Below are 69,146 nucleotides of genomic sequence, written 5' to 3' on the forward strand. Positions count from 1 at the left end.
CATCTTTGAGGTCGTTAGTTGATTTATTTCTAGCAAACTCCATTTGCTTGATCATCCTTGTTGTCTGGGATTGGAGACATTCCCTCGGATCTATGAGTACTATCCTTGACATTTGACTCTCCTTTTTAAATCTTGTATCCTTCTGAGTAGACTCGAGAATTGTTTGATATCACGTGCGATTTGTAGACGTAGTAACGCGATACGTTAGTTCTTTAAGACGTGATATGTGTATATGGAAGTTGAAACGGTAGGTGTGCAGCGTTACGAGTGGTGGGTGTTTTGATCCTTGCGAACGGGTTTGTGGTTGCCAGGCTTGTGATTGAATTTGGGGTTTGTAAAGTGCTTGATGGAATTGGAAGGTTGAAACTTTGAGGTTGGTATGAGATTAGTGTGCGGAGGTTAAGCACGTCGTTTTAACTCCATCCTGTTTAATAGCCTTTGATGCCTTGCCCTTCTATCACATGATTGACCCATGTTATCTTTTGCATTGAGCCTACCTTGAAATGTTTGCTTTGCAATCACACTCCTACCTTTACATCCTTATGCTTATGACAATCAAAGTATTTGAAAATCGTATATATGATTATATTTTGAGATATTTTTGCTTCTTCCTTAAATGTGTTCAAAGGTGAACTGTTATGGAATTTCTTTCATTTTGTATCAATTTTCGAGGGCGAAAATTTTTATAAGGTGGGTAGAATGTAAGACCCAGAATCTTTGAAAAGTCTTATTATGATCAAGTCTCAAATCCTATAGTTATTTATAGCCTTAATTTCATAGATTATTTTATTAAAGATAATTAAGGCAAGTTTTGATTAATTGAATTTGAGATAAGTTATGATTATTATCCAATTTTACAATTATTGGATTATTTTCTATATTTAAAGTATAAGGTTGATATTTATGAAATAATAGGGATTTTATATGATTTGGATTAAATAAGTAATGTTTTAAATATTAATGTTGCTACTTTGGAAAAATAAAGGGGTTTAATTATATTAATTCTAATTATTTTGATTTGGGCATTTTATGGAAAATAATTTGTGAAATTGATGAGCAAATAAGATTTTCTATATACAATTAGTGTTGGATTTAAAATTGGGTTTCAATTACTATATTATCCCCAATTTTATGCGAAATTACTATATTGCCCCTTACCCTAGTTCAGCATACCCTTCCCTCTATTCTCTCTTCATGCTGCGCAGCCTCAAACCCTCTTCTTCACTGTCTTTGCTGCGTAGCCCTACCTTAACTGAGCACACACACATGACTCTTTGAATCAGAGGGAAAAGAAGAACGGGAATCAGGAAGGGGGAAATCAGAAAACACAACACACACACCCACGAAGCATTGTTGGTCGCGGAGAGGGGGAAGGGAAGGGGAAGAGGTCGCACCGGTGTACTGGGTTGCACCACCACCATGTCGCCATCTGACCAAAGAGGAAGAGACGGAGGAGGACTTGCCGCCGTCGAGCTCGCGAAACAAGGAGAGGTGGACTCGCACCGCCGCCACCGCGCCTTGTTGTCGCGACCCAACCACGTCGCCGCCGACCCATGACGCTGCCTCCAGGACCGCGCGAAGGGCAGAGGGAGAGAGAGAGAGTTCGCGTCGGAGGAGAGAGGGAGCGCGACCCACCGCGCGGAGCTGCGGCGCCGTGCATCTCCGCTGCCGTCACTGACTGGCTAGGTCGCTTGCCATGGTCGCCGCCGTGGGTTTTGGTGCTGGTATCGCCGAACCAGGCAGAGGAAGAGGGAGGCCGCGCATCCCGTTGTGCGCGTCACTACCCAAGGACCGCCGCTGATCCGAGTTGCGCGAAGCTAACGCCGCCGTTCCTGCCGCCTACTTCCGCCTCTACTGATCTGCTGCTCTGCGGTGCTCGGCTGGTGCTTCTGATATTGTCGCCGGAGTTCTGAGGCCACCGGAACCACCGCCAGAGCTTCTGGCTACTTCTGCCATCGCCGGAAAAGTTGCCGGTAAGGGTTTCATTTGAGGTTTCTGCCTTTTTAGTTGTTGAGATGGTTTTAATGCTGTACGGTTCTTCCAGTTGATCCGCCGGAGCTTCTGGCCGCCACCGGAGATGTTGCCGGGGCCGGTTCAAAATCGCAGCTGCTTTGTGTTGTTATTCCGGTAAGAGATTATGTTTCGAAAAGCCTCGCGGTAGCATTTTGTTGTGTATAGTTGATGAATATGAATTCTGATAGCGTGGGGTCGAGTTCTGATTATTGTATGTTGCGATTAGTGATGCTATGGTTATTGCAAATGTGGCTTGAAGCTGAGGTTGCGGTTGTTGTTGATTTCGGGTTGAGGCGGAAAGGACTCTGTGACGCGTTTGGGTTATGGAATTGCGTTTTGAGGTAGGGGCGCTTTCCAAAAACTATGTTTTATGTATTGGAATTATTACATATGGATACTGATGTGAGATATTATGTATTTGGTGATTGTATCTGTCTTATGTATTATTTGATTGACTCGAATGATTATGGATATTGGTTTGGCTGAATTGTTGTGCGGCTTGTGAAATGTAATGTTTGAAGTTGATTCTTTAAAGATTTGAATCTGAGTTTAATCCGTTGAGGATTGATTTGATTTGGGTTAATTATTTCGATAATTTGAAAAGTCGAATGCACTTTTGAATTCAGCCTGGTTTATTTTAATTGATTTGGTTTTGGACAAATGATTTGTTATTGAACCGTTTCTTTAAAGCTTTGGAAATGTGTTATATCGATTGATATTGAGTTGATTTTGAAATGGTATCCTTGAGATACGCCACTGAGGCAGTTGTTGGAATTAGCTTGCTTTGAATTGATTTCTGGTTTTGAGCTGTTGAAAAGGACTGAGAAATGGTTTAGTTGGGACCCGAACCGGGTGGCAAAAGTCCAAGTTTTAGGGGAGGTGCTGCCGAAATTTCTACAAAATCCTACACTTGTTTGTAAGGTTATTTAAAAAGGGTTGGATTTGAGAAATTGTATTATTTGATTTTTTTAAAAGGAAATTTATGTTTTCAAGCTTAATTTATTTGATGAACCTTATACATTGAGTTCGGCTTATTTAGAACTGAACTATTTTTACCGTTTGAATCACTGAAGGAAAGAATGATGCTTTAATATTGATTTCAATATAAAAAGGAGTTTTAGTAATTTTTAAAGGAACCTAGACTTTTGATTGAGTAATCAAGTTTGAGGCATTTTGGAAGAGTTGGAAAAATGGGTTCTAAAAAGAAACTTGAAAGTGGTTTGATTCAAATGAACCGGTTCCGTTTCAATGAGTTGATTTTTGGACCGGGTTGGAATTTGTGATTTTGTATGGCCGGTTTTATAATAAATTCAGTTTTATTTACTTGAACCGAGAAATCTATGATTTTAAGAGTTTCAATGAATTTTAAGGAATTGATATAGGTTGACCTTCCCTAAAGACTTGGGACTCTGTCGAGAAACTTTTGTTATAAAATCCCATTGTTGGATGGGTGATTTTGAATACTTTGAAATAAATCCTTAACTTGCCATGGTTTTGGAAGTTTTGGAAAGAGAATGCCGAGAGTGGCTTTGTTTTAAAAAGGGAACTCATTTTGAGTAAATTTGGCTTATGAGCCTGAGATGATTTGAGAAATGAGATCTTTAAAGCCAAGGCTGAAAAGAGTTGAAACTTGATTTCAAAGTGAAATGATTTGAGAAAAAGTGATTTATGGCTTAAATGCCGATTTATGAATTTGATGATGTTGGATGGTGGAAGTGCTATTTTGATATGAGCCGGAATGGCTTTGTATGCTATTGAACTATGGCTGATTGCCGAATGAGTTATGAGCCGTATGGCTAATTATGAATTATGAATTTAAGCCGAAAGGCTGTATTTATTGATAAGTTGATTGGTTCTGGATTGAACCGTGAGCCGGATGGCTGAGATGAAAGTTGTAAGCGAGTATGCTTGTGTTTTCTCTCTAGTTGTAAGGGTGACAGGGCACCGATACCCTCTAATGGCGACAGGGCGCATATACCCTCTAATGGCGACAGGGCGCAGATACCCTCTAATGATAATAATGCGCAACAGAGAGACTGTGTCCGGGTTAGCTACCGGACACGTCGGGTTGGCTTGGTAACCGACAGATGATATCATCAGCCACTAGGGACAGGCATGCATCATATGCATCTATGTGACATTGTTTGGGTATGCATTTTGTACTTGGTTTGCCTACGTGATTAACTGCTAATTGTTCTACTTGCAATAACTGTTTGTTTGTGTTTGCATCTTCCTACTTGTGTCTGCTTCTGGAACTATGTTGGATTGTGGTGGATTGGTTGTGGTTGGATTGTTTGGGCCTAGGGCCGTGGTTGAATGAGATGGACCGATGGTTGATTTCGGTTTTGTGGTTCTGGTTTGGAATAAGATATGAAAGGTTATTTTGGTTCAGTATAGATAAACCTTTTTGAAATGCTTTGATGTTTTGAGAATTGAACAGTTCCTCTTTCAGAAAAGATTTCTGACTTTACTTTCATTGTAAACTGTTGTTTTTGAAAAGAGGCATAAGATGGTTATTAATCACTGGTACGGTTTATCTTCATGTATCCTATTACAGTAATTCCTAAAAACCCTCTACTGAGAACCCTTTCGAGGATGATGTTCTCACCCCCCTACATTTTTCCCCTTTCAGGATTTGGGCGCAGAAGTTATGAAGAGTTTAATTATTTGTTATTGAGATGCTCTGTATTGTTTTAGTTATGGTTTATTGTACCCTCGCCTTTATCTTGATATATCCTGTAAGAGGGATAGGAATTGTATTGATTAATGTCTGTAATATTATTTATATATATGTATGTATATATATGGATGTACTCTTTATGAGTTTCTGTAAGTTGTATGGTATGTATGGACGTACGTTGTATGGCGAAAGTATTTTTGGGAATAGTGTTGCGGTTTAAAGTTTTTAAACAGGCTCATATTTTAGTATTAAATAGTATAAGTGTCGTCGTAATGTCCGAGCTATCAGAGTTGCGCAGCCGGAAGCGTGAGCTTTGGTAGTTAGGGTGTTACAATCTCTACGTCAGAGTGCAAAAAATTTCCAATGGGATAAAAGTATTTTTATTTTTATTTTTATTTTTATTTTATTATTTTATTATTTTTATTTTTATATTTTTTATATTTTTTAAAGAAAAAAAGAAAATAAAAACTAATAGAATATAAAAAGTTAAAAGATATAACAGAAAAAGAAACAAAGTAAAACAAAGATAAAAAAATGAAAATGAAAAGAAAAATAAAATAATAAAAAAACTGACGAGATAAAAAAATAATTTAAAAGGAAGTAAAAAAAAAAGAAAAAAAAGAGGGGACAGGGGATAGGAACGAAAGGCGAGAGAAAAAAAAAATAAAATAAAATAAAAATAAAAGAAATAAACGAGATAAAAAAAAGATAAAAATTAATAATAATAATAAAATTAATTAAAAGAAGAATTATCTAATCTAAGCAATCAAACAATGTATAGTTGTCAATCACAATTAATTTCTGGTAACGGTGTTAAAAATTTGGTGCGGTGTTTATAACCCACAAACTAACCGGCAAGTGCACCAAGTCTTACCAAGTAATACTTTACGTGTTTAAGGGTCGATTCCATGAGGATTGATGGATCAAGCAACAATGGTTGATTAAATTACTTAGTTAGACAAACAGAATAGTATGTTGAGTGTTCAAAGAGTATTAAACAGTAATTAAGAATTTCAAAGAGCAAGCAACAATGAGTTGGGAATAAAATATGAAGAAAACAGTTAAGGTTTTAGAGTTATCTATTTTTTTGGATTAACTTTTCTTACTAACTAATTTAATTATGCAGGATTTAATTTATGGCAAACTGTTTGTGACTAGACCCTAATTCTTTAGACCTTCCTAGTCTCCTCTAAAATTCATTAATTGCCAATTCTTTGGTCAATTAATTCCAATTAGAGGGTGATAATCAATTTCTAGTTTATATGCCACAAAAACTCTAATTACCCAAGAAATAAAATGATTATATGTCACGTATCCTGTTAAATTCAGATAATTAAAATTTAGGAGAATTTATTTTTAAGCTGTTGTTCAAGTACAAAGCTTTTCCAAGTTATATAAGAACTCAGTTAGAAAGAGGGTCATACTTCCGTTCCACCTAAATTAATAAAATAAAGAGCGAAAACAATTCTTAAATTATAAATCCATGCATAAATTAAAATAGAAAAAGCAATAAAATCAATCCATACAAATAGATAGAGCTCCTAACCTTAACAATGAAGGATTAGTTGCTCATGGTTCAGAGAAGAAACTAGGATTCTGGTAAAATATACAGAGTTCCAATCTGATGGCATCTAAATTCCTATTTATAAATAATCCTAATAAATTTAAAATCTAATTATCTAAAATTAGAAAATAATATCTTTTCCCAAAAATAAGATTTGAATTTAAATTCGAATTAATTAACAAGTCTTCAGCTGATGGGTGGAGACCACTTGTTTTGTCCATTCTGCAGTTTCTAATCTGTGTTTTCTGGGTTGAAAACTGGGTCAAAACAGCCAAGAAATCGCCCTAGCGTTTTTCTGCATTTTCTGCACGTGGCACATATCACACGTACGTGTCAGTCACGCGTACGCGTCGATGGTCTTTTTGGCAAGTCACGTGGACGCGTCGGTCACGCGTACGCGTCGGTGAGCAAAACTCCAAATCACGCGTACGCGTCGCTTCTCGCTGCCATCTCCTTTGATTCTTGTGCTGCAGAAACTCCATCAAATCCAGCCGAATACTATCTAAAATAAATAAAAATTACAAAAGACTCAAAGTAGCATCCTATTGGCTAAAAGATAATTAATTCTCTATTAAACTCAACAAATTAGATGCAAATTCACTAGGAAAAGATAGGAAAGATGCTCACGCATCAGTAGGACATGACAGACCATGGTTGGAACAGGTGTCTCAGGAACACACTCATCCTCATCCCTACTATCGGACAAGTCGGTGTCACCACTGTCCGCCACGTAATCCTCGTCCGACTCCTCCTCACCCTCCTCTGACTCATCAACTGGAATGGCGACATGAATGGGTGGTGGTGCGAAGGGGCGGTCGTCCTGCACATAGGTCGAGTGTATGGAAGGACCACCGCCACTGTGTCCCACCTCTGCAGAAAACTCCATTACTTGCTCCACCATGATCCTCCCATGGATGTCGAACATCACTAGCACATGCTCGTCCCCTAGAAGTCGGAATAGTCAAAACCGGAAGACTCCATTACTCATGGGAGCCACCAACCTATACGCCACCCTTCTGATTTCCCTCACTTCTGTACCACCGAGCTTGCTCAATATCAAACTCCTCAAATCAGACAACGTCTCCACATGCTGAGTGCGAAACAATATCGGATCTTCACACTCAAATGTCACCCCATTGTCGCCGCTTCTCATACGACAATTGGGATAAACAAGCACAACTATGTATGGACTATCACTGGCCATTAATGCCTTGTATTTGTGAGAAATATGAGACACAAAAAGGATAGAAAAAGTTTGTGAATAATACTAAGGATTACACATCTATTTATAGCTGCTGCGACTCTATTCCATATATCTCGTTTACACTGTAAACCAGATAGACACGTTTCAGTTGACGTGTCATATTTCGTTTACACTGTAAACGAAATACACGTAATTTCATCTCATTTACAGTATAAATAAGATATGACTGAAAAACACAAATCGATAAATATTTTTAAAAATACTTATTTCGATAATTATTATTTTTATTTTATTTATTTAAATAAAAAATCCGATCTCCTTCAGTAAGTTTGTTACTCATTTGATTTGATTGCATTAATTATTTGACAACTACAACAAAAAAGAATTTAAATACATTTAATTAATGAAAAGACATGGCTTGTAGGGTAATTATAGTATTGGAAACATTTCAAGTACACCAGGGAGCACCGGTGCACCAGTTGTTTTAACCGTTGATTTTAATTAATATATATTATATATATTTTTTATAATTCAAATCGACGGTTAAAACAATTGGTACACCGGTACTCCCGGTGCACTTGAAATGCTTCCGTTAGTATTTACATTGCTTTAGATCTAAAAAATTACTATATAGACGCCAAGTATCAAGGATTTTTTTTATTTAAATAAATTAAATATTTATTTAAATATTTATATCGGGTACTGTGATCCAGATCACATTAAATATTTATTTCGGATATTTAGTCACCAGTCACCGTGATTTAACGAAAATTGAATGTATTTTGGGTACATCCAAGATATGGTACAATGCATTTAATGCCAATGTATTTAGAATACATATATTATTTAACAATTAAATTATAGTATTACATATTCGTATTATTCTACTAATATGATTAGTTTAATATTCGATTCAAAAATATAATTTATAAGTATAAAAATATAATTTTTTAAAATAATAAAAAATTAATAATATTAATTGGGTCGATTTAAAAAATAAAAACTAATATATTTTGTTATTATAATTAATACGTATAAAATTTTAAATCACTAGTTTTAAATTAGTGGAGGGACACAATTTCACATAAATTTTAAATTAGACCACATTTAAAAATAATTTTAAGTTGATATTTTTGAATAAAATTAAATGAATACTGTTTAAATTGTAATAAATTATACTAATTTTAGAAATATTAAAATTAGTAAATAGTTAAAATTTGAACTTGTTTAGTGTTAATCCAATTTTACTCTAAACCATTGACACCTAAAATTAAGGTAAAATGAATAACAACTTTTAATTCCAATCTGTTGGGATAAAGGTGGATGACTATGGATAACCACGTATGGCTTAGGTGGATTTCATTCTTAAGACTAAATGAATCCTTTCACAAGACAAATGGCAATAAATGAAAGTTAAAAGTGGTATCATTTTATATGTATAAATAGCAAACATCCTCATATGCTTTTTATATAATAACAACAACAACAACTGAATATTATTCTCTCTCCCTTTATACACATAGCAATAATAAAAGCAAATGCTATTTTCTCTCTTTACTTTTTATACTCCTTTCTATCTTTATATTTATATATATTTATGCAATTCTCTCTCTCTCTACTTTTTATACTCTTTTCTGTCTTTGTATATATATACACATTACAACATATAATATTATTATATATATATATATATATATATATATATATATATATATAAATTATTATTGAACTAATTATTTTAATACTAGAGTCTTCTATTTATACACCTTTATTTTATATATCTTTTATTTATTTTACAACACGTTATCAGCACGAGACTCTGATCAAATTTTTAGGAAGACTCAGGTAACAAATTTTTCATTATGTCGAAACTCTCTCATCTTGAATTCAATGCTCTTGATATATCTGGAAACAATTATTTATCATGGATACTAGATGCTGAAATCCATCTTGATTCAATGGATCTTGGAGATACCATTAAGGCTGAAAATAATGCATCATAGAAGGATAAAGCCAAAGACATGATTTTTCTTCGTCGTCATCTTGACGAAGGGTTGAAAAATGAATATCTCACATTAAAAGATCCTGCAGATCTTTGGAAAGACCTTGAAGAAAGGTATAATCATCAAAAAATGGTGATACTTTCTCAAGCCCGATATGAATGGACGCATTTGCGTTTACAAGATTTTAAATCTATAAATGAATATAATTCTGCAATGTTTTGAATCACCTCACGAATGAAATTGTGTGGGAAAAAAATAACTAATCATGATATGTTGGAGAAAACTTTCTTAACCTTCCATGCCTCGAATGTGCTCCTGCAGCAGCAGTATCGAGAGAAAGGGTTTAAAAAATATTCTGAGTTAATTTCTTGCCTTCTTGTTGCTGAACGCAACAATGAGTTGTTATTGAAAAATTATGAAGCACACCCAGCTGGCGCTGCCCCATTTCCTGAAGTAAATGTGGCAAATTACCCCAGAAGAGGTAAATGCCAAGGTTTTAATAACAAATTATGGAAGAAAAAAAAATTATGTTCAAAAGAGAGGATCTCACCAGAAGTGGGATAAAGAAAGAAATATCGGGTAGAATAAATCAACAGAGGATAAGTGTTTCCGTTGTGGTGGAAAGGGCCATTGGTCACGTACCTGTCGTACCCTAAGGCACCTAGTCAATCTTTACCAGGCATCTTTAAAAAAGGATGACAAGGGAAAAGAGTCGAATTTTATTTCAAATGATGCTGAAAATTCCACCACTCATTATGATGTATCTGATTTCTTTGAGGATCCTGAAGGAAATATTGGTCATTTGATCAATGATGGAATAGTTTAATGTGTGAGAATATTAAGCATTCATGTAAATAAATAATGTAAAGAACTTATTGTTAAGTTTTATTTTCTATGTATTTAAGTTTCAAATATGATGTACATAAATAATGAAATATTAATGTTTATATTATTAAATGTGTCAAATTTTAAAATAAAATTTTAGTATATGACATTATTTTATGTACATTGTTTCTTAGAAAAATAATTCTGATCAAGTATTCAATTTGACTGTGCATACTACTCATTTTATTATTATTTGTTTTTGAAGAGAATGGCAAGGATATGTAATGAAGATGTATGCCTTGCGGATAGTGCAAGTTCGCACACTATTCTCAAAAGTGATATATATTTTACCCATCTTGTGCCAAAAGCGGAATATGTTAATACTATTATTGGCTCAAGCAATGTGATAGAAGGCTCCGGAAGAGCTATAATTTTGTTTCCTGGAGGAACAAAATTTATAATAAATAATGCACTATTGTCTACCAAGTCTCGAAGAAACTTGTTGAGCTTTAAAGATATTCGCCGAAATGGATATCATATTGAGACTATGAATGAGGGAAATCATGAGTATTTATGTATCACAACTCATGATTCAAATAAGAAAGTTATATTAGAAAAATTACCCTCACTTTCATCTGGGTTATATTATACCAGGATCAGTGCAATTGAATCACATGCCATTGTAAACCAGAAGTTTACTAGCCCAAATGAATTCATAACTTGGCACGACCGATTGGGTCATCCGGGAACAACCATGATGAGGAGAATTATTGAAAACTCCCATGGACATTCACTAAAGAACCAGAAGATTCTTAAAACTAGTGAATTTTGTTGTGTTGCATGTTCTCAAGGGAAGTTAATTTTAAGGCCATCATCAGTAAAAATTGGATATGAGTCCCCTAAATTCCTAGAAAGGATTCAAGGTGATGTATGTGGACCTATTCATCCACCATGTGGATCTTTTAGATATTTTATGGTCCTAATAGACGCATCTTCGAGATGGTCACATGTGTGCTTATTATCTTCTCGCAACCTGGCGTTTGCGAGATTACTGGCTCAAATTATTTGATTAAAAGCACAATTTCCAGAAAATCCAATCAAAGCAATTCGTCTTGATAATGCTGGTGAATTTACTTTCCAAGCTTTTGATGCTTATTGTATGGCTAATGGAATAAGTGTTGAACATCCAGTAGCTTATGTTCACACACAAAATGGGTTAGCAGAATCACTTATTAAGCGCCTCCAATTAATTGCTAGACCCTTGCTTATGAGAACAAATCTCCCAACCTCGGTTTGGGGGCATGCTATTTTACATGCCGCAGCACTTATTCGTTTGAGGCCAACGAGTTATCACCAATTCTCTCCTATGCAATTAGCTTTTGGCCAGCAGCCAAATGTTTCCCATTTAAGAATATTTGGGTGTGCGATATATGTTCCCATTACACCACCTAATCGCACCAAAATGGGACCCCAAAGAAAATTGGGAATATATGTTGGATATGATTCTCCCTCTATAGTGAGGTATCTTGAGATACAAACTGGAGATGTATTTAAAGCCCGGTTTGCGGATTGTCATTTTGATGAATCAAAATTTCCAACATTGGGGGGAGAGAATAAGCTTCCTGAAAAGGAACTTAATTGGAATGCGTCATCGTTGATGCATTTAGATCCTCGATCAGGGCAATGTGAACTAGAAGTTCAAAAGATTATACATTTGCTAAGAATAGCAAATGAATTGCCTAATGCATTTTTCGATACAAAGAGGATAACTAAATCTTATATACCAGCGAAAAATGCCCTAATTCGAATTGATGTCCTAGTAGGACAAGTAGCCACTGAAGCAAATTCACGCCAGAAGCGTGGCAGGCCTGTCGGTTCCAAAGATAAAAATCCTCGAAAGAGAAAAGAGGTAAATAATATTCCTGTTGAAAAAGACATAGTAGAGACACCTGCAGTTGTCCAAAATTCTGATATAACGCCGAAGACGTTCAGGTACCTGAAAATTATGAAAATGACGAGATCTCGATAAATTATGTCTTTACAGGAGAGAAATGGGACCGAAATAAGACAATTGTTAATGAAATATTTGCATATAATGTGGCATTAGATATCATGCATGAAAGTAAGGATCTTGAGCCAAGATCAGTCGAAGAATATCGACAAAGGAATGATTGGCCAAAATGGAAAGAAGCCATGAAGGCTGAATTAGACTCACTTGCAAAACGTGAAGTCTTTGGACCTGTAGTCCGTACACCTGAAGATGTAAAACCTGTTGGATATAAGTGGGTATTTGTGAGAAAACAAAATGAGAAAAATGAAGTTGTGCGCTATAAAGCCCGACTTGTGGCACAAGGTTTTTCACAAAGGCCTGGTATAGATTATGAAGAAACGTATTCCCCTGTAGTGGATGCGATAACATTGCGTTATTTGGTCAGTTTATCTGCATATCATAAACTGCATATGCATTTAATGGATGTGGTAACAGCCTACTTATACGGCTCATTAAATCGGGATATCTATATGAAAGTCCCTGAAGAACTAAAGATATCTAAACCATCTAGTGAATATTCGCAAGGGTTATACTCAGTCAAATTGTAAAGATCTTTATATGGTCTGAAATAATCTGGACGAATGTGGTATAATCGTCTTACTGAGTATTTGGCCAAAAACGGATTCAAGAATGATGATATCTGCCCGTGTGTTTTCATAAAGAAATCTGCATCTGGATTCATTATAATTGCTGTGTACGTTGATGATTTAAATATCATTGGGACTCCTGAAGAGATTCCAACAATTATAAAAACTCTAAAAGAAGAGTTTGAGATGAAAGATCTTGGAAAGACTAAGTTTTGTCTCGGCCTGCAGATCGAGCATATAAAAGGTGGGATCTTTATTCATCAAACAACATACACAGAAAAGATCTTGAAAAGATTTTATATGGATAAGTCACATCCATTAAGTACCCCAATGATCGTAAGATCTTTGGATGTGAAAAAGGATCAATTTTGTCCTAAAGAAGAAAATGAAGATATCCTTGGTCCTGAAGTACCATATCTTAGTGCCATTGGAGCACTAATGTATCTTGCTAATAATACGCGACCTGACATATCATTCGCGGTGAATTTACTAGCAAGGTATAGTTCCTCTCCAACCAGAAGACATTGGAGTGGAATCAAAAAAATTTTTTGATATCTTCATGGAACAGTTGATATGGGATTGTTTTATCCCTATGGATCCAAGTCACAACTAGTTGGCTATGCAGATGCCGGATACCTGTCTGATCCACATAAAGGGAGATCTCAAACAGGATACCTATTCACATATGGTGGTACAGCTATATCATGGAGGTCCACGAAACAGACGATAGCAGCAACCTCTTCTAATCATGCTGAAATACTAGCGATTCATGAAGCTAGTCGCGAGTGTTTTTGGCTGAGGAGTCTGATTCAATATATTCTGTCATCATGTGGACTGATTGATCATAAGATAGCTCCAACTATCCTGTTTGAAGATAATACAACATGCATTGCTCAACTTAAGGGTGGATACATCAAAGGTGATAGAACAAAGCATATTTCTCCCAAATTCTTCTTCACTCATGACCTTCAAAATCAAGGGACAATTGATGTCCAACAGATCCGTTCAAGTGACAATCTGGCAGATTTATTCACAAAGTCACTCCCAAAATCCTCCTTTGAAAGATTGGTACATGAGATTGGGATGCGCCGATTTCGAGACATTAAATAATGTCAGCAAGAGGGGGAGACTGTACTCTTTTTTCCTTGGTCAGGTTTTTTTCCCAGTGGATTTTTCTTGACAAGGTTTTTAATGAGGCAGTCCCCGTCACAAAGGATATTGTACTCTTTTTCCTTCACTAAGGTTTTTTCCCACTGGGTTTTTCTTAAGTAAGGTTTTAACGAGGCAATAATCCTAAATGGTCATCCAAGGGGGAGTGTTGGGATAAAGGTGGATGACCATGGATAACCACGTATGGCTTAGGTGGATTTCTGGTGGACGAAATTGTGATCATGCTTGTATCATTTGTGATCAATGTTCTAATTATTTTGAGATGAAGGCTTCTAAGTGGCACCAGCTGAATTCACAACTCCGTTCAACTAACCAGCAAGTGTACTGGGTCGTCCAAGTAATAAACCTTACGTGAGTAAGGGTCGATCCCACAGAGATTGTTGGTATGAAGCAAGCTATGGTCACCTTGTAAATCTCAGTCAGGCAGATTAAAATTGTTTATAGGTTCGAAAATTAATAATAAAATAGAAATAATAAAAGGGATAGAATACTTATGTAGATTCATTGGTAGGAATTTCAGTTAAGTATATGAAGATGCTGTATGGCCCAAGAACGCCTGCTCTCCTACTGCTTCAACTCAATCCTTCTTAATCCTTTCCATGGCAAGCTGTGTATAGGGGTTCACCATCAACGGTGGCTACTTTCAATCCTCTCGGGAAAATGGTCCTCTGCGGCTGTCACTCGCATGGCTAATCGTCTGGAGGCATCACCCATGGTTGATGGCTACATCCCATCCTCGCAGTGAAAACTACGCTCACGCACTCTGTCACAGCACGGCTAATCACTGGTTGGTTCCTGCGCCTACTGGAATAGAATCCCTTGATTCTTTTGCGTCTGTCACTAACGCCCAGCACTTGCAAGTCTGAAGCACGTCACAGTCATTCATTACCGGAATCCTACTCGGAATACCACAGACAAGGTTAGACTTTCCAGATTCCCAGGATCCTACTCGGAATACCACAGACAAGGTGAGACTTTCCGGATCCTCATAAATGCCGCCATCTATCTAGCTTATACCACGAAGATTCTGTTGGGGAATCTAAGAGATACACATTCAAGCTCGGTTGCATGTAGAACGAAAGTGGTTGTCAATCACGCGCGTTCATAAGTGAGAATGATAATGAGGGTTATCTAATCATCACATTCATCATGTTCTTGGGTGCGAATGAATATCTTGGAATAAGAATAAGAGAGAATTGAATAAAAGAAAATAGAACTGCATTAATACTTGAGGTACAGCAGAGCTCCACACCCTTAATCTATGGTGTGCAGAAACTCCACCGTTGAAAATACATAAGTAAAAGGTACAGGCATGGCCGAATGGCCAGCCCCCATGGTCTAAGAACTATGCGTTCAAAGATCTGATCCTAAGATCTAAAGTGATCAAAAGATGATGTCTCATACAATAGATAAATGTTCTATTTATAATAAACTAGCTCCTAGGGTTTACATGAGTAAGTAATTGATGCATAAATCCACTTCCGGGGCCCACTTGGTGTATGTTTGGGCTGAGCTTGATCAATCCACGAGCTGAGGCTTCTCTTGGAGTTGAACTCCGAGTTATGACGTGTTTTGGGCGTTCAACTCCGGATCATGACGTTTTTCTGGCGTTTAACTCCAGAAAGCAGCATGTACTTGGCGTTCAACGCCAAGTTACGTCGTCATTTTCCGAATAAAGTATGGACTATTATATATTGCTGGAAAGCCCTGGATGTCTACTTTCCAACGCCGTTGAGAGCGCGCCAATTGGAGTTCTGTAGCTCCAGAAAATCCATTTTGAGTGCAGGGAGGTCAGAATCCAACAGCATCAGCAGTCCTTTTGTCAGCCTTTTTCAGAGTTTTGCTCAAGTCCCTCAATTTCAGCCAGAATTTACCTGAAATCACAGAAAAACACACAAACTCATAGTAAAGTCCAGAAATGTGAATTTAACATAAAAACTAATGAAAACATCCCTAAAAGTAGCTTGATCTTACTAAAAACTACCTAAAAACAATGCCAAAAAGCGTATAAATTATCCGCTCATCACAACACCAAACTTAAATTGTTGCTTGTCCCCAAGCAACTGAAAATCAAATAGGATAAAAAGAAGAGAATATACTATAAATTCAGAAATATCAATGAATATTAATTATAATTAAATGAGCGGGACTTGTAGCTTTTTTTTTTTTTTTTTTTTTTTGCTTCTGAACAGTTTTGGCATCTCACTTTTTCCTTTGTAGTTTAGAGGGATTGGCGTCTCTGGAGAACTTTAGAATTTGGGATAGTGTTATTGACTTTCTTAGTTAAGCATGTTGATTCTTGAACACAGCTACTTATGAGTCTTGGCCGTGGCCCTAAGCACTTTGTTTTCCAGTATTACCACCGGATACATAAATGCCACAGACACATAACTGGGTGAACCTTTTCAGATTGTGACTTAGCTTTGCTAAAGTCCCCAATTAGTGGTGTCCAGAGCTCTTAAGCACACTCTTTTGCTTTGGATCACGACTTTAACCACTCAGTCTCAAGCTGTTTACTTGGACCTTCATGACACAAGCACATGGTTAGGGACAGCTTGATTTAGCCGCTTAGGCCTGGATTTAATTTCCTTGGGCCCTCCTATCCATTGATGCTCAAAGCCTTGGATCCTTTTTACCCTTGCCTAGGGCTCATGGCTTTTTCTACTGCTCCTTCTTTTTCTATATACTCTTTTTAGCCATATTTTTTTTTCACTGCTTTTTCTTGCTTCAAGAATCAATTTCATGAATTTTTCAGATCATCAATAACATTTCTCTTTGTTCATCATTCTTTCAAGAGCCAACAATTTTAACACTCATAAACAACAATATCCAAAGACATATGCACTGTTCAATCATTCATTCAGAAAACAAAAAGTATTGTCACCACATCAATATAATTAAATTAAATTCAAGAGCTATTTTCGAAATTTATGTACTTCTTGTTCTTTTGAATTAAAACATTTTTCTTTTAAGAGAGGTGAAGGAGTAATGGATTTTATTCATAGCTTTAAGGCATGGTTACATACTAGTGATCATGAAATAAAGACACAAAACATAGATAAACACAGTAATTAAAAACGAAAATAGAAAGAAATAAAGAACAAGGAATGAATCCACCTCTAGTGGCGTCTTCTTCTTGAAGGACCAGTGATGTTCTTCAACTCTTCTATGTCCCTTCCTTGCCTTTGTTGCTCCTCCCTCATTACTCTTTGGTCTTCTCTTATTTCTTGGAGAATGATGGAGTGCTCATGATGTTCCACCCTTAATTGTTCCACATTATGGCTTAAATCTTCCAAGGAGGTGTTGAGTTGCTCCCAATAGTTGTTGGGAGGAAAGTGCATTCCTTGAGGTATCTCAGGAATTTGTTGATGATGGGCTTCCTCCTGTGCTTCTTGAGGGCCGTGAGGAGCTTCTCTTGCTTGCTCCATCCTCTTCTTGGTGATGGGCTTGTCTTCTTCAATAGAGACATCTCCCTCTATGATAACTCCAGCTGAGTAACATAGATGGCAAATGAGGTGAGGGAAGGCTAGCCGTGCCATGGGTGAGGGCTTGTCGGCTATTTTGTAGAGTTCATTGGAGATGACCTCATGAACTTCTACTTCCTCTCCAATCATGATGCTATGGATCATGATGGCCCGATCCACAGTAACTTCAGATCGGTTGCTTGTAGGGATGATGGATCTTTGGATGAACTCCAGCCATCCTCTAGCTACAGGCTTGAGGTCCAGTCTTCTTAATTGGACCGGTTTGCCTTTGGAGTTTATTCTCCATTGGGCGCCTTCCACACATATGTCCATTAGGACTTGGTCCAACCTTTGATTAAAGTTGACCCTTCTTGTGTAGGGGCGTTCATCACCTTGCATCATGGGTAAGTGAAACGCCAACCTCACATTTTCCGGACTAAAATCCAAGTATTTCCCCCTAACCATTGTGAGATAATTCTTTGGGCTTGGGTTCATACCTTGGTCATGGTTCCTAGTGATCCATGCATTGGCATAGAACTCTTGAACCATTAAGATTCCGACTTGTTGCATGGGGTTGGTTATGACTTCCCAACCTCTTCTTTGAATCTCATGTCGGATCTCCGGATACTCATTCTTCTTGAGCTTGAAAGGGACCTCAGGGATCACCTTCTTCTTTGCCACAACATCATAGAAGTGGTCTTGATGGCTCTTGGAGATGAATCTTTCCATCTCCCATGACTCGGAGGTGGAAGCTTTTGCTTTCCCTTTCCCTTTTCTTGAGGAAACTCCGGCCTTAGGTGCCATTGGTAATGGAAAAACAAAAAAAAAGCTTATGCTTTTACCACACCAAACTTAAAATTTGCTCGTCATCGAGCAAGAAAGAAAAGAATAGTAGAAGAAGAAGAAGAGAATATGGTAGAGAGGGAGAGAAGTAGGTTCGGCTATATAGGAGAAGAAGGGATTTGTGTTGTGTGAAGATGAAGAAGAATGGAAGGTTATTTATAGGGAGAGGGAGGGTGGTGGTTCGGCCATTTGGGTGGGAAAGGGTGAGAAATTGAATTTGAATTTTATGAGGGTAGGTGGGGTTTATGGGGAAGAGGAGGTTGATGTGAATGGTGAATGGAAGAATTGGGAAGAGGATTTGAGGTGATTGGTGAAGGTTTTTTGGGAAGTGTGATATGGGGAAGGGTGAAATGAGATTTGGATTAGGAGAGTGTGATTAGGATTAAAAGGTAAGGTGGGAATATGGTAGGTGGGGATCCTGTGGGGTCCACAGATCCTGAGGTGAAAACAAATACCATTCCTTCACCATATAGGCATGTAACATGCCTTCATGCATCATTCTGGCGTTCAAACGCCCATTGGTGCATGTTCTGGGCGTTCAACGCCCATGTAATGCATGTTTCTAGCGTTGAACGCCAGTTTCATGCTTGTTTCTGGCGTTCAGCGCCAGTTTGTCCTCTCTGTGCACGTTCCTGGCGTTTAACGCCAGGTTGTTGCTTGTTTCTGGCGTTCAGCGCCAGAATGGTGCTCTGTTCTGGCGTTGAACGCCAGCCAGATGCATCTTACTGGCGTTGAACGCCAGTCTGCGCTACCTCCAGGGTGAAAAATTTTTTTTCTTCTGTTTTTGACTCTGTTTTTAATTTTTTTGATTTTTTTTCGTGGCTCCTCATGATCATGTACCTACTTAAACACAAAAATAACAAAGAAACAAAATAAAATAAAATTAGATAAATAAAATTGGGTTGCCTCCCAACAAGCGCTTCTTTAATGTCAATAGCTTGACAGTGGCTCTCATGGAGCCACAAGGTGATCAGGTCAATTTTTGTGTGGTCCCAACACCAAACTTAGAGTTTGGATATGGAGTTTGAACACCAAACTTAGAGTTTGGTTGTGGCCTCACAACACCAAACTTAGAGTTTGACTGTGTGGGTTCTTCTTGACTCTGAACTGAGAGAAGCTCTTCATGCTTACTCTCTTTTGTCACAGAGGGATGGCCATGTGCCTTAAACACAAGGTAGTCCCCATTCAATTGAAGGACTAACTCACCTCTGTTGACATCTATTACAGCTCCTGCTGTGGCTAGGAAAGGTCTTCCTAGGATGATGCATTCATCATCTTCCTTCCTAGTGTCTAGGATTATGAAATCAGCAGGGATGTAAAGGCCTTCAACCTTTACTAGCACGTCCTTTACTAATCCATAAGCTTGTCTCACTAACTTGTCTGCTAGTTGTAGTGAGAACAAGGCAGGTTATACCTCAATGATCCCCAGCTTCTCCATTACAGAGAGTGGCATAAGGTTTATCCCTGACCCCAGATCATATAGAGCTTTTTCAAAGCTCATGGTGCCTATGGTACAAGGTATTAGAAACTTGCCAGGATCTTGTCTCTTTTGAGGTAGAGTTTTCTAAATCCAAGTATCTAATTCACTAATGAGCAAGGGAGGTTCACTTTCCCAAGCCTCATTACCAAACAATTTGGCATTCAGCTTCATGATAGCTCCTAAATATTGAGCAACTTGCTCTCCAGTTACATCTTCATCCTCTTCAGAGGATGAATAGTCCTCAGAGCTCATGAATGGCAGAAGGAGGTTCAATGGAATCTCTATGATCTCTGTATGATCCTCAGATTCCTTTTGATCCTTAACAGGAGATTCCTTCTTGCTTGAGGGACGTCCCAGGAGGTATTTCTCACTAGGATTTTCGTCCTCCTCCTCCCTTGTGCATTCGGCCACATTGACTATGTCAATGGCCTTGCACTCTCCTTTTGGATTCTCTTCTGTATTGCTTGGGAGAGTACTGGGAGGAGTTTCAATGACTTTCTTACTCAGCTGGCCCACTTGTGCCTCCAGATTTCTAATGGAGGATCTTGTTTCATTCATGAAACTGAAAGTGGCCTTTGACAGATCAGAGACTATATTGGCTAAATTAGAAGTATTTTGTTCAGAATTCTCTGTCTGTTGCTGAGAAGATGATGGATATGGCTTGCTATTGCCCAGCCTAGTACGTCCACCATTGTTAAAACCTTGTTGAGGTTTTTGTTGATCCTTCCATGAGAAATTTGGATGATTTCTCCATGATGAGTTATAGGTGTTTCCATAAGGTTCACCCATGTAATTAACCTCTGCCATGGCAGGTGTAAAACCCGGTTAATTAACGGCTAATTAACCCATAAATGAGAATTTATTCTAGAAAGCCTAAAATGTGATTTTTATGGCTAAATGTGATAGAGGAGATTGAGACGAGAATTTTGGTACCAATTTTGTAGAATTCGGACCAAGATTGGACCGAACGGGCCAAACCGGGCCAACTGGACCCAAAGTGGGCCCTTGGCCCAACATAACTTAACCAAAACCCTAGTTTTCAGCACTCTCTCTCCTCATTTGTTACACACACAAGCTGAAATGGTGGAGAGGAAGGGAAGAACATTCTCTCAACTTCTCTCTCTCACTTGATCTTCAAATCACCATAACTTTTGATCTAGAGCTCCGATTGCCGCCCCGTTTGCGGCCACGCGTTCACCGCGGAGAGCTCTACAAAACCCATATAATCAATCTTGAGGTAAGCCACACCTTGCTGTTCGAAATCTCAGCCCCTATTTTCGAGTTTCATGGGTTAAATGTTGAGATTTTGGGGTTCTTTGATGTTATAGGACCCAACTCTCTTGAAGGAGAAGGTTAATCTTGTCTCCTTGGACCTTGGGTGTGGTAAGATTCTCAACCCTAGTGTATTTTGTTGTTTTATGATGTTTGGGTTTTGAGATGTTGTGTATGGGTATGATGGTTGTGGCTTAGGTTGTGTGTGTGGACATTGGAGCTTGATTGGTGATTTTGAACAAGCTTGGAAAGGGCTTGGTGGTGAAAAATCTGCTCTTGGAGGTGTTGAGGCCTTGTGAGCTTGAGGATAAGTGGTTTAGAAGTGCTCCGGTGGAGCTTGGGAAATTCGGCTAAGGTATGGTTTCGGTTTCCCGTATCTAATATGTAATGTGGTAGGAAATACTTAGGCTAGAGGCCCTAAGATAGGCATTGAATGGTTGATGTTGTTGAATGATTGAGATATATGATGTGGTCATATATGTGATGATGAGTATTGATGCCTTGATAGAATGATGTATGAGAAATATGCATGTTGTGATATATGCTTGATTATTGGTTATGGTTGAATTGTGGGTTGAACCATGTTGATGGTGAGTATGATGTTGTTTGTGTACCATGTTGATTTATTGGAATTGGTGTTGTTGAGGATTGGTATGAGGAATAGTATATGATATGTCAATATGTTTGAGTTTGAGCCACTTGGGTGAAGTGGGATATAATGGTGAAATAGTGATTTTGGTAAATTGTGAGTTATGTGTCAATGTGTGAGTTGAGGAGGCTTGATGTTGAATTTGATGTATTTTGATTGATTTCAAAGAAAAGGGATGAAATTGGCATGTTTTGATTGATTTTGGAGAGAAATGGAAATGGCTTGTTTTGAAAATGGCACTTTGTGGTTTTTATGAAAAACATGGTTTTTGGGCATACTTTGGCGGGACATAACTTGGACTACGGATCTCTGTTTTGTACCAAATCTTTTTAGAAATGAAATTGGATCCGGGATGTCCGTGCCGTTCGAAGAACGGACGAAAAACGATTTAAAATGAGGAAGTTATGTCCGTTGGAAGATTGGGGTCAAAATCTGTGAAATTCTGCAGCTTTTAACTTAGAAAATTTTTAGCAGAATGTCCCCTTGCGCGTGGGCGCACCTGGCGCGTACGCGCCGATCTTCCGTAAGGTGCCATCCACGCGTACGCGTGATGTGCGCGGGCGCGCCGATTGTGCTGCACCCTATGTCTAGCCATTTTCCCGAGAGTTATGCCAGAACTGTGCCGGTGTTGTGCCTGGGGCACGAGAACACCCGCGCGTACGCGTGGTTGACGCGTGCGCGCCGATGGGCAAGTTTGGGATCCACGCGTTAGCGTGCACGACGCTTGCGCGCCGATGAGTTTTTGAGGCCATCCACGCGTGCGCGTGGAGTGCGCGTACGCGTGGCCCTGTTTTCATCCCAAAGTTGATTTTTGAGTTTTAAAAGCCAAATCTCATACTTCTAAGCCTCCGATCTCACTATTCATGTCTTAAATCATCATAATATGCCTAGCTATTAGAAAGGGGCTAGTGAATGTGATAACTTGCGAGTGAAGCAAGGGAAAAATGTATGATCAATAAGGATCAAGATGATTCTGTGAGATGCGGAGGATGGTGGTGGAAGTGTTTGTTATGCCATGGGCCGAAAGGCTGTAATTGTTTATGAAATGGCTGGTTATGGATTTAACCATGAGCCGGAATAGCTGTGTATGCTATGAATATTGGCTGGTTCTGGATTGAACCGTGAGCCGGAATGGCTGGTATGGATGTTGATCCATGGATGAGAATTCATGCATGTTGATGCTGAATTATTGATAATTGTGAAATTGCACTTCCACTATCTGAGTACGAGTTTCCTTGGGTAGTAGCAGTGGCTAGCCACCACGTGCTCCAGGTTGAGACTCGAAGCTCTGTTAACCCTATGTTGTAAGTGTGGCCGGGCACTGTGAAAGGCCCGGATGAGCTCGAACCCCCGTAAATATTCACCAGTGAGGGTGAAGGATATGGATCATGTTTATGATCACGTTTATAACGAGTATAACTCGAGTTCGGGGATGCACGACAGAGGGACAGTCCAATGGTTAGCGACCAGGACTTGTCGGGTTGGCTATATAACCGACAAGATGATATCATCGGCCACTAGGGACAGGCATTCATCATATGCATACTATGTGAATTGTTTGAGATTGCCTATTTGACTGCATATTACTTGCTAATTGTCTAAATGTCTTAACTGCTATTATTTGTATATTCTTTGTTTGATATATCTGTGTTTGCTATAATATACTCCTGCTGGTGGTTGGGAGGTTTGAAGGAATTGGAAAGGGAAGTATTAGTTAGACTGAAGAATCTTTAGTCAGGTGCCCTTATACGGTTTAGCTTGTTTATAAGCTTTGATATTATCTGGAGGAAGTTCTAGGATTGCCTTTGGCTTTCCTCCATTATTATGTATTATATATGTGGAAGCTGTTACCATGCTGGGGACCTCTGGTTCTCACCCATGCGGATTTTGTGGTTTTCAGATGCAGGGCGTGAGGTTACCCGCTGAGGCACGCTGGAGACTTCTATATTGCGAAGATCCGTTGTTCTCGGGGCTATGTTTTGGTTTATATGTTTTGTTTAGATACTTTTATCTCCATTCAATAATACAAACTGTGATGACTCCTCTTATGGGAGATTTTGGAGAATAGGTTTTATGTATTTGTGTCCCTTTGGGTTACCTTGGGGTTTTCCTTATTTTATCATATGTATATATATTGTTATACTCGGACCGGTTATCTTCGTAGCCGGATCTTGAGTCTTGATATTCCTGTTTTTGACACTCCTTTGTATATATATAATCTCACGTTGGTTATCCTTGTTCGTTACGATATCGATCGGAGTGTTGCGCTTTCGAGTTGCGATTTTTGTTTACCCCTTTTTCTACAAAGGCTCCTAGTTATAACCAATCATTCATACTACTATATGTACTAAATTTTTGTTTTAGAGGTCGTAATACCTTGCCATCTCTGAATTATGACTTAAGCATAAGACTCTGTATGGTAGGGTGTTACATTATGGTATCAGAGCAGTTCGTTCCTGTAGAGCCTGAGGGATGGACTGACTATGCTTCTGTGCATTCTCTGTGTGTGTTATGTGCTGTTAGTATATCTGCTTGATATATTTGGCATAAACGTTCATGAGCATGCATTTGGGACTTTGAAGCACTAGACTTCCGATATTGAGCCTGATCAACTTAATATCGATTGTTTGGTGTGTATAGGAACCATATGGCGCCTCGTGGATGCGGTAGAGGTTGTGCGAGAGGTCGTACGAATGCTCGTGCACCGGAGAATAACCCTAACGACCCGGTGAACTTTACGACTGCGTTGGAGAACATGGCTGCTGCTATGCAAGCCACTGCTGAGGCCCTTGGTCAACAGATGAACAGCCATGGCAGCGACAGAAATGGAGCTCAGGGACGAATGGAGATTAGAACTTTCGTTGTGTTGGTGGACAAGTGTGGGGTTGCTGAAGAGTGTGTGAAGAGGGCAGCCGCTAAGAAGGGAAGTCACAAAGGATCATTCCCACGGAACCGAGGGAAGAGCATTGCACCTAGAGGTCCGCCTTTCAAGAGGAGAGGTTCCTTTAGGAGGCCCAACAACAACTCCCAAGGAAAAAGGTTTGGGAAGCAGCCACAGAATGTGCAAGCTTGCGCTAGGTGTGGAAGTCACCATCCGGGAGTCCCGCGCATGGCCGGTTGGGGTTTGTGCTACTTCTGTGGTAAGGCGGGACATAAGGCCCTAAACTGCCCGGAGAAGAAAAAACAAGGTGCTGGGAAAGCACAACAGACTGGTCTGGTGTTCACCACTTTAGCTATAGGTGCCGAGGGATCCGAGACACTTATTCGAGGTAATTGTGAATTAGCTGGTCAAACTTTAAATGCTTTATTTGATTCGGGAGCATCATATTCATTCATTGCATTTGAGAAAGCTCATGAGTTAGGATTGAAGATGGTAACCTTAGGTTATGACCTAAAGGTACATAATGCTACCCATGAAGCCATGGTAACTAGGCTAGGATGTCCGGAAGTTTCCCTTAGATTCAAGCAGCGTGATTTTGTTCATGATTTAATCTGCTTGCCGATGATTGGTCTTGATCTTATCTTGGGGTTGGATTGGTTATCTAAGAACCATGTTTTACTAGATTGTTCTACAAAGTCGGTGTATTTTATGCCGGAAGATACAGAAGGGCCGGTCGTGGTAAATAATTATTACTTGAACTCGATGATGGTGAACTGTTCTGGATTCGAATGTCAGGGTATCATGTTGTTAACCGCAGGCGTTTCGGGTGATGATCAAAGGTTGGAACAAATTCCGGTTGTGTGTGAGTTTCCGGAAGTGTTTCCCGATGATATTGATGAGTTCCCACCTAACCGAGAGGTTGAGTTTGCTATTGAGTTGGTGCCCGGGGCGGGACCAATCTCAAGTGCTCCTTACAGGATGTCACCGTTAGAGATGAACGAGCTAAAGTCTCAGTTAGAGGATTTGTTGGGAAAGAATTTCATACGACCAAGTGTTTCTCCATGGGGTGCTCCAGTGTTATTGGTGAAGAAGAAAGATGGGAGTATGCGGCTCTGTGTGGATTACAGGCAGTTGAACAAGGTTACAATAAAGAATAAGTACCCATTGCCGAGAATTGATGATCTCATGGATCAGTTACAAGGAGCTGGAGTTTTCTCTAAGATTGACTTGCGATCCGGTTATCACCAGATAAGGGTGAGGGGCGAGGATATCCCTAAGACCGCTTTCAGGACTCGTTATGGTCTTTACGAGTACACTGTGATGTCCTTTGGGTTGACGAACGCTCCTGCGATATTCATGGATTACATGAATCGAGTTTTCCGTCCGTTTTTGGATAAATTCGTTGTTGTCTTCATTGATGACATACTGATTTATTCCAAGACTGAGGAAGAGCATGCGGAACGCTTGAGGACCGTATTGCAGATTCTAAAGGAGAAGAAACTTTATGCAAAACTGTCTAAGTGTGAGTTTTGGAAGAGTGAGATGAAGTTTTTGGGGCATGTGGTGAGTAAGAAGGGAATAGCAGTAGATCCAACTAAGGTGGAGGCGGTGATGGATTGGAAACAACCAACCACTGTAACAGAGATAAGGAGTTTTCTGGGTTTAGCTGGCTATTACCGAAGGTTTATCAAGGGCTTTTCACAAATAGCTTTGCCAATGACGAAGTTAACCCGAAAAGACACTCCGTTTGTTTGGACTCCTGAATGCGAGGAGAGCTTTCAGACATTGAAGAAAAAGTTGACTACTGCACCTGTGTTAGTGTTACCCGAGCCGAATGAGCCTTTTGAGGTGATTTGTGATGCCTCATTGAAGGGTTTAGGGTGCGTGCTGATGCAGCATCGTAATGTGGTGGCGTATGCCTCACGACAGTTGAGACCTCATGAGGTTAGTTACCCTACGCACGATTTGGAACTCGCTGCGGTCGTGTTTGCCTTAAAGGTGTGGAGGCATTATCTCTATGGGGTTAAGTTCCAAGTTTTCTCTGATCATAAGAGCTTGAAGTATCTCTTTGATCAGAAAGAGCTCAATATGAGGCAGAGGAGGTGGATGGAATTGTTGAAGGACTACGACTTTGAGTTGAATTACCATCCGGGAAAAGCGAACGTAGTGGCGGATGCGTTAAGTCGGAAGTCGTTATATGCGGCTTGGATGATGCTTCAAGAGGAGAAGTTGCTCAAGGGATTCGAGAGTCTGAATATTGGTGCTCGAGAAGTATCCGGAACCTTGTGTTTGAGCCGATTAGAAATCTCAAGTGATTTTAAGTCCGAACTCCTAAAGGCTCATCAAAATGATGAAGCATTATGGAAAGTGTTACCGGCCATTGAGCAAGGGAAACAGTGGAGAGTGTCGGAAGAAAAAGATGGGTTATGGAGATTCAAGGGTAGAATCATTGTGCCGGATGTTGGCACTTTGAGGCAAGATATTTTAAAGGAGGCACACAAAAGCGGATTCTCCATTCACCCGGGAAGTACTAAGATGTACCATGATTTAAAGGCGATGTTTTGGTGGCCGGGTATGAAGAATGATGTGGCGGAATATGTTTCAAAGTGCTTAACTTGTCAAAAGGTAAAGATTGAACATCAAAAGCCCGCCGGTATGTTGCAACCTTTAGAGATTCCACAATGGAAGTGGGAAAGTATTGCAATGGACTTTGTGTCAGGATTGCCAAGGACTAGGGCTGGTTTTGATGCTATTTGGGTGATTGCGGACCGATTGATGAAGTCAGCTCACTTTTTACCCATTCGGATGACTTACACCCTTAAAGGGCTAGCACGGTTATACATAAAGGAGATTGTGAGACTTCATGGAGTATCTGCTACTATAATCTCTGATAGAGATCCTCGTTTCACTTCAAGGTTTTGGGGTGCATTTCAGAAAGCTTTTGGAACCCGATTAAGCTTGAGCACGGCTTACCATCCTCAAACAGATGGTCAATCTGAGAGGACGATCCAAACACTAGAGGATATGTTGAGAGCTTGTGTTTTGGACCAACCGGCGAGTTGGGATCGGTATATGCCATTAGTGGAGTTTGCATACAATAATAGTTATCATGCGAGCATTGGAATGGCTCCGTATGAGGCCTTGTATGGGGGGAAATGTCAATCTCCGCTATGTTGGTATGAAGCTGGAGAGAAACGCTTGTTGGGGCCGGAAATGATAGCTGAGACTACTGAGCAAGTCAAGAAAATCCGTGACAGGATGCTTACGGCGCAGAGTCGTCAAAAGAGTTACGCCGATCAAAGGCGAAAGCCCTTAGAATTTGAGGAAGGAGACCATGTTTTCCTTAAGGTTACTCCGACTACTGGAGTAGGTAGGGCGATTAGGGCAAAGAAGTTGAATCCTCGATACATTGGTCCATTTCAGATCCTAGAGAGGATTGGACCGGTGGCGTATCGGATGGCTCTACCACCTCATCTTTCGAACCTGCACGACGTGTTCCACGTGTCGCAGCTTCGGAAGTACACCCCTGATGCTAGCCATGTATTGGAACCTGAACCAGTTCAGTTAAGGGAAGATTTGACGCTACCAGTGGCTCCGGTCAGAATTGATGATACTAGTATCAAACGGTTGCGTGGAAAAGATGTTTCACTAGTCAAAGTGGCATGGAGTCGAGGCGGTGTTGAGGAACACACTTGGGGACTTGAGTCAGAGAGGCGATCGGATTATCCGCATTTATTCTCAGGTAATTGCATTTGAATTTTGTGGGCAAAATTCCCAATTAGGTGGGTAGAATGTAAAACCCGGTTAATTAACGGCTAATTAACCCATAAATGAGAATTTATTCTAGAAAGCCTAAAATGTGATTTTTATGGCTAAATGTGATAGAGGAGATTGAGACGAGAATTTTGGTACCAATTTTGTAGAATTCGGACCAAGATTGGACCGAACGGGCCAAACCGGGCCAACTGGACCCAAAGTGGGCCCTTGGCCCAACATAACTTAACCAAAACCCTAGTTTTCAGCACTCTCTCTCTCCTCATTTGTTACACACACAAGCTGAAATGGTGGAGAGGAAGGGAAGAACATTCTCTCAACTTCTCTCTCTCACTTGATCTTCAAATCACCATAACTTTTGATCTAGAGCTCCGATTGCCGCCCCGTTTGCGGCCACGCGTTCACCGCGGAGAGCTCTACAAAACCCATATAATCAATCTTGAGGTAAGCCACACCTTGCTGTTCGAAATCTCAGCCCCTATTTTCGAGTTTCATGGGTTAAATGTTGAGATTTTGGGGTTCTTTGATGTTATAGGACCCAACTCTCTTGAAGGAGAAGGTTAATCTTGTCTCCTTGGACCTTGGGTGTGGTAAGATTCTCAACCCTAGTGTATTTTGTTGTTTTATGATGTTTGGGTTTTGAGATGTTGTGTATGGGTATGATGGTTGTGGCTTAGGTTGTGTGTGTGTGGACATTGGAGCTTGATTGGTGATTTTGAACAAGCTTGGAAAGGGCTTGGTGGTGAAAAATCTGCTCTTGGAGGTGTTGAGGCCTTGTGAGCTTGAGGATAAGTGGTTTAGAAGTGCTCCGGTGGAGCTTGGGAAATTCGGCTAAGGTATGGTTTCGGTTTCCCGTATCTAATATGTAATGTGGTAGGAAATACTTAGGCTAGAGGCCCTAAGATAGGCATTGAATGGTTGATGTTGTTGAATGATTGAGATATATGATGTGGTCATATATGTGATGATGAGTATTGATGCCTTGATAGAATGATGTATGAGAAATATGCATGTTGTGATATATGCTTGATTATTGGTTATGGTTGAATTGTGGGTTGAACCATGTTGATGGTGAGTATGATGTTGTTTGTACCATGTTGATTTATTGGAATTGGTGTTGTTGAGGATTGGTATGAGGAATAGTATATGATATGTCAATATGTTTGAGTTTGAGCCACTTGGGTGAAGTGGGATATAATGGTGAAATAGTGATTTTGGTAAATTGTGAGTTATGTGTCAATGTGTGAGTTGAGGAGGCTTGATGTTGAATTTGATGTATTTTGATTGATTTCAAAGAAAAGGGATGAAATTGGCATGTTTTGATTGATTTTGGAGAGAAATGGAAATGGCTTGTTTTGAAAATGGCACTTTGTGGTTTTTATGAAAAACATGGTTTTTGGGCATACTTTGGCGGGACATAACTTGGACTACGGATCTCTGTTTTGTACCAAATCTTTTTAGAAATGAAATTGGATCCGGGATGTCCGTGCCGTTCGAAGAACGGACGAAAAACGATTTAAAATGAGGAAGTTATGTCCGTTGGAAGATTGGGGTCAAAATCTGTGAAATTCTGCAGCTTTTAACTTAGAAAATTTTTAGCAGAATGTCCCCTTGCGCGTGGGCGCACCTGGCGCGTACGCGCCGATCTTCCGTAAGGTGCCATCCACGCGTACGCGTGATGTGCGCGGGCGCGCCGATTGTGCTGCACCCTATGTCTAGCCATTTTCCCGAGAGTTATGCCAGAACTGTGCCGGTGTTGTGCCTAGGGCACGAGAACACCCGCGCGTACGCGTGGTTGACGCGTGCGCGCCGATGGGCAAGTTTGGGATCCACGCGTTAGCGTGCACGACGCTTGCGCGCCGATGAGTTTTTGAGGCCATCCACGCGTGCGTGTGGAGTGCGCGTACGCGTGGCCCTGTTTTCATCCCAAAGTTGATTTTTGAGTTTTAAAAGCCAAATCTCATACTTCTAAGCCTCCGATCTCACTATTCATGTCTTAAATCATCATAATATGCCTAGCTATTAGAAAGGGGCTAGTGAATGTGATAACTTGCGAGTGAAGCAAGGGAAAAATGTATGATCAATAAGGATCAAGATGATTCTGTGAGATGCGGAGGATGGTGGTGGAAGTGTTTGTTATGCCATGGGCCGAAAGGCTGTAATTGTTTATGAAATGGCTGGTTATGGATTTAACCATGAGCCGGAATAGCTGTGTATGCTATGAATATTGGCTGGTTCTGGATTGAACCGTGAGCCGGAATGGCTGGTATGGATGTTGATCCATGGATGAGAATTCATGCATGTTGATGCTGAATTATTGATAATTGTGAAATTGCACTTCCACTATCTGAGTACGAGTTTCCTTGGGTAGTAGCAGTGGCTAGCCACCACGTGCTCCAGGTTGAGACTCGAAGCTCTGTTAACCCTATGTTGTAAGTGTGGCCGGGCACTGTGAAAGGCCCGGATGAGCTCGAACCCCCGTAAATATTCACCAGTGAGGGTGAAGGATATGGATCATGTTTATGATCACGTTTATAACGAGTATAACTCGAGTTTGGGGATGCACGACAGAGGGACAGTCCAATGGTTAGCGACCAGGACTTGTCGGGTTGGCTATATAACCGACAAGATGATATCATCGGCCACTAGGGACAGGCATTCATCATATGCATACTATGTGAATTGTTTGAGATTGCCTATTTGACTGCATATTACTTGCTAATTGTCTAAATGTCTTAACTGCTATTATTTGTATATTCTTTGTTTGATATATCTGTGTTTGCTATAATATACTCCTGCTGGTGGTTGGGAGGTTTGAAGGAATTGGAAAGGGAAGTATTAGTTAGACTGAAGAATCTTTAGTCAGGTGCCCTTATACGGTTTAGCTTGTTTATAAGCTTTGATATTATCTGGAGGAAGTTCTAGGATTGCCTTTGGCTTTCCTCCATTATTATGTATTATATGTGGAAGCTGTTACCATGCTGGGGACCTCTGGTTCTCACCCATGCGGATTTTGTGGTTTTCAGATGCAGGGCGTGAGGTTACCCGCTGAGGCACGCTGGAGACTTCTATATTGCGAAGATCCGTTGTTCTCGGGGCTATGTTTTGGTTTATATGTTTTGTTTAGATACTTTTATCTCCATTCAATAATACAAACTGTGATGACTCCTCTTATGGGAGATTTTGGAGAATAGGTTTTATGTATTTGTGTCCCTTTGGGTTACCTTGGGGTTTTCCTTATTTTATCATATGTATATATATTGTTATACTCGGACCGGTTATCTTCGCAGCCGGATCTTGAGTCTTGATATTCCTGTTTTTGACACTCCTTTGTATATATATAATCTCACGTTGGTTATCCTTGTTCGTTACGATATCGATCGGAGTGTTGCGCTTTCGAGTTGCGATTTTTGTTTACCCCTTTTTCTACAAAGGCTCCTAGTTATAACCAATCATTCATACTACTATATGTACTAAATTTTTGTTTTAGAGGTCGTAATACCTTGCCATCTCTGAATTATGACTTAAGCATAAGACTCTGTATGGTAGGGTGTTACAGCAGGGTTCTCAGGATCATAAGCTTCTTCAGAAGCTGCCTCTCTAGTACTGTTGGATGCATGTTGCAATCCATTCAGATTTTGAGAGATCATGTTGACCTGTTGAGTCAACACTTTGTTCTGAGCCAATATGGCATTCAGAGCATCAATTTCAAGAACTCCTTTCTTCTGAGGTACCCCATTATTCACGGAATTCCTCTCAGAAGTATACATGAACTGGTTGTTTGCAACCATGTCAATGAGTTCTTGAGCCTCTTCAGGCGTTTTCTTCAGGTCAATAGATCCACCTGCAGAATGGTCCAATGACATTTTTGAAAATTCAGAGAGACCATAATAGAATATATCTAATATGGTCCATTATGAAAACATGTCAGATGGACATCTTTTGGTCAGCTGCTTATATCTTTCCCAAGCTTCATAGAGGGTTTCACCATCTTTTTGTTTGAAGGTTTGAACATCCACTCTCAGCTTGCTCAGCTTTTGAGGAGGAAAGAATTTATCCAAGAATGCAGTGACAAGCTTATCCCATGAGTCTAGGCTATCCTTGGGTTGTGAATCCAACCATACTCTAGCTCTGTCTCTTACAGCAAAAGGGAAAAGCATGAGTCTGTAGACTTCAGGATCAACTCCATTCGTCTTTACAGTCTCACAGATCTGCAAGAACTCAGTTAAAAACTGATAAGGATCTTCAGATGGGAGTCCATAAAACTTGCAGTTTTGTTGCATTAAAGCAACTAGTTGAGGCTTAAGCTCAAAGTTATTGGCTCCAATGGCAGGAATGGAGATGCTTCTTCCATCAAACTTGGACGTTGGCTTTGTGAAGTCACCAAGCATTCTCCTTGCATTATTATTATTTTCGGCCATCTCCTTCTCTTGTTCTAATGTTTCTGAAAGGTTACCTTTAGAATAATTTAATTTAGCTTCTCTTAATTTTCTCTTCAGAGTCCTTTCAGGTTCTGGATCAATTTCAACAAGAGTGCCTTTTTCCCTGTTCCTGCTCATATGAAAGAGAAGGAAACAAGAAAAGAAAGAGGAATCCTCTATGTCACAGTATAGAGATTCCTTTATGTTAGTAGAAAAAGAAGGGGTAGAAGAATGGAGAGGGGGATTCGGATTTTGGATGAAGAGAGGTGAAGAAAAGTGTTAGTAATTAAATAATTAAATAGAAGAAGAAAAGAGAAGAGAGAATTCGAAAATGAGTTTGAAAAGGAGTTAGTGATTTTCGAAAATTAGAGATACATTGTAATTAAAATTAAAACATGAAACAATTAGTTAATTAAAAATAATTTTTGAAAAAGAGAGAGATATTTTCGAAAATAGAAGAGGGAGAATTAGTTAGGTGGTTTTGAAAAAGATAAGAAACAAACAAAAGGTTAGTTAGTTGATTGAAAAAGATTTGAAATCAAATTTGAAAAAGATAAGAAGATAGTAAGTTAGATAAGATATTTTGAAATCAAATTTTGAAAAAGATAAAATTTTTGAAAAAAAGTAAAACAAAAGATAAAAAGAATTAATTTAAAAATTTTAAAATTATTTACTTCACTAACAAGAAACGACAAGATAAGATTCTAGAACTTAAAGATTGAACCTTTCTTAACAAGAAAGTAACAAACTTCAAGTTTTTGAACCAATCACATTAATTGTTAGCTAATTTTCGAAAATATGATGTAAAGATAATAAAAAGATTTTGAAAATATTTTGAAAAAGATTTTTGGAATTTTCGAAAATTATAAAGAAAATTGAAAAAGATATGATTTTTAGAAAAGATTTTAAAAAGATAAGATTTTTAAAATTGAAATTTTGACTTGACTTGTAAGAAACAACTAATTTTGAAAATTTTTGACCAAGTCAACCCAAAATTTCGAAAATTTGGAGGGAAATAAGGAAAAGATATTTTTTTTATTTTTGAATTTTTAATTATGAGAGAGAAAAACAACAAAAATACTTAATGCATGAAATTTTTAGATCAAAACCATGAATGCATGCAAGAATGCTATTTATGTCAAGATGAACACCAAGAACACTTTGAAGATCATGATGAACATCAAGAACATAATTTTGAAAATTTTTGATGCAAAGAAAACATGCAAGACACCAAACTTAGAAATTTTTAATGCATGGAAAATATGAATGCAAAGATGCACATGAAAAACAACAAACAACACAAAACAAGAAATCATCAAGATCAAACAAGAAGTCTTGTCAAGAACATCTTGAGGATCATGAAGAACACTATGAATGCATGGGATTTTCGAAAAATGCAAGAAAATTTTTTTTTAAAAGCATGCAATTGACACCAAACTTAAAAATTACACAAGACTCAAACAAGAAACATAAAATATTTTTGATTTTTATGATTTTCTAATTTTTTTTTGTATTTTTATTAATCTTTGTTTTCGAAAATATTTTTGCAAAAACGAAAAATAAAAGAAAAATTTTTGAAAAAAGATTTTTGAAAAGAAAATTACCTAATCTGAGCAACAAGATGAACCGTCAGTTGTCCATACTCGAACAATCCCCGGCAACGGCGCCAAAAACTTGGTGGACGAAATTGTGATCATGCTTGTATCATTTGTGATCAATGTTCTAATTATTTTGAGATGAAGGCTTCTAAGTGGCACCAGCTGAATTCACAACTCCGTTCAACTAACCAGCAAGTGTACTGGGTCGTCCAAGTAATAAACCTTACGTGAGTAAGGGTCGATCCCACAGAGATTGTTGGTATGAAGCAAGCTATGGTCACCTTGTAAATCTCAGTCAGGCAGATTAAAATTGTTTATAGGTTCGAAAATTAATAATAAAATAGAAATAATAAAAGGGATAGAATACTTATGTAGATTCATTGGTAGGAATTTCAGTTAAGTATATGAAGATGCTGTATGGCCCAAGAACGCCTGCTCTCCTACTGCTTCAACTCAATCCTTCTTAATCCTTTCCATGGCAAGCTGTGTATAGGGGTTCACCATCAACGGTGGCTACTTTCAATCCTCTCGGGAAAATGGTCCTCTGCGGCTGTCACTCGCATGGCTAATCGTCTGGAGGCATCACCCATGGTTGATGGCTACATCCCATCCTCGCAGTGAAAACTACGCTCACGCACTCTGTCACAGCACGGCTAATCACTGGTTGGTTCCTGCGCCTACTGGAATAGAATCCCTTGATTCTTTTGCGTCTGTCACTAACGCCCAGCACTTGCAAGTCTGAAGCACGTCACAGTCATTCATTACCAGAATCCTACTCGGAATACCACAGACAAGGTTAGACTTTCCGGATTCCCAGGATCCTACTCGGAATACCACAGACAAGGTGAGACTTTCCGGATCCTCATAAATGCCGCCATCTATCTAGCTTATACCACGAAGATTCTGTTGGGGAATCTAAGAGATACACATTCAAGCTCGGTTGCATGTAGAACGAAAGTGGTTGTCAATCACGCGCGTTCATAAGTGAGAATGATAATGAGGGTTATCTAATCATCACATTCATCATGTTCTTGGGTGTGAATGAATATCTTGGAATAAGAATAAGAGAGAATTGAATAAAAGAAAATAGAACTGCATTAATACTTGAGGTACAGCAGAGCTCCACACCCTTAATCTATGGTGTGCAGAAACTCCACCGTTGAAAATACATAAGTAAAAGGTACAGGCATGGCCGAATGGCCAGCCCCCATGGTCTAAGAACTATGCGTTCAAAGATCTGATCCTAAGATCTAAAGTCATCAAAAGATGATGTCTCATACAATAGATAAATGTTCTATTTATAATAAACTAGCTCCTAGGGTTTACATGAGTAAGTAATTGATGCATAAATCCACTTCCGGGGCCCACTTGGTGTATGTTTGGGCTGAGCTTGATCAATCCACGAGCTGAGGCTTCTCTTGGAGTTGAACTCCGAGTTATGACGTGTTTTGGGCGTTCAACTCCGGATCATGACGTTTTTCTGGCGTTTAACTCCAGAAAGCAGCATGTACTTGGCGTTCAACGCCAAGTTACGTCATCATTTTCCGAATAAAGTATGGACTATTATATATTGCTGGAAAGCCCTTGATGTCTACTTTCTAACGCCGTTAAGAGCGCGCCAATTGGAGTTCTGTAGCTCCAGAAAATCCATTTTGAGTGCAGGGAGGTCAGAATCCAACAGCATCAGCAGTCCTTTTGTCAGCCTTTTTCAGAGTTTTGCTTAAGTCCCTCAATTTCAGCCAGAATTTACCTGAAATCACAGAAAAACACACAAACTCATAGTAAAGTCCAGAAATGTGAATTTAACATAAAAAGTAATGAAAACGTCCCTAAAAGTAGCTTGATCTTACTAAAAACTACCTAAAAACAATGCCAAAAAGCGTATAAATTATCCGCTCATCAATTTCATTCTCAAGACTAAATGAATTCCTTTACAAGACAAATGGCAATAAATGAAAGTTGAAAGTGGTATCATTTTATATGTATAAATAGCAAGCATCCTCATATGCTTTTTATATAATAACAACAACAACAACTGAATATTATTCTCTCTCCCTTTATACACATAGCAATAATAAAAACAAATACTATTCTCTCTCTCTTTACTTTTTATACTCCTTTCTGTCTTTGTATATATATATATATATATATATATATATATATATATATATATACACATTACAACATATAATATTATTATATATATAAAAATTATTATTGAGCTAATTATTTTAATACTAGAGTCTTCTATTTATACACCTTTATTTTATATATCTTTTATTTATTTTACAACACAATCATCCACTACTCTCAACGTGTACCCTTTAATTCACACATTTCTAATTCACATTGGAAATCTTAGTCAGACAAAATAGAAGGTTCTCGGATTGAAATAATTCATAAGTAGTAATTCGATCTAAATAATAATAAATTTATACCGATTTTTACTTTGTAAAGTAATCTAAATCATCTATAAATATTTTTTTATTTTGGGATTACGGTTTTGGTAAATAATATATTTAATTTATTTAAATAAAAAAATCCCAAGAACTAATTATCAAATAAGTTATCATGTACTTGTGTATAATATATGTGTTATTTAATTTATTTTTAACATGTATTATATTTTAATATATATTTTATACAGATATATCATGAATAATTTCTCCTAAAAATTTAAACCAATAAAAAAGACACATAAATAATTATATTTATTATAATGCGTTTCTTTTAGAAAGAGTCTTTCTTATGTTTTTTTTTTTGAATTTTTTTTCATAAATTTTTTTTCTATTTTTTATTGGTCTTATATTAATTTTTTTGGATTTATCTAGAATCGAACTCTAAATTTTCAAATCATAAAAATTTTCATACTATGTCATAAAACTACCTTTCTTAAAAGTTTAAACTTGTAAGAGGAGGCACAAATGGTTATATTTCTAATTTAATAAGATAACTATTAGATCATTTAACTAGTACTCCCAAGAGTACTCTACAGACAAATAAACCCAAGTAAAATGATCAACAAGTGTGAGTCAGCTTGTAGTCTTTATTTTGTTAGCATCCTATTAGAATATGCCACAAATTAAAAAGATGTGTGGTGGACGAAATTGTGATCTATTGTCTTTGTACTTGTATGAAATTTAATGATTGGCTCTATTTGAATTCACAACTCCGTTCAACTAACCAGCAAGTGTACTGGGTCGTCCAAGTAATAAACCTTACATGAGTAAGGGTCGATCCCACAGAGATTGTTGGTATGAAGCAAGCTATGGTCACCTTGTAAATCTCAGTTAGGCAGATTAAATTGGTTTATGGTTTCGAAAATTAATAATTAAATAAAAAGTAAAAAGGGATAGAAATACTTATGTAAATCAATAGTGGAAATTTCAGATAGGTGTATGGAGATGCTGTGTTCCTCTTGAAACTCTACTTCACTACTCGCTCTTCCTTCAATCCTTCTTACTCCTTTCCATGGCAAGCTGTATGTAGGGCATCACTATCATCAATGGTACTTTAATCCTCTCGGGAAAATGGTCCTATGCGCTGTCACTGCACGGCTAATCGTCTGGAGGCATCACCCTTGGTTGATAGCTACATCCCATCCTCTCAGTGAAAATGGTCCAAATGCTCTGTCACAGCACGGCTAATCATCTGTCGGTTCTCAATCAGGTTGGAATAGAATCCATTGATTCTTTTGCGTTTGTCACTAACGCCCAGCCTTCAGGAGTTTGAAGCTCGTCACAGTCATTCAATACTGGAATCCTACTCGGAATACCACAGACAAGGTTAGACTTTCCGGATTCCCAGGATCCTACTCAGAATACCACAGACAAGGTTAGACTTTCCGGATCCTCATGAATGCCGCCATCTATCTAGCTTATACCACGAAGATTCTGTTGGGGAATCTAAGAGATATGCGCCCGGCCTAAGGTAGAACGGAAGTGGTTGTCAATCACGCGCGTTCTTAGGTGAGAATGATGATGAGTGTCACGGATCATCACATTCATCAAAATATTGTGCAACGTATATCTTGAAATAAGAATAAGAGAGAATTGAATGAAAAGTAATAATAATTGTATTGAAACTTGAGGTACAGCAGAGCTCCACACCCTTAATCTATGGTGTGCAGAAACTCCACTGTTGAAAATACATAAGTGAAAGGTTCAGGCATGGCCGAATGGCCAGCCCCCTGAGTGATCAAGAGACCGAATAATCAAAGGCTAGACAGTCAAGAGATTAAACTGTCAAAAGATGTCTAATACAATGGTTAAATGTTCTATTTATAATAAACTAGCTCCTAGGGTTTACATGAGTAAGTAATTGATGCATAAATCCACTTCCGGGGCCCACTTGGTGTATGCTTGGACTGAGCTTGATCAATCCACGAGCTGAGGCTTCTCTTGGAGTTGAACTCCGAGTTATGACATGTTTTGGGCGTTCAACTCCGGATCATGACGTTTTTCTGGCGTTTAACTCCAGACAGCAGCATGTACTTGGCGTTCAACGCCAAGTTACATCGTCAATTTCCGCATAAAGTATGGACTATTATATATTTCTGGAAAGCTCTGGATGTCTACTTTCCAACGCCGTTGAGAGCGCGCCATTTGGAGTTCTGTAGCGCCAGAAAATCCATTTTGAGTGCAGGGAGGTCAGATTCCAACAGCATCAGCAGTCCTTTTTGTCAGCCTTTTTCAGAGTTTTGCTCAAGTCCCTCAATTTCAGCCAGAAATTACCTGAAATCACAGAAAAATACATAAACTCATAGTAAAGTCCAGAAATGTGAATTTAACATAAAAACTAATGAAAACATCCCTAAAAGTAGCTTGAACTTGCTAAAAACTACCTAAAAACAATGCCAAAAAGCGTATAAATTATCCGCTCATCACAACACCAAACTTAAATTGTTGCTTGTCCCCAAGCAACTGAAAATAAAATAGGATAAAAAGAAGAGAATATACTATAAATTATAAAATATCAATGAATATTAATTATAATTAGATGAGCGGGACTTGTAGCTTTTTGCTTCTGAACAGTTTTGGCATCTCACTTTTTCCTTTGAAGTTTAGAATGATTGGCTTCTCTAGGAATTTAGAATTTCGGATAGTGTTATTGACTTTCCTAGTTAAGCATGTTGATTCTTGAACACAGCTACTTATGAGTCTTGGCCGTGGCCCCAAGCACTTTGTTTTCCAGTATTACCACCGGATACATAAATGCCACAGACACATAACTGGGTGAACCTTTTCAAATTGTGACTCAGCTTTGCTAGAGTCCCCAGTTAGTGGTGTCCAGAGCTCTTAAGCACACTCTTTTTGCTTTGGATCACGACTTTAACCACTCAGTCTCAAGCTTTTTACTTGGACCTTCATGACACAAGCACATGGTTAGGGACAACTTGATTTAGCCGCTTAGGCCTGGATTTAATTTCCTTGGGCCCTCCTATCCATTGATGCTCAAAGCCTTGGATCCTTTTTACCCTTGCCTTTTGGTTTTAAGGGCTATTGGCTTTTTCTGCTTGCTTTTTCTTTTTCTTTCTATTTTTTTTCGCAAGCTTCTTCTTGTTCACTGCTTTTTCTTGCTTCAAGAATCAATTTCATGATTTTTCAGATCATCAATAACATTTCTCTTTGTTCATCATTCTTTCAAGAGCCAACAATTTTAACATTCATAAACAACAAGATCAAAAGACATATGCACTGTTCAATCATTCATTCAGAAAACAAAAAGTATTGTCACCACATCAATATAATTAAACTAAATTCAAAGATAAATTCGAAATTCATGTACTTCTTGTTCTTTTGAATTAAAACATTTTTCATTTAAGAGAGGTGAAGGATTAATGGAGTTTATTCATAGCTTTAAGGCATGGTTACATACTAATGATCATGAAATAAAGACACAAAACATAGATAAACACAACATTAAAAACCGAAAACAGAAAGAAATAAAGAACAAGGAATGAATCCACCTTTAGTAGCGTCTTCTTCTTGAAGGTCCAACAATGTCCTTAAGCTCTTCTATGTCCCTTCCTTGCCTTTGTTGCTCCTCCCTCATTGCTTTTTGATCTTCTCTTATTTCTTGGAGAATGATGGAGTGCTCATGATGTTCCACCCTTAATTGTTCAACATTGTGGCTCAAATCTTCTAAGGAAGTGTTGAGTTGTTCCCAATAGTTGTTTGGAGGAAAGTGCATCCCTTGAGGCATCTCAGGGATTTCTTGATGATGAGCTTCCTCATGCATCTCTTGAGAACCGTGAGGGGTCTCTCTTGCTTGCTCCATTCTCTTCTTGGTGATGGGCTTATCCTCTTCAATGAGGATGTCTCCTTCTATGATAACTCCAGCTGAGTAACATAGATGGCAAATAAGGTGAGGAAAAGCTAGCCGTGCCATGGGTGAAGGCTTGTCAGCTATTTTGTAGATTTCATTGGAGATGACCTCATGAACTTCTACTTCCTCTCCAATCATGATGCCATGAATCATGATAGCCCGATCCACAGTAACTTCAGATCGGTTGCTAGTAGGAATGATGGAGCGTTGAATGAACTCCAACCATCCTCTAGCTATAGGCTTGAGGTCCAGTCTTCTTAGTTGGACTGGCTTGCCTTTGGAGTCTCTCTTCCATTGAGCTCCTTCCACACAAATGTCCATAAGGACTTGGTCCAACCTTTGATCAAAGTTGACCCTTCTAGTGTAGGGGCGTTCATCTCCTTGCATCATGGGCAAGTGGAATGCCAACCTCACATTTTCCGGACTAAAATCTAAGTATTTCCCCCGAACCATTATGAGATAATTCTTTGGACTCGGGTTCATACTTTGATCATGGTTCCTAGTGATCCATGCATTGGCATAGAACTCTTGAACCATTAAGATTCCGACTTGTTGCATGGGGTTGGTTAAGACTTCCCATCCTCTTCTTCGGATTTCATGTCGGATCTCCGGATACTCAATTTTCTTGAGCTTGAAAGGGACCTCAGGGATCACCTTCTTCTTTGCCACAACATCATAGAAGTGGTCTTGATGGCTCTTGGAGATGAATCTTTCCATCTCCCATGACTCAGAGGTGGAAGCTTTTGTCTTCCCTTTTCCTTTTCTAGAGGATACTCCAGCCTTAGGTGCCATTGATGGTAATGGAAAAACAAAAAGCTTATGCTTTTACCACACCAAACTTAAATATTGCTCGCCCTCGAGCAAGAGAAGAAATAAGAGAAGAAGAAGAAGAAGAAAAATATGGTAGAGAGGGAGAGAGGTAGGTTCGGCTAAGTGGGAGAAGAGGGGTTTGTGTTGTGTGAAATTGAAGTAGAATGGAAGGGTATTTATAGGAAGAGGGGGTAGTGTGTATTCGGCCATATAGGGTGGGAATGGGTGGGAAATTGGTTTTGAATTTTTGAAGGTAGGTGGGGTTTATGGGGAAGAGTGGATGGATGTGAATGGTGAAGGGAGTAATTGGGAAGAGAGATTGAGGTGATTGGTGAAGGGTTTTGGGAAAGAGTGTTCATTGGGAAGAGAGATTCAGAGATTGAAGTTGTTGGGAAGTGTGACATGGGGAAGAGTAAAATAGGATTAGGAGGTAAGGTGGGAATATGTTAGGTGGGGATCCTGTGGGGTCCATTGAGTTGATCCTGTGGGGTCCACAGGTCCTGAGGTGTCAAGGAATTCCATCCCTGCACCAAATAGGCATGTAAGATGCCTTTGCACACCATTCTGGCGTTTAAACGCCGTGTGGTGCACATTCTGGGTGTTCAACGCCCATGTAAAGCATGTTTCTGGCGTTGAACGCCAGTTTCATGCTTGTTACTGGCGTTCAGCGCCAGCTTTTCTTCTCTGGGCACATTCCTGGCGTTCAGCGCCAGAATGTTGCTTGTTTTTGGCGTTCAGCGCCAGAATGATGCTCTGTTCTGGCGTTGAACGCCAGCCAGATGCATCTTACTGGCGTTGAACGCCAGCCTGTGCGTCCTCCAGGGTGTGATTTTTTTTCTTCTGCTGTTTTTGATTCTGTTTTTAATTTTTATGATTTTTTCGTGACTCCTCATGATCATGTACCTAATAAAACACAAAATAAAAATAGAATAAAATAAAATTAGATAAATAAAATTGGGTTGCCTCCCAACAAGCGCTTCTTTAATGTCAATAGCTTGACAGTGGCTCTCATGGAGCCACAAGGTGATCAGGTCAATGTTGTATAGTTGCCAACACCAAACTTAGAGTTTGGATATGGGGTCTTAACACCAAACTTAGAGTTTGGTTGTGGCCTCACAACACCAAACTTAGAGTTTGACTATGTGGGCTCTTCTTGACTCTGAACTGAGAGAAGCTCTTCATGCTTACTCTCTTTTGTCACAGAGGGATGGCCATGTGCCTTAAACACAAGGTAGTCCCCATTCAATTGAAGGACTAATTCACCTCTGTTGACATCTATCACAGCTCCTGCTGTGGCTAGGAAAGGTCTTCCAAGGATGATGCAATCATCCTCTTCCTTCCTAGTGTCTAAGATTATGAAATCAGCAGGGATGTAAAGGCCTTCAACCTTTACTAGCACGTCCTCTACTATTCCATAGGCTTGTCTCAATGACTTGTCTGCCAGTTGTAATGAGAACAAGGCAGGTTGTACCTCAATGATTCCCAACTTCTCCATTACAGAGAGTGGCATAAGATTTATCCCTGACCCCAGATCACACAGAGCTTTTTCAAAGATCATGGTGCCTATGGTACAAGGTATTAAGAATTTGCCAGGATCTTGTTTCTTTTGAGGTAGAATTTTCTGAATCCAAGTATCCAGTTCATTAATGAGCAAGGGAGGTTCACTTTCCCAAGTCTCATTACCAAATAACTTGGCATTCAGCTTCATGATAGCTCCTAAATATTGAGCAACTTGCTCTCCAGTTACATCTTCATCCTCTTCTGAGGAAGAATAGTCTTCAGAGCTCATGAATGGCAGAAGGAGATTTAATGGAATCTCTATGGTCTCTATATGAGCCTCAGATTCCTTTGGATCCTTAATAGGAAACTTCTTCTTGCTTGAGGGACGTCCCAGGAGGTCTTTCTCACTAGGATTTTCGTCCTCCTCCTCCCTTGTGCATTCGGCCACATTGATTATATCAATGGCCTTGCACTCTCCTTTTGGATTCTCTTCTGTATTGCTTGGGAGAATACTGGGAGGAGTTTCAATGACTTTCTTACTCAGCTGGCCCACTTGTGCCTCCAGATTTCTAATGGAGGATCTTGTTTCACTCATGAAACTGAAAGTGGCCTTTGACAGATCAGAGACTACATTGGCTAAATTAGAGGTGTTTTGTTCAGAATTCTCTGTCTATTGCTGAGAAGATGATGGATATGGCTTGCTATTGTTCAGCCTGTTGCATCCACCATTGTTAAAGCCTTGTTGAGGCTTTTGTTGATCCTTCCATGAGAAATTTGGATGATTTCTCCATGATGAGTTATAGGTGTTTCCATAAGGTTCATCCATGTAATTAACCTCTGCCATGGCAGAGTTCTCAGGATCATAAGCTTCTTCAGAATCTGCCTCTCTAGTACTGTTGGATGCATGTTGCCATCCATTCAGATTTTGAGAGATCATGTTGACCTGTTGAGTCAACACTTTGTTCTGAGCCAATATGGCATTCAGAGCATCAATTTCAAGAACTCCTTTCTTCTGAGGTATCCCATTATTCACGGAATTCCTCTCAGAAGTGTACATGAATTGGTTGTTTGCAACCATGTCAATGAGTTCTTGAGCCTCTTCAGGCATTTTCTTTAGGTGAATAGATCCACCTGCAGAATGGTCCAATGACATTTTCGAAAATTCAGATAGACCATAATAGAATATATCTAATATGGTCCATTCTGAAAACATGTCAGCTGGACAACTTTTGGTCAGCTGCTTGTATCTTTCCCAAGCTTCATAGAGGGATTCACCATCTTTTTGTTTGAAGGTTTGAACATCCACTCTCAGCTTGCTCAGCTTTTGAGGAGGAAAGAATTTATCCAAGAAGGCAGTGACCAGCTTATCCCAGGAGTCCAGGCTATCCTTGGGTTGTGAATCCAACCATATTCTAGCTCTGTCTCTTACAGCAAAAGGGAAAAGCATGAGTCTGTAGACTTCAGGATCAACTTCATTCGTCTTTACAGTCTCACAGATCTGCAAGAACTCAGTTAGAAACTGATAAGGATCTTCAGATGGAAGTCCATAAAACTTGCATTTTTGTTGCATTAATGCAACTAGCTGAGGTTTCAGCTCAAAGTTGTTGGCTCCAATGGCAGGAATGGAGATGCTTCTTCCATCAAACTTGGACGTTGGCTTTGTGAAGTCACCAAGCATTCTCCTTGCATTATTATTATTTTCGGCTGCCATCTCCTTCTCTTGTTCGAAAATTTCTGAAAGGTTGTTTCTGGATTGTTGTAATTTAGTTTCTCTTAGTTTCCTTTTCAGAGTCCTTTCAGGTTCAGGATCAATTTCAACAAGAGTGCCTTTTTCCCTGTTCCTGCTCATATGAAAGAGAAGAAAACAAGAAAAGAAAGAGGAATCCTCTATGTCACAGTATAGAGATTCCTTTATGTTAGTAGAAAAAGAAAGGAGAAGAAGAATGAAGAAGAATTCGGATTTTTAGATGAAGAGAGGTGAAGAGAAGTGTTAGTAATTAAATAATTAAATAGAAGAAGAAAAGAGAAGAGAAATTTCGAAAATAATTTTGAAAAAGGGGTTAGTATTTTCGAAAATTAGAGATAAGATGTAATTAAAATTAAAATTTAAAACAATTAATTAATTAAAAATAATTTCTAAAAAAGAGAAAGGTATTTTCGAAAATTGAAGAGGGAAAAGTAGTTAGGTGGTTTTGAAAAAGATAAGAAACAAACAAAAAGTTAGTTAGTTGATTGAAAAAGATTTGAAATCAAATTTTGAAAAGATAAGAAGATAAGAAGTTGGATAAGATATTTTGAAATCAAATTTTGAAAAAGATAAAATTTTGAAAAGGGTAAGATAAAAAGATAAGATAAAAACTTTTTTTTTTTAAAAAAGATATTTTGAAAAAGATTTTAATTTTTTTAAAAAGACTTAACTAACAAGAAACTACAAGATAAGATTCTAGAATTTAAAGATTGAACCTTTCTTAACAAGAAAGTAACAAACTTCAAATTTTTGAATCAATCACATTAATTGTTAGCTAATTTTCGAAAATTAGATATAAAAGATAAGAAAAAGATTTTTGCAAAAGTAATTTTTAAAATTTTCGAAAATAATAAAAAAATGAAAAAGATATGATTTTTGAAAAAGATTTTGAAAAGATAAGATTTTTAAAATTGAAATTTTGACTTGACTTGTAAGAAACAACTAATTTTAAAAATTTTTGACCAAGTAAACCCAAAATTTCGAAAATTTGGAGGGAAATAAGGAAAAGATATTTTTTTGATTTTTGAATTTTTAATTATGAGAGAGAAAAACAACAAAAATACTCAATGCATGAAATTTTTAGATCAAAACAATGAATGCATGCAAGAATGCTATGAATGTCAAGATGAACACCAAGAACACTTTGAAGATCATGATGAACATCAAGAACATAATTTTGAAAAATTTTTGATGCAAAGAAAACATGCTAGACACCAAACTTAGAAATCTTTAATGCATGGACTCTAACAAACAAAAAATGCATATGAAAAACAACAAACAACACAAAACAAGAAATCATCAAGATCAAACAAGAGGACTTATCAAGAACAACTTGAAGATCATGAAGAACACTATGAATGCATGGGATTTTCGAAAAATGCAAGAAAAATTTTTAAAACATGCAATTGACACCAAACTTAAAAATTGACTCAAGACTCAAACAAGAACACAAAAATATTTTTAGTTTTTATGATTTTATTTTTTTTTTTGGATTTTTATTAAATTTTTTTTTTGAAAATAAAGTTAGGAAAAACGAAAAAGAAAAGAAAAATTTTGAAAAAGATTTTTGAAAAGAAAATTACCTAATCTGAGCAACAAGATGAACCGTCAGTTGTCCATACTCGAACAATCTCCGGCAACGGCGCCAAAAACATGGTGGACGAAATTGTGATCTATTGTCTTTGTACTTGTATGAAATTTAATGATTGGCTCTATTTGAATTCACAACTCCGTTCAACTAACCAGCAAGTGTACTGGGTCGTCCAAGTAATAAACCTTACGTGAGTAAGGGTCGATCCCACAGAGATTGTTGGTATGAAGCAAGCTATGGTCACCTTGTAAATCTCAGTTAGGCAGATTAAATTGGTTTATAGTTTCGAAAATTAATAATAAAATAGAAAATAAAAAGGGATAGAAATACTTATGTAAATCAATAGTGGGAATTTCAGATAGGTGTATGGAGATGCTGTGTTCCTCTTGAAACTCTACTTCACTACTCACTCTTCTTTCAATTCTTCTTACTCCTTTCCATGGCAAGCTGTATGTAGGGCATCACTATCATCAATGGCTACTTTTAATCCTCTCGGAAAAATGGTCCTATGCGCTGTCACTGCACGGCTAATCGTCTGGAGGCATCACCTTTGGTTGATAGCTACATCCCATCCTCTCAGTGAAAATGGTCCAAATGCTCTGTCATAGCACGGCTAATCATCTGTTGGTTCTCAATCAGGTTGGAATAGAATCCATTGATTCTTTTGCGTTTGTCACTAACGCCCAGCCTTCAGGAGTTTGAAGCTCGTCACAGTCATTCAATACCGGAATCCTACTCGGAATACCACAGACAAGGTTAGACTTTCCGGATTCCCAGGATCCTACTCAGAATACCACAGACAAGGTTAGACTTTCCGGATCCTCATGAATGCCGCCATCTATCTAGCTTATACCACGAAGATTCTGTTGGGGAATCTAAGAGATATGCGCCCGGCCTAAGGTAGAACGGAAGTGGTTGTCAATCACGCGCGTTCTTAGGTGAGAATGATGATGAGTGTCACGGATCATCACATTCATCAAAATATTGTGCAACTTATATCTTGGAATAAGAATAAGAGAGAATTGAATGAAAAGTAATAATAATTGTATTGAAACTTGAGGTACAGAAGAGCTCCACACCCTTAATCTATGGTGTGCAGAAACTCCACTGTTGAAAATACATAAGTGAAAGGTTCAGGCATGGCCGAATGGCCAGCCCCCTGAGTGATCAAGAGACCGAATAATCAAAGGCTAGACAGTCAAGAGATTAAACTGTCAAAAGATGTCTAATACAATGGTTAAATGTTCTATTTATAATAAACTAGCTCCTAGGGTTTACATGAGTAAGTAATTGATGCATAAATCCACTTTCGGAGCCCACTTGGTGTATGCTTGGGCTGAGCTTGATCAATCCACGAGCTGAGGCTTCTCTTGGAGTTGAACTCCGAGTTATGACGTGTTTTGGGCGTTCAACTCCGGATCATGACGTTTTTCTGGCGTTTAACTCCAGACAGCAGCATGTACTTGGCGTTCAACGCCAAGTTACGTCGTCAATTTCCGAATAAAGTATGGACTATTATATATTTCTGGAAAGCTCTGGATGTCTACTTTCCAACGCCGTTGAGAGCGCGCCATTTGGAGTTCTGTAGCTCCAGAAAATCCATTTTGAGTGCAGGGAGGTCAGATTCCAACAGCATCAGCAGTCCTTTTTGTCAGCATTTTTCAGAGTTTTGCTCAAGTCCCTCAATTTCAGCCAGAAATTACCTGAAATCATAGAAAAACACACAAACTCATAGTAAAGTCCAGAAATATGAATTTAACATAAAAACTAATGAAAACATCCCTAAAAGTAGCTTGAACTTGCTAAAAACTACCTAAAAATAATGCCAAAAAGCGTATAAATTATCCGCTCATCAATGTGCTAGATATAATTGTACGTATGATAAGCTGGTAGAAGTTGTATATATTATTCTCTCCTTAGCCAAATTCAATCAGCAGCCCATACAAAATAATTTCATTCTTATTCCACATCAAAATAATCCATGCCCAAACAACATTAATAATTCAGAAACACCCTCCATTCTTATTAGGCCCATTCCTTTACCCAATGACCCATCCAATACTTCAAACCCACTTCACAATATTCATTTATCCAATAATCCATCCCATACTTCAAACCCACTTCATAACAATAATTTCCAACCCCCTCTCTTGGAAGCACTGAACCCCCCTCTCTCTCTCTCTCCTAATTTTTCTTTGTCTTCATCCTCCCGATCCCATTTACCTATTCCCCTAACTCTTCTTCCAATGTGACTTCTCTCCCATCCTTTCCTCAATCTCATATAGCCCCTCACTCCATTGAGCTAATCAAACCTGGACCAATCACTATCCCTCCTTCTACCCGGCATAGCCACTGTCAAATCTAGCTTCCCGCTCATCTTTCTGATTACGTCTGTAATACTTCTTTTAATTTCTAAATTTATTCATTCTCACGCTCAAGATATCTTTTGTCTTTAGTTTTCTTTTTTACTTATTTTTTACCTCACATGCCAAGTTTCTCTCATCCTTATACTTTGACTGTGAACCAAAGACTTTTCAGGATAATGTTAAGGTTTCTCACTGACAGCATGCCATGACAGAGAAAATTACCGCACTTGAGCTGAACAAACCTGGGTTCTGGTTGAGTGTCCTCTGACCAAAAAATCCATTGAGTGTAAGTAGGTTTACAAGATTAAATGCCAGCCTGATAGCAGTATTGACCGCTATAAAGCTCGCTTGGTGGCCAAGAGTTTCACATAGATAGAAGGGGTAGGTTTTCTTGAAACATTCTCACCGGTAGTAAAACCTGCAACTATAAAAAATGTTCTTACTCTGCCTTCAATTAAGGGTTGGCCAATCCAGCAACTTGATATTAACAACGCTTTCCTTCATGGTGATTTGACAGAACTATCTATATTGCTTTATCCCCTAGCCTCAAATATTCTCAGCCAAATCAATGTTGCAGATTGCTCAAATCATTATATGGATTGAGATAATCCAGTAGAATGTGGTACGAGAAACTCTCCCTTCTTTTTATTTCTTATGAATATCAGCAGACGGTTTATGATTATAGTTTGTTTTTCAAAATTCTGGGCACTGACATTTGCATAATATTGGTCTACGTTGATGATATTATGATTAATAAAAGTTCTTCTTTTGAGATAATAGCAATAAAGGGACTTTTGGACTCTAATTTAAAATTAAAGACCTTGGTACATTGAAGTAATTTTTAGGCATTGAGGTAGCTCATTCTTCTCGAGGGATCTTTCTATCATAGAATAAATACTGCTTGGACCTTTTGAACGATTCTGGGCTTTCGGGTGCAAAACCCGCACCTATTCCTATAAATAGTACCACTAGACTTCATCAAGATGATAGTCCTCTTTTGTCTGATCCATTTATTTATCGGCATCTTGTGGGTCGATTGATTTACCTAACCACAACTCGTCTGGATATCACCTACGCCACCCAACAGCTTTGCCAATTTATAGGCACTCTACTCAGGTTCACTATGCAGCAGCTCTTCGAGTACTTCGATATCTAAAAAATAATCTGGGCAGAGGTATTTTCTTTTTCAGATCTTCTAGTCTTCAGATATATGACTTCAGTGATTCTAATTAGGCAGGTTGTCCGGATACTCGTCATTCATTAACTGGTTATTGCTTTTTTTTGGGAGATTTTTTAATCTCTTGAAGGACTAAGAAGCAAACTACTACTGCTAGATCTTCAACGGAGGCTGAGTACCGAGCATTGAGTAATACTACATGCGAGCTTTTATGGATCTTGAATTTGTTATAGTTTCTTTGTGTGTCTTGTGATCGTCCACCTGTTCTGTTTTGTGATAATTAAAGAACCTTACACATTGCTGCCAATCCTATGTTCCATGAGAGGACTAAGTACTTAGAGGTGGATTGTCATCTATTTGCCAAAGGCTCAAGCTGGCGTAATGAAGTTACTTTCTGTCCCATCTTCGCGACAATTTATGGATATATTTACCAAGCCTCTTTTAACACATTCCTTTCATACCAATTTATTCAAGCTGAAAATTCTTGACGTATATCATCCTTCAACTTACGGGGTCATATTAAACCATTTGAAAGTCCAAATAAAATGATCAACAACTCTATATTTTTTTATATCACATGTTTATTTTTGCCTTCTTTTATCCTTCTAGAATGTGTGAGTCAGCTTTTATTCTTTACTCAATTAGCATCCTATTAGAATATGCCATAAATTAAAAAGATTTACTAGATATGATTGTACATATGATGAGCTGATAGAAGTTGTATATATTACAATAGCATGTAGCATAATAAATTAAGAGAAAAGTATTATACAAATTTTATCCTTCTCTTTTTTTTACTGTCCAGAATATAGTAATAATTAATAATTTAATAGCTTATTTTTAGTATACATCTAATATAGTTATTCTATTTATATATATTCTTTGTAATTAAGCATGCTTTAGCTAAGATGTATTCGAAGTGTTACAAATAAATTAAAAATAAAATAACCATGAGTTCGTAATCGTGTAAATTAAACAAGAGCACAAGAGACTTAATAATAAAGCAGAAATAGACTAAAATATGAGTTAAACCTGCTTTCAAGATGATCAGAGCACTACAACAATAACGGAGAATAGCGGTGGTTAAAATGCCGATTTGCGACGGTTTTAGACCGCCGCTAAATATATCACCAGTGACAATACATACGCAGCGCATAAGAGGGCGGGGATGAGATTTTACGGCGGTTGGTTTAGAACATAACCGCCGCTATATGACCAAGAGACATTTAGCCTACTTATTTGCGACGTATTTTAACCGCCACTATTTGCTTCCTGTGTTTTATATGGTATTTATTTGCGGCAATTTCAAACTGTCGCAAACCGCCGCTAATTGTTTACGCACACTTTTTTTATAAATTCTAAAACCTTATTTAGATTTATTTAATTAATCCGGGAGTATTTCTTAATCATATGGAGTATTTTTTTATTTTAAAAATCTTTTCGCTTGCCTCTAAAGTTCTATATTGCGGGCAAAAATTCATGAATATTTAATTGTAAAAACTAACATATTTATTGTAATATCAATAAAGTATTTCAATAGTCACCCAAAAAATAAAGTATTCGGCTAATAATTAATGCTGCATAGTAATATAAACAAAACATATACTGAAAATTAAACTATCACATATATTCTAATTTCTATTTTTTGTCATGTCCATCTAAAGAATTCATTCGTGCAGCGATCTCTGGTGGCAGCTCCCCATCTTGCTGTTAGACTACATAACTCAGCAAACTCTCTAATACCTGTCTCTTCATTTTTTCTGCTGCTATTTCATCCTCCATTACCTTCCTTTTCAATTTTTTCGCTGCTAGTTCATCCTCCACTGCCTTCCTACTCAATTTCTCGACCGTCACCTCCGCCTGTAGTTCAAACAGCATCCTTTGGGCATCTTCTGTTTGAGCTCTATCCATCAGCGGCTGCGCACTCAGATAAAAGAGTTGACTTGGTATCGGCCCGAAACCTATGCCACGCACTCTACCCGAACGCTCTTTACCGAGAGCTTGGGCAAGGGAATCATTTTCAGACAATATTCTCGTAGTTTCATCTAGCTACTCAATCTCAGATATTTTTTTCTGCAGACGTAAATAAGCATACACAATCACACTAGAAATCTAGCATACCCAAGACATTTTAATAATTAAACCTAACATGTACCATAATAATTGATGAAGTGTACTTACATCGATACTCTGCGCTTCTTCATGTATGTAGGTGCCATCACATTTTTTGTGCTTTAGGATCCATACTTCTCCTCTACCAACTCTCCTCCCTTGTTTTTGTGACTGTGACAATACAGTTTATATCATAAGTTTCACCTATTTAATTTTCTCCAATAATTTTTTTTCTTCTTCCCTATAAATAAATTCAAACTACATACCAACCAATTTATTTTATGTCAATAGGTTAACAGTCTAATGATTGCTCTATTTATTTTACAAGGATTGAGTAATTGATTATACCTAAATAGTAAATTTATTTTAATAGCTCCAGCATTTGTTTTTTGGAAATCAGCATCAGCTATCAATTCCTTATAAATCAAAACTAAAGAATGATTTGCTTAAAAATATACATTTGAGACAATGATAGCCACCTATACTTGATTAAAAATCTATATTACCTCTTCTTCTCTTACCCTAGCCAAGCTTTTAGAACTGCCAGTGTGCGTGTAAAGTTGCTTCTTTTGATTCAACGCGTTTTGCTTGTACTTCTCCTATTATGTCATCAACAGTAAAATTGGTTAGACACAGAATGTATAAAAACGAATGTACCATAAATAGTTAAATGTTCTTATATTTCTCATTTACTTTGGTGTATCACTTATATATACGTTCTTTTTCTCTTTCTTTGAAAAAAATGTATATAACTCCAAAAAAGCTTGAATGCAATAAAGTAATCTCTAAGACTGAAAATTAGTTGGTATTATATGCGTTTATATGGATCCTAGGTGGATTAAAGATAATGGCTACTTAAAAATGGGGTACCTTTGTGGCAGGATTATTATGATAATCAATGAAGCACCTCCAATGCTCTCTAGAAATTTTCTCCGGGCGGTTGTTAAGATTCTGCTCAAGTGTCAAAGTTGGTTTGTAATGCGAGTTATACAGCCTCCCCCTTGTATCCTTCCAGGACCTCCCAATTTGTTGCAAAATATTTTCTTGATTCTACCATCGCTATCTTCCTAAAAGTGAAACATCTCCTGCGATGATAATGTCCAACTGTAAGTAATTGTAAGTTGAAAGGTTTGATATGATTAAACAATGCCGAAATTCATTACCTTTATGCAATCATCATAAACCATGTCTTTGCCCTGCACCTTTGCCCAACTCTTCTCACAGATAGAAAATTTGCTATAATCAGAATCCAACGCTTCTAGGATGCCACTTAACAGGCCAGTTCCATCTCCGACTACTTGCAGTTCCTCGTTGAACCTCAATATGATCTTGCTACTATTAAGAGACCGCTCTATAGCCTCCCTTACACTTATTTTAGCATGCTTGACTATTCCTTCAGAATCTATAAAAAAAATTTTATTTGTGTGACCAATGTGCCCAACATGTGAAAAACATAACAATATCATTAGCTAATCAATTAAAAAGTCATATGGTTCAACACTTGTTACCAATGAGATCAATATTCCAAAACTCAGTAGTCTTTCGTCCTTTGTTCTTTTCAGCATCAGAAGCAGTAAATATCATGTCAATGTGTTCGTCAAACAAATCCACCTCGTTCACCTCCGGATCCATGTCTTCATTGCACAATTCCTTCACTTGTACACCATTAGCGGTCTGTGGCTCAGGTCTTGGTTCGCTCCGGGGTGGACGAAAGAGTCGGAGAAGAGCTACTGCGGAGACCCCACCGTTACTGGGGGGCAGGGGGATGAGCCAGTCATCGTCAGTGGATGGTGAAGATGCAGGAGGTGTAGCTAGAGGCTACTGACGTGGTGGCTTCACTCTTGTAACTTTTGTGTAGCAAGCTTTCCTTGGCATCTTAAAATCCTTGTATAAACACATGTAGCATGCCAAAAAAATATTAATTAATCGTAGACTAATATAATAATTAACAAGTGATATAATTAACGCAATTGGATAAAACAGTAAAGGTTGGTTTACATTATTTGTTAAATTCATGTCATTTACTAGTATATAATTTTTGTAATCTTGATTTCTCTCTTATACAGGTGTGGTTACTACAGAAAGTGGACAGTTAGTAGTAACATACACTCACAAAGATGGGGTTTGGTGGTATATTTTTCACTGGTGATGGATCAGGTCAAGTGAGAGTATGGAATTGGATAATAGATCCAACCATTTTCAGTCCAATAATTATAATCCCTTTTAGGTTTTAATATTATATGTCCAGTTTTGTTACATTTTGTTAAATCATACCCTAAAATAAGTTAAAAAGAAAAATTACAAAATAAAAACCTAATACATACTAAAATTATTTATGTTAATTTTAAGTTATTTTTTAATATATTTTAAATATATCTGAAAATAATGTGGGATGAAACCTGGTTTAACATGTATATTTGATTTATTTAATTATTGAATCTTAGGAGTGATTGGTTTGCCTAAAATCTAATTTATATTTTAATGTCATTAGCTTTGGCCAAATGTTGTAACATATATCGAAGCTTACACAGAGTACATTTAATAATTTTAGTTGTTCATCTTTACAATTTAACCAGACATATGATTTAGGGTGTGTTTGAATTACCATTTGCAAATGGAGGTTTGTATAAAATTGATTTGTAAATAATTATTTTAGATAAAAAATTACAAAAAAAACATAAATTTAAATAATTATTTTATATTATCTTATAATTTTATATTAAATATTTAAATAAATTTTAACATTTTTGTAGTACTCTCAGTATTCTTTAGTGCTCTAATAGGATTAATAGAATCATAATATAAAGTAAAAAAATATTTCATACAAAAAAAGAAATAACAATAACTGTAAAAGAACTCATATAAACAAAAAAAAAAATAAAAGTTTCATAAAAAATAATAATATGCATAGGAGAGTATTAGAAAAAATATTATAAAAAAAATAAACATATAAATAATGAAGGGCATAATTGGTACATAGAACATAAATTTCAATTCAACATAAGAAGGTGAACAGAAAAGCTAGAATTGATAGCTTTTGGTAAACGTGGATTGAAGATAGAAATTACTTCTACGTTTAGAGGATTAAAATGTTGCCAAATATGAAGACGAAGTGTTCAAAGAACTCAAACGCGCTTTTTTCTTCTCCAACGCAAATCCAAACACACACTTAATAGAATTTGTCCCAACTATATGAATTGAACACCACAAAATTACATTTGGCTTTGGAGGAACCATTTACTCAGCATCAAAAGTTAAAAATTTAGCATTAATCTTCGAGAGCGCTAAATTTAAATGTCACTCATTAATAACCTAAGCTGATTAATTAGTTCTTTCAACTTGTATTTATGAAGTTAGTAAATATTATTTCCCTTTAAATTGACTGAGTTTAACTAATAAACAAGTACCAGTAGTAATTGATGCATCATGCCAACTATGTATAGAAAATAACATTAGATATATGTACGTATATTAATTACATAAATGGATCCTTTTTAAATCAGAAAATATTTCAAAAACGCAAGAAACTGAAGCAATAGGAGGAAGATAAAGATTAGCATGAAGATGAAAATTTGTTACTTCAACGAGCACGATGAAGGTGTGGAAGAGAACTTGACTGACGACGGTGAGGAAATCAAGACCGCACAATTCTGACTACGATGCTCAGTAGCGATAAGGAGTAGACGAATTTTTCTGGTAAGACAATGTATGTAGTAAAAATAAAGATTCAGCTAGAAAAGAGTGGGGGTGTATGCGCGAATTGAGAGAAGTTAGGAAGTATAATTACTTAATTAGTTAATTAATGGTGTGGGTCTTGACTAATTTAAAAAATATCATAATCTGAAGTGGATTACACTGATAATAATAATAATTCAGCGTTTTTATAATTACAAACAAAAAAGTTATTAAAGACTCAAATTTATGTACTAATCTGATCCTAATTAAATTTAAAATTAGAATATTAAATATATTCTACCAAAAAATTAAAAATTACGCGCGCCCAAGCAAATGAGTTAAGGTGTGCTTGTTTTAATATTTGAGGGTTAAATAATACGTGTAAATTTGTTGAAGTTTCAATTTTTGATTTGATTATTTTTTTTAAAATAATATAAAAACAATTTTATATTTAAACTCATGTTTATAAGAAATAATAATTTCCAACTTTGGTATTTTATTAACTACTTTATGTGTTTTTTTTTTAGTTTTTTTTTACCAATTCTATCTTTTATACATATTATTATTTTATTTATAAATTTTTTATTTTTTTATGAGTTCTCTTTTTTATTTATTATTTTTATTCGGGTGTATTATATTTATTATTTTTTTTTATAATATAATTTTTTATCTCATTAAGTAGAGTAAAATAAAAAAATTAATCATAAATAATAATAGTAGTAAAAAATTATAGCATATTAAAAAAAAATATTAAAAGTACTAAAAAAATATAAATAATGCTACACATCTAAAATATTTTTATTAATTAAGTCTAACTAAATTTGTTTAATATCAACAAATTAGTGATTTAGATGACATCTCATGTGTTGGCTGTAAGTATATATATCACTGTGACTCAAGAAATCATTATTAATTCACACGAGCAAAATAAACAAGTCAAAACAAATTCTTCTTTATCCAAACTCAATTGATTCAGGTGGTCTTAACTAAAGGGCATCGATCAATGATGCTATAAGATTTTTGGAAGTGAATGGAGGTTGTTGTGCATCTCCTCAAAGGAAAACACTTTCATGTACATTGATTGAGAAAATGAAGCTCAACACCTTGTTCGATAATAAATAACTAATTAGTCTCTATTAACAAGATCTAATTTCATCCCAAACAATTAGTCTCTAAACGCCATCTCAAAAATCAAACTAGACATGAATCAAAATCTCTCATTCCCTTTAGGTGTTTTATTGAGGTCATAATTTATCATGAAAGCCTTGGGTCTGGTCGAAACAACCTCATCGGAATTGTTATTGGGCACGACTTCTTCTTCCACTGAGTCTTGAACTACCTCCCCTTTCTCTTCTGTTTCCTCTTGGATTTTCTCTTGAGATAGTCCTGAAAGTTACAAAGTAGCAAAACAAATTGAAATCTATTACACATTTTATAAAGAACATGGTCAAGCTTCTACATTCTAAAAGGCTTATTGGACTTACGTTTCCATAGCTTAGTAAGTCCTCTTCCTATGAAAATGAATTCCTCCCGGAATGCAATATCCAGTTCAACCATAAGATTATTCTCGCATCCGGCCTAAAATAGAAAATAATGATCATCAGAACAATTGGACAATCCCAGAGCTAGACAAACAGTATATAGGAAAATTTGAAAATGTTCAGATACAAAAAGTGTGGCCTGAATTGATAAGTGCAATTTTGGATATTGGTTTCAGGGCAGGAGAATATTGCAACTGTTTGTAGATATGTCATTCTAGGAAACCATAAGGATACATGGGCATTTGGAGCTGTTGATTCGAATAGTGGCACTGCAGCATTACTTGAGGTAAATATGGCTTTGTTTTTGCACTCATGCTTTTGTGATTTCGGCGACTATTGAGGAACTATTGGAACATGTCTTTTGAAATTTCAGATTACTAAGAGATTTGGGAAGCTTCAAAAACAAGGGTAGAAGCCTAGAAGAACAATGATATTATGCAATTGGGATGCTGAGGAATATGGCCTTGTAATTTTCTCTCTTATGTTTTACGCTCTCTTTTTATTATCATTATACATGTTTTTAGAATTTGATGTGATCATAATTCCCTTCAGATAGGAGTAATAGAATAGGTAGAAGAGAATAGAAAACTTCTTGCTTTAAGTGCTGTGGCTAAGTAAGTTTTCTGATTGTGCTATTGGTGGAGCAGGGTTCAATGCCATGGCTACTCCACAGCTTGATGAATTGATCAAAAAAGCAACTCAGCAGGTATGACCCAAAATTTCACCATAAATTATTTAAGGATCAGGGTAATCAAACTCAACACTTCAACTAGACTCGTGACGATTAGGTTAACTTGAATCATAAATCTGAACTCATAAACTTGTTAGTTTGGGAATCGTGGCAATGTACCATGATTTTAGTTTGGGAATTCACCAATCTCACATACCTCAGGACCTTTGGCTGACAATATTTTGTATCCACCCTAGTATATAATAGAAACAAAATTTAATCCAAGAGCTAGAAAGACAGTATATAGGATAGAAAATCGGAACCAAAAGCTTTGTGGTATATAACTTGAATAGTAGAAGTATAGCAGTGTCTAAGAGTGTTATATTTTCATAAGAAAATATTTTGTTTTAAACCTAAATCCATTTACGTTGTACGCCTTAAAGCGCCTTGCCTGAATATTGAGGCCACATGCGAGCCACTGCAGTTCTCTCGAGTGCACAATATAGTGGTATCTGACAAGGAACAATTTTACATTTTCAAAATTGAGAAACAGATAGCAAGATACTATCCAAACATGAAATGGAAGAGGCATACAAAAGATTCACCTCATGTTTGAACCACTCGGCGAATTCTCTGTGGACAACCTTTTCAATGTGAGCTTCGTGTCTTTTTCCAATACTTCGCAGCTTTCTTTTTGTGCTGGCCCTAAAATCTCTGGGCATACCAAGGGATACGAAAATCAAAGGTTTTCACAAATATTGCCTTTAGGTACGTATTGAACCATCCTGAAATAAACGCACTTATTCTAAGAAATTCTCTACAGTTGTACAATTGACCAATACGTGACAATGTGCTTGAAGCCTCTTGATTGGTGAAAGATTAAAAAATGCCGCAACCCCTACCGCCTTGCCAATCAGTGGGAACATGCTTGTCACGTTATTAGTCACATCTTTGCTCGGTCGATCATCAACACGCACTGGTCGATTGATCCTGCTCTCGACATTATCCAAGTATCTTGAACAAAAAGTGAGAATCTCATTGGATAAGTAGCCCTCGGAAATTGATCCTTCCAGTGCTTCCCTATTACGCACGTACTGCTTGAGACGACATAGGTACCGTTACGAGCAAGATATGTGTGTTAGGTTGTTAGCTATCGAAATAATAGCAATGTAAAAATCTCATAGTTACCTTTCAATTGGATACATCCACCTATAATACACAAGGCCCCCTAAGCATACCTCTTCGACCAGATGCACGGTTAGGTATACCATGACTGTGGAGAAAGATGGTGGGAAAACTATCTCCATGCGACAAAGAGTCAGGACCACATGTTCCTGGAGGCGAGGAAGTTGTTGAAGGTTTATAGATTTACTACATAGTCGTCGAAAGAAAGTTGAGAAATCAGCTAGGACGAATGACACTGGGGCAGGCAATACATTCCTTGATGCAATTGGGAGAAGATGTTTCATTAGACTGTGATTGCCTTGACTTTTCAAGCCGGATAGCTTTTGCTGATGTAAGTCAACACAGCGAGAAATATTGCTCGAGTGACCATCTGGAAAGACCACATTCTTTAAAGTCCTAAGAAAGACGTCCTTCTGTGAATTCGACATAGAGAAGATTGCAGTGGAATACTTTCCATCTTCCCGTGGCCAGAGATCACACCTGATTCTCATCAGCTGGAGGTCCTTTTGAGCTTTGAGGTGGTCCTTGGATTTACCACTATCATTCAGTATTGTGTAGATTATGTTGTAAAACACATTCTTTTCTATGTGCATCACATCCAGGTTGTGACGCAATAAATTATACTCCCAATATGGGAGTTCAAAGAATATACTCCTCTTTTTCCAAGAAGACTCGTGTTGCAATGCAACCTTTTGTCCACGTGCTCTTTTACCAGCAACCGTTTGCACCTTGCCAAGTGGTGTGGGTCGGATGGTCGGTTAGGAATTCTCTTTCTCTGAAAAGGGAGGAAAGATGGAATTTTAACGTTCAGGTATAGTCCCAACCGACGAAGCGATTCACAACCAAAGTTGAGATTAGATATGTCACAATTTAAAACTAATTAAATCTGGGAGTATAATCTCGGGTCGTCTCCCAAGGAATTAGTGATCAATAATGCACAGTTTAGGTTGTGACAATCAAGGAATTTTCAATAAAGATATGAACAATTAAAGGAATAAAAGAACATTCAAAATTACAATTAATGAACTAATAAAGGAATTAAAGAACTAACTATATAATATGGACAAGTAAGGTGTAAAAGTGATTGATGTGTGTGATGATCGAAATTCACTACCCACATATATAATGAATCCGTTCTTTGGCAAGTGCACCAAATTGTCGTCAAGTAATAACCCATGAGGAGTGGGATCGTATCCACAGAGATTGGTTGATTGAGCAGTTTTAGCTAATGCATTAATTAGTTAAGCTAATCAAATAGAGAGTATTGAGTGCTGTAAATTAAATGGCATAATTATAAAGGGCATGAAAGTAAAGGAAAGCAATAGGGTGAAGAAATGTAAATGGAAAGAATGTAAAGAACAGAAACATAAATGGCTAAATTGTAAAGGGAATGGGGGTTTAGTAGAATGTAAAAGAAAGCTATAAAGAATGTGGAAGATAAGAATAGGGGAATTCATTGAGATTAGGAGATGTTGATCCGGATCCCTTTAGATTAAATTCAATTCATCTCATCTTCAATCATGCAATTCATTGACCTCTTGGCAATCATGATTGATTGAGTCCCAATCCCTTGGTAACTCAATCTCTCAAATCTTGATCACTAGCCAATTCCTTGGTCTAATTACTCATGAAGAGAGATATGCTTGGTCCCTAATTATACCACACATCCTCATAGATCTAAATAATGGGTGGATTATATGTCACCATATCCAATCCCAAAACCCTGATTCTACTCAAGTGTGAGAAGGGATTTCAAGCATGGTTCATGTTTCCTTTTTCAAGATTCCCATGAAACCCATTTTGCATTCAACCTCTTTCTCAAGATGATTGAACACTAGCATGAAAAATAAAATTCCTTCTAGCGAATCAAAGAGAAAAAGAAATTCATTATCATTAATCCATCAAGTACAACAGAGCTCCCTCTCCCAATGAGAGGGAGTTTAGCTACTCATAGCTTAGAGAAGAGTACAAGAGATGGAAGAGATGAAGTGTAAAGTAAAACTAGATCTAAACTTAGCAATACCAATCCAATCCAACCCCCTTTTCAGTACTTCCAGGGGGTATTTATACTACTCCTATCACTAGAATTAAGAAAATACAAAAAGGAAAAGAAAAATACAATCGGAGGGAAAAGAAAAACTCAATAAACGTGACCTTCCAGGCTTGACGTGTGACTGGCGTTTAAGTGGCGTGCCACGCCTAGCCTCTAATTTGACTTGGCGTGCCACACCCAACTCTTCAAGTGGCACGCCCCATGTGTTGGCATCCCTGGCATGCCACGCCTTCGAGCCCAAGTGGCACACCCAGGGTCTTCTTTAGTGTTGGCTAGCCTGGTATGCCATGCCTTCGAGCCCAAGTGGCACACCCAGGGTCTTCTTGGAGCATTGGTTAGCCTGGCGTGCCACGCCTTGGACCTCAAGTGGCATGCCCAGACTCTTCCTTGGAGCTTTGAACTAGTGTGGCACGCCCAGGGTCTGGCGTGCCACACCCATTGTGGGTGTTGCATCTTCTTCGCTCGAAAACATAACTGGCGTGCCACGCCCAGGGTGTGGCGTGCCACGCCCATAATGCATGCCTCTTCACCTTTCTAGAAAACATAATTGGCGTGCCACGCCTAGTTTGTGGTGTGCCACGCCCATCATTCTTCCTGGCTTCAGTAGCTGGCGTGCCACGCCCAGTATTCAAGTGGCACGCCTAGGTAACTAATGAGAGTTGGTGTGCCACGCCTTCGACCTCAAGTGGCACGCCCAGCATTTTTTCTTACTCCAGTAGCTGGCGTGCCACGCCCAGCATTCAAGTGGCACGCCCAGGTAAATAATGAGGGTTGGCGTGCCACGCCTTCGACCTCAAGTGGCATGCCCAGTTTTGGTGCTTGGTCTTCTCTAGTGTTGGCATGCCACGCCTAGGTCTTCAAGTGGCACGCTGGTGCACGAAATTGTGATCATCAAAATTGGCTTCAATGACTTGGTGCTCTCAAATGTGAATCACACTTTGTCACAACTCTGCACAACCAACCAGCAAGTGCACTGGGTCGTCCAAGTAATAAACCTTACGTGAGTAAGGGTCGATTCCACGGAGATTGTTGGTATGAAGCAAGCTATGGTCACCTTGTAAATCTCAGTTAGGAAGATTCATATGGATATAATGGTTTTTGAAAATAATAATAAATAAACAAAAAATAAAGATAGAAGTACTTATATAAATCATTGGTGGGAATTTCAGATAAGCGTATGAAGATGCTGTGTTCCTTCTGAATCTCTGCTTTCCTGTTGCTTTCATCCATTCCTTCTTACTCCTTTCCATGGCAAGCTGTATGTAAGGCATCACTGTTGTCAATGGCTACTTCCTATCCTCTCAGTGAAAATGGTCCAAATGCTCTTGTCACAGCACGACTAATCATCTGTCGGTTCTCGATCATGTCGGAATAGAATCCATTGATTCTTTTGCGTCTGTCACCATGCCCAACAATCGCGAGTTTGAAGCTCGTCACAGTCATTCAATCCCTGAATCCTACTCGGAATACCACAGACAAGGTTTAGACTTTTCGGATTCTCAAGAATGGCCGCCAAAGGGTTCTAGCTTATACCACGAAGATTCTGGTTAAGGAACCCAAGAGATATGCGCTCGGTCTAAGGTAGAACGGAAGTGGTTGTTAGTCACGCGTTCATAAGTGAGAATGATGATGAGTGTCACGGATCATCACATTCATCATGTTGAAGTGCAACAAATATCTTAGAACAAGAATAAGCTGAATTAAATAGAAAATTGTAGTAATTGCATTAAAACTCGAGGTACAGCAAAGCTCCACACCCTTAATCTATAGTGTGTAGAAACTCCACCGTTGAAAATACATAAGTGATGGTCCAGGCATGGCCGAATGGCCAGCCCCCATGAACATGATCAATAGTCTCCTAAGATGAAGAATAGATTAAAACTGGAAACAAAGATGGATGATAAGATAAAAGACGAAACCAAGATGTCTAATACAATAGTGAAATGTCCTATTTATACTAGACTAGCTACTAGGGTTTACAGAAATAAGTAATTAATGAAAAAATCCACTTCCGGGGCCCACTTAGTGTGTGCTTGGGCTGAGCTTGAGCTTTACACATGCAAAGGCTTCTCTTGGAGTTAAACGCCAAGTTGTAACGTGTTTTTGGCATTTAACTCTGGTTTATGACGTGTTTCTGGCGTTTGACTCCAGAATGCAGCATGGAACTGGCGTTGAACGCCAGTTTGCGTCGTCTAAGCTCGAATAAAGTATGGACTATTATATATTGCTAGAAAGCTCTGGATGTCTACTTTCCAACGTCATTACGAGCGCGCCATTTGGAGTTCTTTAGCTCCAGAAAATCCATTTCGAGTGCAGGGAGGTCAGAATCCAATAGCATCAGTAGTCCTTTTGTCAGCCTGAATAAGATTTTTGCTCAGGTCCCTTGGTGCGCGAAATTGTGATCACTACAACTTCGCACAACTAACCAGCAAGTGCACTGGGTCGTCCAAGTAATACCTTACGTGAGTAAGGGTCGATCCCACGGAGATTGTTGCTATGAAGCAAGCTATGGTCACCTTGTAAATCTCAGTCAGGCAGACTCAATTGGGTATAGTGATAAACGAATAAAGCATAAAGATAAAGATAGAGATACTTATGTATATCATTGGTGAGGGCTTCAGACAAGCGTATGAAGATGCCTTCCCTTTTGTCTCTCTGCTTTCCTACAGTCTTCATCCAATCCTTCTTACTCCTTTCCATGGCAAGCTCATGTAGGGTTTCACCGTTGTCAGTGGCTACCTCCCATCCTCTCAGTGAAAATGTTCCCATGCTCTGTCACAGCATATGGCTAATCAGCTGTCGGTTCTCGGTCAGGCCGGAATAAAATCCATCGATCCTTTTGCGTCTGTCACTAACGCCCCGCCTGCTAGGAGTTTGAAGCACGTCACAGTCATTCAATCATTGAATCCTACTCAGAATACCACAGACAAGGTTAGACCTTCCGGATTCTCTTGAATGCCGCCATCAGTTCTCGCCTATACCACGAAAACTCTGATCTCACGGAATGGCTGGCTCGTTTGTCAGGTGAGCACTCGGTTGTCAGGCGATCAACCATGCATCGTGTTATCAGGAATCTAAGAGATATTCACTAAGCCTCGTATGCTTGTAGAACAAGAGTGGTTGTCAGTCACTTTGTTCATAAGTGAGAATGATGATGAGTGTCACGGATCATCACATTCATCAAGTTGAAGAACAGGTGATATCTTGGAACAAGAACAAGCGGAATTGAATAGAAGAACAATAGTAATTGCATTAATACTCGAGGTACAGCAGAGCTCCACACCTTAATCTATGGTGTGTAGAAACTCCACCATTGAAAATACATAAGAACAAGGTCTAGGCATGGCCGAATGGCCAGCCTCCCAGTGATCTAAGAACTAGATGTCCAAAGATGATCAAAGGATCCAAAAATAATCCAAAGATGAAAATACAATAGTAAAAGGTCCTACTTATAGAAAACTAGTAGCCTAGGGTGTACAGAGATGAGTAAATGACATAAAAATCTACTTCCGGGCCCACTTGGTGTGTGCTTGGGCTGAGCAATGAAGCATTTTCGTGTAGAGACTCTTCTTGGAGTTAAACGCCAGCTTTTATGCCAGTTTGGGCGTTTAACTCCCATTTAGGTGCCAGTTCCGGCGTTTAACGCTGGAATTTCTTGAGGTGACTTTGAACGCCGGTTTGGGCCATCAAATCTTGGGCAAAGTATGGACTATCATATATTGCTGGAAAGCCCAGGATGTCTACTTTCCAACGCCGTTGAGAGCGCGCCAATTGGGCTTCTGTAGCTCCAGAAAATCCACTTCGAGTGCAGGGAGGTCAGAATCCAACAGCATCTGCAGTCCTTTTCAGTCTCTGAATCAGATTTTTGCTCAGGTCCCTCAATTTCAGCCAAAAAATACCTGAAATCACAGAAAAACACACAAACTCATAGTAAAGTCCAGAAAAGTGAATTTTAACTAAAAACTAATAAAAATATACTAAAAACTAACTAGATCATACTAAAAACATACTAAAAACAATGCCAAAAAGCGTACAAATTATCCGCTCATCACAACACCAAACTTAAATTGTTGCTTGTCCTCAAGCAACTGAAAATCAAATAAGATAAAAAGAAGAGAATATACTATAGACTCCAAATTATCAATGAAACTTAGCTCCAAATTAGATGAGTGGGACTAGTAGCTTTTTGCCTCCGAACAGTTTTGGCATCTCACTCTATCCTTTGAAATTCAGAATGATTGGCTTCTCTAGGAACTCGGAATCCAGGTAGTGTTATTGATTCTCCTAGTTAAGTATGATGATTCTTGAACACAGCTACTTATTGAGTCTTGGCTGTGGCCCAAAACACTCTGTCTTCCAGTATTACCACCGGATACATACATGCCACAGACACATAATTGGGTGAACCTTTTCAGATTGTGACTCAGCTTTGCTAGAGTCCCCAATTAGAGGTGTCCAGGGTTCTTAAGCACACTCTTTTTGCCTTGGATCACAACTTTATTTCTTTCTTTTTCTTTCTTTTTCTTTCTTTTTCTTTTTCTCCCCTTTTTTTTCGTTTTTTTTTTTTGAATTCACTGCTTTTTCTTGCTTCAAGAATCATTTTTATGATTTTTCAGATCCTCAGTAACATGTCTCCTTTTTCATCATTCTTTCAAGAGCCAACAATTTTAACATTCATGAACAACAAATTCAAAAGACATATGCACTGTTCAAGCATACATTCAGAAAACAAAAGTATTGTCACCACATCAAACTAATTAAGCTAGTTTTAAAGATGAATTCGAAATCCTGTACTTCTTGTTCTTTTGTAATAAAAACAGTTTTCATTTAAGAAAGGTGATGGATTCATATTCATAGCTTTAAGGCATAGACACTAAGACACTAATGATCATAAGACACAAACATGGATAAACATAAAGCATAATTTTCGAAAAATAGAAAAGCAAAGAACAAGGAGATTAAAGAACGGGTCCACCTTAGTGATGGCGGCTTGTTCTTCCTCTTGAAGGTCTTATGGAGTGCTTGAGCTCCTCAATGTCTCTTCCTTGTCTTTGTTGCTCCTCTCTCATGATTCTTTGATCTTCTCTAATTTCATGGAGGAGGATGGAGTGTTCTTGGTGCTCCACCCTTAGTTGTCCCATGTTGGAACTCAATTCTCCTAGGGAGGTGTTGATTTGCTCCCAATAGTTTTGTGGAGGAAAGTGCATCCCTTGAGGCATCTTAGGGACTTTATGAGGAGGAGGATCTCTTGTTTGCTCCATCCTTTTCTTAGTGATGGGCTTGAGGTCATGCCTTCTCAGTTGAACCGGCTTCCCTCTTGAATTTCTCTTCCATTGGGCGTCCTCTTCACAGATATCTATGAGGACTTGGTCCAACCTTTTGATCAAAGTTGACCCTTCTTCATGGCCACAACTTCATAGATGTGGTCTTGATGCACCCTTGAGATGAATCTCTCCATCTCTCATGACTCGGAGGTAGAAGCTTTTGCCTTCCCTTTCCTCCCTCTAGAGGTTTCTCCGGCCTTGGATGCCATAAATGGTTATGGAAAAACAAAAAGCAATGCTTTTACCACACCAAACTTAGAAGGTTTGCTCGTCCTCGAGCAAAAGAAGAAAGAAGAGAGTAGAAGAAGAAGAAATGAGGAAGAAGGGAATGGCTTTGTGTTCGGCCAAAGAGGGGGAGAAGTGGTGTTTAGGTGATGTGAAAATGAAGGAGTGAGGAAGGGTTTATGGGGGAGAGGTGTTGAGGTGATTGGTGAATGGGTGAAGAAGAAAGAGAGTGGTGGGGTTGGTGGGGATCCTGTGGGGTCCACAGATCTTGAAGTGTCAAGGAAAAGTCATCCCTGCACCAAATGGCATTCAAAATCACGTTTTGAGCCAATTCTGGCGTTAAACGCCGGGCTGGTGCCCATTTCTGGCGTTTAACGCCAGGTTCTTGCCCTTTCCTGGCGTTTAACGCCAGTCTGGTGCCCCTTTCTGGCGTTAAACGCCCAGAATGGTGCCAGACTGGGCGTTAAACGCCCAACTGCTAGCCTCACTGGCGTTTAAACGCCAGTGAGTTCTTCCTCCAGGGTGTGCTGTTTTTCTTCCTGTTTTTCATTCTGTTTTTGCTCTTTCAATTGATTTTGTGACTTCTTATGATCATCAACCTACAAAATAAGATAAAATAACAAAGAGAAATAGATAAAATATAACATTGGGTTGCCTCCCAACAAGCGCTTCTTTAATGTCAGTAGCTTGACAGAGGGCTCTCATGGAGCCTCACAGATACTCAGAGCAATGTTGAAACCTCCCAACACCAAACTTAGAGTTTGAATGTGGGGGTTCAACACCAAACTTAGAGTTTGGTTGTGGCCTCCCAACACCAAACTTAGAGTTTGACTGTGGGGGCTCTGTTTGACTCTGATTTGAGAGAAGCTCTTCATGCTTCTTCTCCATGGTGACAGAGGGATATCCTTGAGCCTTAAACACAAAGGATTCTTCATTCACTTGAATGATCAGTTCACCTCCATCAACATCAATCACAGCCTTTGCTGTGGCTAGGAAGGGTCTGCCAAGGATGATGAATTCATCCATGCACTTCCCAGTCTCTAGGACTATGAAATCAGCAGGGATTTAATGATCTTCAATCTTCACCAAAACATCCTCTACAAGTCCATAAGCTTGTTTTCTTGAGTTATCTGCCATCTCTAGTGAGATTCTTGCAGCTTGTACCTCAAAGATCCTTAGCTTCTCCATTACAGAGAGAGGCATGAGGTTTACACTTGACCCTAAGTCACACAGAGCCTTCTTGAAGGTCATGGTGCCTATGGTACAAGGTACTGAAAACTTCCCAGGATCTTGTCTCTTTTGAGGTAATTTCTGCCTAGACAAGTCATCCAGTTCTTTGGTGAGCAAAGGAGGTTCATCCTCCCAAGTCTTATTTCCAAATAACTTGTCATTTAGCTTCATGATTGCTCCAAGGTATTTAGCAACTTGCTCTTCAGTGACATACTCATCCTCTTCAGAGGAGGAATACTCATCAGAGCTCATGAAAGGCAGAAGTAAGTCCAATGGAATCTCTATGGTCTCATTTTGAGCCTCAGATTCCCATGGTTCCTCATTAGGGAACTCATTGGAGGTCAGTGCACGCCCATTGAGGTCTCAGTGGCGTCCACTTCCTCTCTTTCCTCTCCAGATTCGGCCATGTTGATGGCCTTGCACTCTCCTTTTGATTTCTTCTGTATTGCTTGGAAGAGTACTAGGAGGGAGTTCAGTAACTTTCTTGCTCAGCTGTCCCACTTGTGCCTCCAAATTCCTAATGGAGGACCTTGTTTCAGTCATGAAACTTTGAGTGGTTTTGATTAGATCAGAGACCATGGTTGCTAAGTCGAGGGGTTCTGCTTAGAATTCTCTGTCTGTTGCTGAGAAGATGATGGAAAAGGTTTGCCATGCTAAACCTGTTTCTTCCACATTATTGTTGTTGAAACCTTGTTGAGGTCTCTGTGATTCTTCCATGAGAAATTTGGGTGATTTCTCCATGAAGAATTATAGGTGTTTCCATAGGGTTCTCCTAGGTAATTCACCTCTTCCATTGAAGGGTTCTCAGGATCATAAGCTTCTTCTTCAGATGAAGCATCCTTAGTACTGTTTGGGCATTTTGCATTCCAGACAGACTTTGAGAAATCAAATTGACTTGTTGAGTCAATATCTTGTTCTGAGCCAAAATTGCATTCAGAGTATCTCAAGAACTCCTTTCTTCTGACTTGTCCATTGTTCATAGGATCCTTTCAGAAGTGTACATGAATTGGTTATTTGCAACCATTTCAATTAGCTCTTGAGCCTGTAGGCGTCTTCTTCAGATGAAGAGATCCTCCAGCAGAACTATCCAAAGACATCTTGGATAGTTCAGATAGACCATCATAGAAATACCTAT

The 69,146-nt window shown here is 38.3% G+C and overlaps 1 protein-coding gene across 1 annotated transcript; it reads right to left on the bottom strand.

The window, feature by feature from the left end:
* Window positions 1–7,543: 7,543 nt before the first annotated feature.
* On the bottom strand, window positions 7,544–53,740 carry LOC130934347 (uncharacterized). The gene is made up of 7 exons (XM_057863926.1): window positions 53,617–53,740; window positions 53,272–53,510; window positions 52,979–53,059; window positions 52,615–52,707; window positions 52,178–52,279; window positions 51,740–52,045; window positions 7,544–7,633 (listed from the first exon to the last, which is right to left on the bottom strand). The coding sequence occupies exons 1-7, from the start codon at window positions 53,738–53,740 to the stop codon at window positions 7,544–7,546; spliced, it is 1,035 nt and encodes a 344-aa protein (XP_057719909.1).
* Between the last annotated feature and the right edge of the window lie 15,406 nt (window positions 53,741–69,146).

Source organism: Arachis stenosperma, chromosome 6 (genome assembly GCF_014773155.1).
Source record: "Arachis stenosperma cultivar V10309 chromosome 6, arast.V10309.gnm1.PFL2, whole genome shotgun sequence".
Classification (NCBI taxonomy): Eukaryota; Viridiplantae; Streptophyta; class Magnoliopsida; order Fabales; family Fabaceae; genus Arachis; species Arachis stenosperma.

What these genes read in the sequence shown, in the direction of transcription:
- LOC130934347 (XM_057863926.1), bottom strand. Translation starts at nt 53,740, where the DNA reads ATGGATCCGGAGGTGAACGAGGTGGATTTGTTTGACGAACACATTGAC. An exon ending in CTAGGGTAAGAGAAGAAGAG is followed by an intron (nt 52,280 to 52,614) that starts GTAATATAGATT and finishes GTATTGTCACAG; the next exon opens with TCACAAAAACAAGGGAGGAG. An exon ending in AAGAAGCGCAGAGTATCGAT is followed by an intron (nt 52,046 to 52,177) that starts GTAAGTACACTT and finishes GAGATTGAGTAG; the next exon opens with CTAGATGAAACTACGAGAAT.